The sequence below is a fragment of the Juglans microcarpa x Juglans regia genome, chromosome 2D, assembly GCF_004785595.1.
Source record: "Juglans microcarpa x Juglans regia isolate MS1-56 chromosome 2D, Jm3101_v1.0, whole genome shotgun sequence".
NCBI classification, from domain to species: Eukaryota; Viridiplantae; Streptophyta; class Magnoliopsida; order Fagales; family Juglandaceae; genus Juglans; species Juglans microcarpa x Juglans regia.
The window spans coordinates 6,426,575-6,481,779 of record NC_054596.1 but is presented as its reverse complement, the minus strand read 5'-3'; the positions used below and the strand labels follow the sequence as shown (position 1 = coordinate 6,481,779).

Sequence of the window (55,205 nt, the reverse complement as noted above, 5' to 3'; positions counted from 1 at the left end):
ATCTTTTATCATTTCAAAATTTCTCATAATTTACTTTATAAATATCATTAAAATATAAATACTTTTTAATTTTTAATTTTCAACTTTTTTTTATCTAATAATTACCCAATTATTATAAATTTTCTAAACTTTCAAACGAAAGATAGAAAACAATACAATTTTTTCGAATTTTAAAATAAAAATAATATTAAAAAGTTATATTATAATAATATTTTAATTTTATAATATTTTTATTCAATTTTTTTCCTTTGAAGAAATGCTAGATACAGTCATAGAGAGTGTAATTTTTGTGTACTCATTTGAAAAAAAATATAGGATCCACCATTAAAATTTTTTTTTTTAACGTGGTCAAAATTTACTAACTTTTTTTAAATAGAGTGTGCGAGACGTACATATCCTAAAGTTGCAAATGTCATTTCTTTTTTCTTTCTCATTTTTCAAAATCTAATAAAATATTTTAACTCAAACTATTTTATTATTATTCATAAACCGTTTTATTACTATTTATTGAATTCAATTTCATCTCATTCATCAACTTAGAATCTTAGATACGTTGTTTTTGAAGTACGGGGTGCGGGCAGATGGCAAAATCCAGGGTTACATGCATGCATATCCATCCATTCGCTATGAATGTGGTTGGCACCGTGATGGAAGCCTCATTCTCACTAAAGTATTTGTGGCGTGTTGGGTGATTGAATCTAGGGTTACCTCAAGGCAACACCATTGAGGCAACACCAAGATTCGATTGGTATGATGCTAAAAATTAAAACTAACTCAGGCTAGCACTCAATTCTCGAAAATTAGGATGACAAAGCATAAGCTTCACTTTTATTAAAAATAACATAATGCCTCAATTACAATGCAAACTTGAAATAAATAGTACTAGGGTTCGGCTTGCCTTCCCCCACTTATTCCTTCTAACAACTTCTTTTGAAATTTGAAATCATAACTCCAAAACAAGTCAAATTTCTAAAATTATGGAAACAATCCCAACAACTCTTAAAATAAAGGAAACAAATTAACAAATAGATAATCTCCCTAATTTGAAGGGGATATTTGGTCAATCCTCTACCAACCGCCCAATCCCCTAAAATAAAGGGGTTTGCCTCTTCCCCTAAATTCAAGGGATTAGCCAATCAACCCATAAAATCAAGGAATTTGGCTAACAACTTGATCCTCCTCTTGTTGACCTTGTCTTGGGTGCCCAATGACCCATCACTCGAGCCATGCATGCACTCCAATGCCACCCTTCTAGCCTCGGCACACCTAGCTCTCCTAGTGGTATTACGAATGACCCTTCTTGGATCTCCATCAATCCTCCCCCCTTAAGACCGACCTTGTCTTCAAGGTCCAAATCTAGGAATTGATCTTTGAGAACCCGAACACTCTCCCATGTAGCATCTTCGGTTGGGAGCCCCCTCCATTGAACCAAGGCTTCAGTTGCCACTTGGCCACCCTTCCTCATATACTCCTTCAAGTCATTAGGAATCTCGGCCCCTAACTCACTCTCCATGCCCCATCTTCCACTTCATGTCCCTCACTCAAGCCCCTTGGTTGGGAGGCCAATGTGATAGCAAAACATTGTCTCCTTGTCTCAATAGCTTCTTTATCTCATTAGGCCCTACGGCCTTACATCCCATCTTCCATTCATCCTGATGGTCACCTATTTGTCCCCATCATAAACTCCATAGTCATTTTTTTTTATAGTTTGAGACTATCTTGCCTAGCTCCTCTAGCCATTGCACACCCAATACAACGTCCAACCCCACAATAGACAAAGAATATAAATCCACTACAATTTCAAAACCTTGTGTTTTCAAACAAACTTTTTTAAATACTTCTCTACACCTCATATTCTCCTCACTAGCTACCTTAACCTCAAATGGAGTGATATAAGTCACAGGGAACCCCAAGCTTTCGGCCACTTCAGAGTTGATGAAGTTTAGGGATGAGCCATTATTAACAAGAACTGTCACCTCTATCTTGCCAATATGAGCTTGTGTTTTCATCGTTCTAGGCCCCACAACACCCATCAATGCATGGATAGAAATTTGAGGATCTCCCCTCATGGCTTCATCTTATTCTTGCTCTTCCTCCCTATGTCTTCCTCTTCCTCCAACTCCATCTCTATGAGAAAAATTTGCTTGGTTTTGCATCTGTGGCCCATTGTGAACCTCTCATTGCAATTGAAACAAAACCCATTCTTTCTTCGTTGTTACATCTTTTTCCAAGGTAACTTCTTCACTCTCGTGGGTAATGGTTTGGTTCCACTTGATGCACCTCCACTAGGACCTCCCAGTGAGAAGTCCTTGCTAAAAGTTTGGTTTGCATCAAACTTGGAAACCATTAGGGGTGGTTTCCTCACCTCCAAGCGGCTATTCTTCCTCAAATCTTGGAGTTGATCTTCCTTAATCTGTGCAACTTCCAAGGCTTGCATTAAGGTCTTCAGCTTCTTAAGTTTTACCTCCGCTGCCAACTCACTTTTCAAGCAGCCCACAAAGGTCCCAATGAGGGCCTTCTCCGACCTCTCATGTGCTCTAGTGGACAAGTATTTGAACTCTTTTTGATAATCTCTTAAAGATCTGGCTTGCTTGATTTTTGAGAGAATCTCATGGTAGTCCATATACTCAGTTGGCCCGAACCTCCTCAAAAACTCTTTGACAAACTTCCTCCATTTCAACTCCTTCCTTCGAGCCCCATGGGTCTTCCTCATCCATTGTCTCTATTGTTTGGCCTCCCCCTCAAGGAAGTAGGCGGCATAAGACACTTTAGCATGTCTCTCCATGTGATTGGTCTCGAAGTATTGCTTAGCTCTACTAACCCAAGTGCTCGGGTCATTACCATTGAACTTGAGAAAGTTTATTTTTGGTTTGAGAATTTCCCCCCTACGTGCACCTATCCTCTCACCTCTGTTCCCTTCTTCCCTTTCACTTTCCCTGGTTGATTCCTCATTAGTGCTTGAGGAATCTTGAGTGGATGAATCCGAATCCTCTACCCTCTCCCAGTGTTGGCTTCTCTTAAACCCCATGGAACCCTCAAGACTATGATGTCTCTCGGCTCTTCTCCTATGGCGCCTTTCATCTTCATTCCTCATTTGATCCACCAATTGGTGGAGCACCTCCTTTATCCTTCCAAGCCTTTCATTGGTGGCAGTTTGTTATGCCTCCAAAGTGGCTTCAAGATTCTCAATCCGCTCCCTATGAGTTGGTTGTCGATCGGCCATGGCTCTCTCTCATTGGGTTGGACACTCTCAATGAAAGCACTAATGATGAAAGCCTCACTCTCACTCAAGTGTTTGTGGCGTGTTGGGTTATTGAATCTAGGATTACCTCAAGGCAACACCAAGATCCGATTGGTATGATGGTGAAAATTATGACTAACTCGAGCTAGCACTCAATTCTTGAAAATTAGGGTGACAAAGCATAAGCTTCACTTTTATTGAAAATAGCATAATGCCTATATTACAATGCAAACCTGAAATAAATAGTAGTAAGGTTCGGCTAGCCTTCCCCCCTTATTTCCTCAAACAACTTCTTTTGAAATTTGAAATCACAATCCCAAGACAAGTCAAACTTCTAAAATTAAGGAAACAATCCCAACAACTCTTAAAATAAAGGAAACAAACTCAAACAAATTAATAAAAAGATAATCTCCCTAATTTGAAGGAGATATTCGGTCAATCCTCTAGCAACCGCTCAATCCCCTAAAATCAAGGGGTTTGCCAAGAGTAATGCTAGGTACAGTCCCCATTTGGAGACTGCAATGCAAAACTAGACAATTTTATTTTTAAAATTTTTTAAAATTACAAAACTATCCCTCTTAAAATGATGTTTTTCCTCTTTTAATAAAGGGTCTGCACATACAGTCCCCAAGTGGGGACTGCAAATAGAATTTCTGATTTGCCAATCAACCCCTAAAATCAAGGAATTTGACTAACAACTTGATCCTCATCTAGTCGATCTTGTCTTGGGCGCCCAAGAACCCATCACCCGAGCCATACATGCACTCTAATGACACCCTCCTAGCCTCGGCACGCTTAGTACTCCTAATGACATTACGAATGACCCTTCTTAGATCTCCATCACACTGATGTGGGATATTGAATGAGTAATACTGTGTGTAAGTATTTCGTAACTATTTTAAAAAAAAGTATAATTTATTATTAAAAATTTAATTTTTTTATACGTAAATTTTGTATTTATTTATTTATTTTTTTAAAAAGATTATGCATATTTACAATAGTAAGATGAGCAGCGGTGGTACTCTTTAGTACCCTGTCACTGCATTACACTCTGTCACGTATGTACGTTATGTTTTATGGAAATCTTGTCATCTTTAGCACGTAAACAGGCGTTCCCATTTGCGTCATATCCAACCCAAGTTCCAACTCCATTATTGAACTCCTGAGTGATAAAAGTAGATGACCATATAATATCTCCATCTTCTTCAATGTTTTTGGATAAAAGTAAGATGACCATATTATATCTCCATCTTCTTCAATGTTTTTGAGTAGAGTACTTCTATATGTCTGCCTACAAAGCACACCGTAGGTGGATTTTTTTTTTTTTCTCCTTCATTACTAAAACGTGCGTTTTATGCTCAGTTTTAGTATATATGTTCATCCTAACTATATATCTCTTTTGCGTCGCAGCTAGCTAGCTCGAGCAAAAGCTGAACATAATCAGAGAATAATTCAACATTAATTGGCTAAATTTCCAGTAAGTGGGAAAACAGATCATTAAACTACAAATTTTCATTATATATGTAATAATTACCCCTCTCTCTCTCTCTCCAGATATCTCACCAATTACTCCCCATCCTCCCCCACGTACATTAACTTAAACCAATAGTAGTAATAATATTCAAGATTATCAACCATACTGTACAACTTTATTCAATTCCGAGTTCTCATGAAACTTTCAGAGACGGGACAAGGCCTGCAGAATCTGCTCGCCATACTGAGGGGCTTGGATATTGGACTTGTCGGAATGATTTTCGGAGACAACGAAGTGCTTTGCTTTATCCCTCAGTTCGTTTTTCAGAATCTTTCCTGTTGAGTTCTTTGGCAGCTCGGGCAAGAATACCACTTTCTTTGGAACAGTGAAATGGGGGAGATTTTTCCTGCAATAGGAGATTATCTCTGCCTCTCTCACGTCGACGTCGGTTCCGCCGGTCGAGTTCTTACTGAGGGTGACAAAAGCGCAGGGGCTCTCTCCCCAATGAGGGTGCGGCATTGCCACCACCGCGGCTTCCAGCACTCTTGGGTGCTTATACAGTACCGACTCCACTTCGACGCTGCTGACGTTTTCACCTCCAGATATGATCACGTCCTTGGACCTGTCCTTGATTTCCAGATACCCATCTGGATGTACAACCCCTACATCTCCTGTTAAGAACCAGCCATCCTTGAACGCTTTGGACGTGGCTTTTGGGTCCTTGAAGTAGCCCTTCATGATGCTGCTCCCACGCAGGACTATCTCCCCCATAGTTTTGCCATCGTGGGGCACACTGGCCATGGTTTTCAAATCCTTCACGTCAACATCAGCCAGCGTTAGTATGGATATACCTTGCCGTGCCTTGAATTTGGCCTGATCATCGCGCGGCAGTTGATTCCATTTAGCCTGCCATTCGCACACGAGTGCCGGTCCGGTTGCCTCCGTCAGGCCATAAGCATGGGTGACGTGGAATCCAAGCGGCTCGATTTTTTCAAGCAGGGCTGCCGGCGGGGGCGCTCCTCCGGTGAGTATTTGGACGGGAGGCGCTATCTTCTGGCCTCGTTCCTTCGGTTCTGCCTGAAGGAGGACGTTGAAAATGATGGGTGCACAGCACATATGTGTGACCTTGTGCATAGCGATGCTCCGATAGATGTCTGAGGCTGTGGAATTGCGCAGGCACACGTTGGTGCCGCCGCGCGCGGCGATGCCCCAAGTAAAGGTCCACCCGTTGCAATGGAACATGGGAAGCGTCCACAGATAGACAGGCTCGCTTCCCATTTCCCATCCGAGAACTAGGCTAAGGGTGCTAAGGAAAGCTCCTCTGTGGCTGTACACCACTCCTTTAGGTTCTGATGTTGTTCCTGACGTATAATTCAGAGCAATCGGATCCCACTCATCCTCGAGGTCACCGGGAACATACCTGGGATTGCCCTTGTGGACAAGTTGCTCGTACTCCAACTCGCCTAGCCGGACGCCGGTAGGCGAGTCAATGTCATCGATGACAATTACCAAGGGAATGGACGACTCCGGTACCCTAGAATCCTTTGATTGATCCATGAGTAACCGGAGAGCCTCGCGTGCCAGGGGCACGTATTGGCAGTCCACAAAGAAGACCTTGGCTTCAGAGTGTCGGAGAATGGTGGCTATGGTTTTAGAATCGAGCCGGATATTAATGGTGTTGAGCACAGCCCCTGCCATCGGCACTGCAAAATGCATCTCATACATGGCTGGAATGTTTGGAGCCAATACAGATACCTGCACAAACCAAGTCGAACAGATCATGATCAGTTTCTTTGCTCATGACAAAATAAAATATACGTCCTTTTGCTCATGGGAAAGTGAATCATAATGACCAGCAGCTAGCTAGGAAGGCAAACTTACAACATCGTTCTTGACTATGTTAAGGGAACGGAGGGAGGAAGCAAGGCGGCAGCAACGCTCGTATGTTTGCTGCCATGTGAAGCGGGTACGCTCATATATCACAGAGGTACGATTGGCATAAAACTTAGAGGCTCTGTTTAAGAAAGTTATAGGGGAGAGAGGGGCATAATTAGCTCCACATTTCGGTAACTGATCCATTGAAGTTTTTTGAATGCTTACTTGCTAGTTCTGAAGGTGCACTGCACAGAGAGAGAGAGAGAGAGAGAGAGAGAGAGAGAGAGAGAAGTGGGGTTTGTTTTGTTGTGATGATGGACGTGAATGATCATAGAATTGGCGGGGAATATATAGTGGTAGATCAAGTGTGTACAGAAATCACTTGGACCTGCAAAGTTGGGCCACTTATTTTAGGTGGGGAGGAGTGAGGGAAAATTACTTGAAGCTTTCATGGAAATACAAGGAACCTGTCATGGAAGCAGCTTAAAGTTTGAACACACGACTTACTGTTTGACCCCTTAATTTCTTGTTGCGCCAAAACTAAAAGTCGAACCTCTTCAAAGTCCCGTTATGATAACAACTTTTACTATTCACCAACCACGCATTTTTGGGACAAAAGTTTTTATGATAACATATCGTTGTTCTGGTATACACCGAACTCTCGTTTTATTTTAATTACATTCATCACTATTAAATAATAAAAAAATATAATAAATAATTATTTAATAATAATAAATATATCACATCTTATTTAATAAAATAAAAATAAAATTATAGTATCTTATATAAAATTTTTTAATAAAAATTATCTAATAAATAATTATTCAATAATAATAAAAATATCTAATATAATAAGATAAAAATAAAATAACAGTGCAGAGTATAAAACTTTCCAAACATTTACTGCTCTACACATTGTCTGGCTGCGTGACTCCTCTCGATCCCATGCATGGTCCCACTTCTCCATCGCACTTAAATTTTTTCTCTCACTGTTTCTGCGTTCTACTTTCTGGGCATTAATCTTTTTTTTTGTTTTTTTCGTTCTGCATTTTCTGAGCACGTACGATTTACTGTATTCATATTGACGTGAATTTCGATAGTTAAATTAAGATGAAATAAATTAAAATAAAATTAAAAAATAAAATAAAATATTATTAAAATATATTTTTAAATATTATTATTATTTTTAAATTTAATAAAATTAAATTATTTATTATATTTTATGAAAAAATTTATAAAAATTATAATAATAAAATGAAATAAGATAAAAATATATAAATTAAGAGTCTTTCTCAATCCAAACAGAACATAAGAATCAAGAACAGACACTGTAGCTGGAGCATAATAATTGGACATCTTTTTATTGCGCATGGTTCAACATCGTCAGAAATTTGCACTAAAATTGTACATCATATCTACGATATTATTTTTGGCTATAGCTACAAGGTTGTGAAACGCTCGACGTTAGTGGGTGTCATTGAAAAATTAACTTCACGTTCGGAAAAATAATGTCATCTTTTTATTTATTTATTTTTTTTAAATCTTCATCTCTTAATATAACATCAAATAATTTTTAAAATAATAAAAAATAATTATAAAGATGATAATGAAAAATAATTTTCTTTTTACTCTCGTAAGATCTACCTCATTGATAAAGGTATTTCAAGATTATTTATTCCCATTAATCTCTTTGATCAAGTGTCGGATAATATAAACATGGATTTTGAATGTAGTATTATGGATTGAAAAATGATATTTAAAGTTTTAGAGTATGTAATTCTTGCGTATTTTTTTTAAAAAAAATTTGCTAAATGTGAAACTTACAAGAATAATAATTTTTTTTAATGATGAATCCTATTTTTTTAAAAAAATCTGTAGTACTTGTACAGATTATATCTAACATTACTCGTGTAGAGTAATTGGAGGATAATATATACACACAATGTTAATTTCCACACCATTATTTTTTTAAGAAATTGCTAAAAGATGCGAATAATGGCATGCAATTTCCTGTTTATACATTATGGTCTGTCGGTTTCTGTGATCAGAAGGTTTTGAACTTCATCAACATGAATAGAGACTCCAAAAATCTAATTAAAGTCAAATAGAGGGAGCCCGCATTATTAGCTGTAGATCGAATATCCCATTGTTTTTTTATTTGTTTTTAGTCCTAGTCAAGATGGCTAGGCCACTTGAAAATGTTTTTAATTAGTGCAGCTCTTATATTGTCGCCATCGATTCATGCTAAACTGATACGATAGCGCTTAAAAAAAAAAAAAAGGAGGAAAATACAGTTTTATTTTTTTGAAAAAAATAATATTAATACAAGATGTCGTTGTCTTCCAAAAGTTTAAAATTTAAAATATTATATTTTAATATTTTTAATACGAAAGTATGATGAAAATTTTATGTTTTGTTTAAAAATTTAAAATATTATATTTTAATATTAATATTATTTTAAAATTTGAAAAAGATAAATTTTGAATTGTTTATTATATTTTATATAAAAATTTAAAAAATATATAATAATAAAATAAAATAAGATAAAAATTTTATATTTTATCTTGAAACCCAAAGCAGCCTGATCTTAGATGTATATTTCCAAGAAATTTATTGGAAGGCATCGACGTAGTCTTTTCCGATTAATTTATGTTGTACTGTACTGACCGGTTCAGATCGGCTTCCAATTTCCAGGATAATACTACCTACTGTTTTTTTTTTTTAATCAACTACCTACTGGTTTCGATTGGTCACGACGCACTTCAAATTTTATAAATATAAAGAAATTTAAATTAATATAATTTTATATAATATATTAAATTTATTTTATATTTAAAATAATTTAAAATCTAACTTATCTCGTCCGACCAATTTTCATAAATTTATTTTTATAAAATAATTTTATGACTAAAACATTTTTCTGTTAGGACATATAGAATCATGAAAAAGATTTTTAACAGTGGACTCAATAAAATTTAACCAAAATTTGATTAGAGAATTTACTTTTATAAATTTAGTTAGACACTTTTCAACAACACCAAATAACCGATTATTCAAATCTATCAATATTTTATTAAAATATTGATTTTGATATTTTCATTTATTTTAATTTTAATTGTAATTTGAATATTTATTTATTATTAAAAAAATACACATTAATTTTCTAATTTTGATATTAGATTTTAAAAGACAAAACTAGCATCAATGAATCATAATATTGCAGAACTAGAACGTGAAGTATTCCAGCAAAATGATGCTTTTAAAAGATGAATTTTTTAGAGTTGTGAGTTTGGAATTTGGACTCTTGGTGCTTTTGAAACGAAAAAGGATTTTTTGAAATTGTGAACTTGCGCGAAACGAGCAACATATGGAAGAGAGAATTTTTTATGTCAAAATAATATTTGACAGCAATTTGGACTCAACAAATTTGAGTAGTAAAAATAAAGTTAAAAATACTATAATTTTATTGAGTCCATTACAGTGATTTTTTATACAAACTAATTAAACTTTAGTTAAAATAAAACTCTGTTGAGTCCTGTTTTAATATAAAAGAAAAACTAAATAATCAATCAATCAATACGTGTGGGGGGATAGGTAACCAGAGGTCAGGTCTGGTCCGTGGTCAGGTCTTCGATCAGTTTCTAAGAACTTGAACTCATTTTTTTTCAAGAATAATGATACCTACAATATTATTTTGAGATAATAATATTTTTATAAAATGTTATTATTTTATAAAAATATTTTTTATTTAAATATAATTATATAAAATATTATAAAAAAATATTGCGTGTAAATATATTTTTTCCTCCAACAACCATGACGTGTTGTGTTTCTACACATTTAAACAAGAAAACATTTTGAATCTTTCTTCTTGAATCCTCCCTCCTCGTGAACCACGAAAAACACGAAGTCAACTGTTTCCGACCCGAGAAAACCAATTTCAACCACCAATAGCTTGTCCGGTTTGCCGCTTCAAATCCAGGTCATACAAGTACAAATCGTGAAATATCTTAAAAAAGTATTTGAGAATATTTATAAATAATAATAAAATAATAATAATAAAATATTAAATAATAATAAAACGTAAGTTAAAAAGTAATGAATAATAAAAAAATAGATGAAAAATAATAATAAAGTAAAGAATAATAATAAGAGTACTTAAGATACTCTCACTTGCCAAACACACCATCAGACTAAAAATACTGTAGATATAGTCAGATTATTATTTGCTATATTTTGGGGGAAATTGCCAAATTTGGATTAAAATTCGGCTTGTAAGTCTTTTTTTTTTTCAATTATTTCAGGTTAAAAAGAAGTACAACATAAATTCAGTGAGAAGTACTACAGTTACAAATAAATTATATAAAAATAAATTCACAAAATAATATAATTTTATATGATATGTTATATCTATTTTATAATAAAAATAATTTTACAATCTAATGTATTATATTAAACCACGTCAATTTATAAATTTAATATTGTTATAAAATCTCTTCGTTATTAAAAGATTTATTTAATTCAATTTGTTTGCCGATGAAGAGTGAGTATGTCGTAAACATGCAACATGCACTATTAAATTATGGATAGCAACTCAACTCTTGTCTGACCATAATAAATAACTAACAAAATAAATAAAATCTCAACTGATCTTGATCATTCGTTGCTTGTGGTGTGTATTTCATATCAAATGTTAGTAGGATCGTCTGTATTGTGTTTTAAATGCCTTTCCACGCATTCCACGTTTTAGTCAATGCAAAAGTTTGAAACAATTTGTATTTCATTCAATAGTCTTAATGGTATTACACAATGACCTTTTATAGACACGAGCTAGAATGGAATATTCTAAAACTGTATTATGTTATGTACAAAAATGAAAGAGCACTACGTAGAGTGCTGCGCAGAGCATGCGCATGCATGTATTCCGGAAGTTGTTATTTGGCAGAGTTGCTTAATTCTTTTGGCTGTGAGGTTGATGAGTTGATAGACGTTGCAGGGGCAAGTTTGTCCTTAACATCTCCCCTCAAGTTGAGCGGCAAAGCTTGAAGATGAAGACTTGAACAAAGTGAGATGAATCGTGGAGCTGAGAGAGCTTTTGTAAGCAAGTCTGCAAGCTGGTCTTTTCTCGATATGAAGGCAACACTTAAGGATTTATTTAGTACACGATCACGCACGAAATGAAAATCTATTTCAACATATTTGGTCCGGGAGTGAAATACAGGATTGGATGAAAGGTAGGTTGCTCCCATGTTGTCTCAATAGAAAAGAGGAGCACATGTCAGAATGATCCCAAGGTCACGACAAAGATGCTGCAACCAGAAAACTTTAGCTGTGGTGTTTGCAACTGCTTTGAACTCTGCCTCTGTTGATGAACGGGCAATCGTTGACTGTTTCTTGGAAGACCATGATATGAGGTTGCACTCAAGGAAGATGCAGTATCCACTAGTCGATCTGTGATCGTCTAGACACCCTGCCCAATCGGCATCCAAGAATGTAGTGATTTTGGAGGTTGGTGAATGAGATAATTGCAAGCCGATGGTGGAAGTGTGCTTGAGATACTGAAGGATTCGCTTTACTGCTTTCCAATGTGAAATCCGAGGGTTATGCATGAATTAACAGACCTTGCTAACTGCAAAGGCAAGGTCTGGCTGTGTGAATAACAAATACTGCAAAGAGCCAACGGTACTGCGATACAAGGTGAGATCATCGAAGAGAGAGCCAGTGAAGGCACTGAGTTTCTCCGAGGCAGACATGGGAGTCTTAATTGGTTTTGCCAACTGCATATTAGTTCTTTGAAGGAGATCGGTGATATACTTGTATTGAGTAAGTAATAATCCTTTGGAGTTAAAATTTGCCTCAACACCCAGGAAGTAATGTAGAAGACCAAGGTCAATAATTGGAAAATCATTATGTAAAGTAGAGATAAATGCAGTGATGTAGGACATGGAAGAACCCGTGACCAAGAGGTCATCAACATAGACCAAAACAAATATCATAGCTTTAGCATATTTGCATATAAACAGAGAGGAGTCTGCAGTCGAGATAACAAACCCGAGATCAATGAGCGCGAGCTTAGGCGAGAATACCACACACGTGGTGGCTACCGGAGGCCATAAATTGGTTTGTTCAACCTGCAAATGTGAGAGGGATATTGGGGATGGGAGAACCCAGGGGGTTGAGACATAAAAACCGTTTCCTGCAATAGTCCATGCATAAATGCATTCTGCACATCAAATTGTCGATTTTCCTAGTTTTGAGAGACAGCTAGAGCAAGAACAATGCGTACTGTAGTGACCTTGACCATAGGACTGAACGTCTCTTCAAAGTCAATTCCGGACTATTGAAGGAAGCCTTTAGCAACGAGATGTGCTTTGTGGCGTTCAATTGAACCGTCGGCCAGCCTCTTAGTCTGAAATACCCATTTACAAGTGACAGTGTTTGGAGCTTGAGAGGCTGGTACTAAGAACTAGGTTTGATTAGCTAATAGTGCATGAAACTCTCTAGCCATGGCCTCGCGCCATTCTGGCAATTGGTTTGCAATGGTATGAGTTGCTGGTGTTTCAGGAACATGGCTGAGGTTTGTAACAAATGCATGTGATAAAGGCCATTTAATGGTGCCATCGTGAAAGTTTCGTGGACGGAGGGAGTTGGTTTGGGATCGAGTGACCATCGAATGAGCATGCTGCTGAGGTGGGGTTGGAAACGTGCTATGCAGAGGAGACAGAAGTGGTGTTGAGGGTGGAGGACCCAAAATAGAGGAAGAAGTTACCGTTGGAGAATTTAAAATTAAATGGGGACGAGCTACGTGAATGGGCTGAGCATGAGGTGTGGGCTTAGGCAGGGATGAGTAGGGGAAACTGGACTCATTGAACTTGACATCCTTTAAGATAAAGGTGCGGCCCGTAGAGATGTGATGGCATATAAAACCTTTGTGGGTTGAGTTTAGACCCAAAAACATGCAGGGGACGGATCGAAAGGATAATTTATTTTGGTTATATGCAGTGGTTAAGGGCCAGCATTCAGACTTGAAAACACGTAGAGTAGAGTAATCGGGATGGGATTTGTGCAATCACAGATATGGAGAGGAATTGTTTAGGGTGGGTGAGGGTAGCATGTTGATTAAATATATTGCATGAAGGAAGAAATTGGGCCAAAAGTGAAGTGGGAACGAGGAGTGTGCAAGTAGAGACAGGCCCGTATCAACAATGTGACGGAGCATATGCTCAACGATACCATTTTGTGTGTGAGTGTGAGGGCATGTAATTCGATGAATGATGCCACACGAGTCCAAGTATTTAGAAAATGACCGAAATTCACCTTCCCAATCCAATTGGAATTGTTTAATTTTGGTATTAAATTGAAGTTCAACATTTTTTTTTAAAATTTGACAAAGGCATCAAAGGCTTGAGATTTGAATTTTTGAGGAAATAACTAAGTGTACCGTGAGAAATCATCAACAAATATAATGTAAAACTTGTAATGATCAGGAGATGTGTGAGGAGAAGATCCTCATAAATCAGAAAAGATAAGTTGAAAAGGTGCATTAGATTTATGTAGTCGTTTATAAGCTAGAAATTGATGATGTTTTGCCTGAGCACATGCATTACAAAGGGGAATAATAGTATGCTGATAAGGTAAATTGTGTTGCCGGAGAATAGAGCTGACAACTTTGATGGAAGGATGTCCAAGCCTTGAGTGCCATAAAGGAACCGAAAGCTGACTGGTTTGAGCTGATGGTGATGGAGTCGACTGTGAGATTGAGTAGAGACCATTACTTGTTTTCTAGTGAAGGAAAGGCTTCCCCGATTTGCAATCCTTAACACAAAAAGAGTTAGCAAAGAATTTGAAGAAAACGTTATTGTCAAGGCAAAATTGATAGACTAAGATGAGATTCTTTTGAAAAGAAGGAACGCACAAAATTTTGTTAAGTACAAATTGAGAAGAGGAAGAGGAAAAAGAGGCAGAACCAGAATATGAGATGGGTATGGTTGAACCATCCTCAATGCAAAGTTGTTCATCCCCACGATAGTCAGTAGCATGCATATTGAGATTGCCCAGATCACTGGTTATGTAGTTTGTGGCAATAGTATTGGGATACCAGTAGAGATCAGAAGGATAACTTGATGAAAAATCTGCACAGAAGGATGGGGCAGCAGTGTAGGCTTGATTAAAATGGTAAAGGCAAGTGAGTGTAGAATGGCCTTGGCGGTTGCAAACTTGACAGACTAAACGCTGATCATTAGATGAAAAAGATTGTTGACCAGTGCTACTTGTATTGTTAGTGCGGCCACGATTCGATTGAAAATGTCCACCATTATGGCCACGATATGGATTTCGACCACCGCGAGGCCCTCGACCACGTGAAGCAGTAGAAGGAAATTTTGCTGTGAAATTTGGAGAGGCTTCAATGGAAAAAGTGGACATATCTGAGTGATGAAGCAAACGAGCTTTGTGTGCCAAGCAGTGACCAAGAAGTTCATCAGGTGAAATAGGTTCAAGCCTAGTAGCAACGAAAGAAACCGGAGCATCATAATCCGGTCCACGTCAAACAAGAAGGTAGGGAAGAAAATCATTAGGGGCAAAAGGGCGGCCAGCTGCAACCATTGTGTCTGCTAGAACCTTAGATTGGCGAAAATAAGAGGAAATAGGATCAGAACCATTCTTGAGAAAGGCTAGTTGTAGTTGGGTTTGTATTAAATGGGCTTGGGAAACTGAGGCCTAGGATGATTGTAGTGAGAGCCAGACGGCTCGAGCAGAGGTGCAACCAACCACTTGGGTGATGATTGAGTCGGGGAGGAGATAAGAGCTGACATAACAAGCTGGTCTTGTTGGAGCCAAACATCATAGGTAGGATTTGGAGAGTTATTGTCAAGCTCAGGTTTAGGTAGAGGACAGGTACCGTCAACATACTTATAAAGATGTTGTCCACGAAGGTAAGGGACTAATTGAACCTTCCATAGTAGATACTTATCAGGAGTAAGTTTGATAGAAATGGTGTGAGAGAAGTTTGGATGAGGGAGGGTGGGAGAAGAAGAATTAGGTACAAAAGCCATGGACGACTAGTCCTTTAGGGCTCTTGATACCATGTAAAAGTTTTGAAACAATTTGTATTTCATTGAGTAGTCTTAATGGTATTACACAATGGCCTTTTATAGACATGAGATACAATGGAATATTCTAAAACTGTATTATGTTATGTATAGAAATGAAGGAGCATTGCGTAGAGTGCTGCGCAAAGCACTGCGCATGCATACATTCCAGAAGTTGTTATTTGGCAGAATTTGTTAATTCCTTTGGCTGTGAGGTTGATGAGCTAACAGACGTTGCAGGGGAAAGTTTGTCCTTAATAGTCAATCAAGCAGACTGCATACTTAATTAGCATAATCACGAGTTAATTAAGCAAGACAGTGTACAAACAGGGCATTAATATATACGTCTCTTTGAAGTTTGAACGAACCAACGATAATTGATTTAGATATGATTAGGCTGATAATTTTATACGAGTAATGATATCCTTACTACCTTTTATTATCGGTCTACTACCCATGTCTTTTTGTTTTTTTGAATCATACTGACTTTTAACCCTCACCTGTTTGTATACTTACGTTTATTTTGACATTTTTTTTTTCTTCAAACTTTTTTTTTCTTTTCTGCCCATTTCGTGCCCACGCCAGCCTAGCTTAGTTCGAACTCCCCTCCCCTCAGTCCAAAAGCCACCATAAACGGTTCCGATCTGAGACAAGTCTACTCTCGAACACGAACTCTCTCTAGCCTACTCTCGCACACGAACTCTCTCTCTGACCGAGTCATTGAGTTTGTATACTCGAACTAAGTTGAAATTCAAAAACCAGACCTCGGTCTCTCTTCTGTATACCCAAACAAAGTTGAAATGGTGTGTTTCCCCAATGATAATTTAAAAATAGCATATGAGAGTGAATGCTAATTCCAAATTACCAGTTTTTTGCTACTTTGTAGTTTTAAAATTGTTGTCCTCTTGTATATGACTTCATTAGTTCCAAATAAAACTTGTTAGACGTGTGGCCAAACGCTAAGGTGTAGTAGGTGAATAATAGATCGTTTTAGCAACCAACACGAATGAGAGGAGGGAGGAGGGGAGATCTGATTTTTGAATTTCAACTTAGTTTGGCTATGCAAAACTAGGTGACTCGGAGAGAGAGAGAAAGAGAGAGAGAGAGAGAGAGAGGCAATGTCAAAAGGAAAAAAACTGGGCACATGTGAGGCGATTATGGGCGATGGACCAATGGTTAAAAGTCAAGGGTAATGTTAGAAGGAAAAAAAATCAGGGTAGTAGATGGGTTGTAACAAGTATCGTTCAATTTATAAGTCAAGTTATTCTAGATGGATGGAGGTTGTTTGTTTAGATTAGTTTCTCTACAATTTTAAAGCCCTATAGTCCGAAGAGATGAGTCACACAAAATATATATATATATATATATATATATATATATAAACCGTTGATATTGTGTTTCATAGCCTGAGCAACTCCGCCTTTCTGGGTTGGTCCGTTCCTGTGTACAAAGGGAATGAAAGCTTGGGGTGGTAAGGGATACCTCTGATGCCTAAGTTAGTTTGGGTTTTGAACCTATGATTTATGTGAGCTTTTAATCAATGTATATGTATTCATGTTTTTGCCCCCGAGGGTGAGGTATTTATACCTGGTAGGGGCAATCTCTTGTCGGGCTGATCGTGGTGGTGCTATTTCGTACCCAAGCCGCGTCCTCTGCCAACCCTTACCGTGTGATAGGTCATCCATGCCTGATCGTGGCAATCACTGACAACCTTAAGTCCTTGTCGTGGCGTGCCAGCCTCCATCCATCATTAAATGCGACGTGGTCTCGGTCAGGCGCTCTTACCTTCCAGGTCTTGTCCAACAGTCAACGATCAGAGGCTTGGGGTATCCTGTCAGAACCCCTCGTAAAGTTGCCTCTAGCCATGCTGCTCATGTATTAGCCATGTTGGCGACATGCCCCTTGACCAACCCACATGCATGTCAGGGCCCAAGCCTTGACACGCACGCAAGGCCCAGCGAGGCTGCTAGCCATGTGCATGCCAGCAGGCGCTTGCCTTGCTGCATGCGCAACAATGTTAGTGACCGCGCACAGCTCAGCGCGCAGCCCATCAGAATGCGTAGGTCCATGCACGCATCCCTGCGCCCCACAACCCTGCCAACGCCCAGGCCTTTAGCTTGGGCCATGCCGCTCAACGAAAGGCTCCAGCCTGTGCCATGCAGCCCTGTCAGCGAGGTTAGTGGCATGCCATCTAGCGCATGGCTCCAACCCATGTTTTATAGCACCAACACCCAGGTCACCAGTTTGGGCCATGTGGAGTCAACGCCCAGGCCACCTGCCTAGGCCATGCAGTAGCCATGCACGACATTGTGTCGTGCCATTTAGCAAGTCTATGCGTGGCATCCTGCCACGCCCTTCAACAGACCATGCATGGCACCCTGTCGTGCGATCCAGCAAGCCTATGCGTGGCACCCTGCCACGCCCATCAACCAGCCATGCACGGCCCCATGCCGTGCCCACCAAGAGTCAACATGGCCCACCCATGGGCCTTAGCATCAAAGTTTTAAATTTCGTACCGTACCGGCCGGTACGGCCGAAATTTTTCGTTTCGGCCGTCCGGCCGGTACAGGTACTATATCTGTTTCGTACCGGCCAAAATACCGGCCGTACCGGCCGGTACCGGTCATACCGGCCTCAATTTCGGCCTGTACCGGCCTATATTTCGGCCGGTACCGGCCGATATTTCGGCCTGTGTGTTTTTTTTTTTTTTTTTTTTTCGTTTTTTCGTTTTTTCAAACTACAAACTTATTTTTTAACCCTCAATTCAGACTATACTATTTATAATTTATATATATATGTATTTGTATATAATTTATTTATATATAGACTATTATTTTAGAATATAATTTTTATATATATAATTTATTTATAGATCGACTATCCCGAAACGTTATCCCGAAACGCTATCCCGAAACGGTACCGGTACCGAAATATTTCGTTCCAGTGCCTTGACCGGTACGCTATCCGGTACGGTATTCAAAACATTGCTTAGCATACCATGAGCTACCTTAGCCCGTCCACTACTATCTTATTGCTTTTTAGTTATTTCTTATTTTATTTAATTAATCATTTTCCAATGGACTTTTTTTAGAGTTTCCACTTTGTAACCTTTATAAATAGGACCCTTAGTCATTTACTTTACATCTTTTGGCAATTATCCTAGAGGGATATTATTTGTTTAAGAGATCATAATTTGGTGCCTTTGCATTTGGACTTTTTGGGTGAAATCTGTGAATCTCAAAGAGAGGATCACTACCTTGCAATTCATTGAATATGTGTGATTCAAGTTATCAATGTATGAGATTTTCTTTCAATTATGTGCAATTCGTGAATCATAATTGATTATCTATCTTTTGTTCATTCAAGTTCTCGATTGTTCTTAGTTTGTTCATTGTGTTCATCCATTCCATTGCTTAATTCAATCCTTCTATACTCCATAATCTCGACCACTTTGTGTTTGTTATACTTTCCATAAATTCATTCTTTCCTTAATCCATTTTGCCTTAGCCGAATTCTCCACTTACCATATTCGGCTACCACCATTCTTTCCATACTCATTTTGCCCGAGTTGAAAGTCCTACTTACCATATTAGTGTTCCTAAACTTTAGGAACTCTAATTCCATTCCATATCCATCTATATAGCGGGCCATACACTTTCCCTTTTGAGATCCTAGATTTAAGGAACATTCCTTAAATCTCTCAATTATCCAATCACGCCAATCCCCAAAGATCTCGGCAACCCTAGCCATACTATACTCCAAACCCTAATTTCATACACCAAAGTGGCGCCAACCCTAATGCCTCCACTATAGCCGTGCGCCCCATTCATGCATTGAATTTCATTCACTTTTCATCTATTTCATCATTCCCATACATCAAACCAACCCTAAACACTTAATCTCACTTCACCAAAATTGCCAATATTGCGCACTAATCGAGCAAGAGAGGAACGTGCATTCGATCAACACAATGAGAACCAAGGCATGGACAACATACTGTTTAGAGACTTGACCGAGGTTCTTAACATATCCTTAACCTTGTGCGTGCGACTTGTCAACTAGTATTCGTGTTAGGCTTCCTGGCTTAGTCCTCATGCCCCGTGTATGTTGCCTTGCAGCTTCCTTGTGGGCTTCATGGGCTGACCTTACCGTTCATGGCTTGACTTGGACCATCCTGTTCTCTTATTGGGTTGCTTTTAGGACCATCCATACTGCGTGGGCTGGACTTGTTTGGTTAGGTTCATCACTGGGAACAACTCCCCTCACATAAATCTTATTATATTTAATGATATTTGAAATTAAGATGTTTTCTAATAATTAATAATGAAAATTATATGATTAACATGATGTTATCTCAATTTTTTTTTTCGAAGTACAATATATATAAAAAGAATAATTATATTTAAAACCATTTGCCATTTACACCACACACGAGACAATTAAAAATTAGGTAGCTAGGTAAGTAGAAGTCTTTAAGGAATCTCAGTCCATCTAGAAACTTTGGACTTCCCACTGGATGGGATCCGGCTGGCCTCCTGTTGTGAAATTCAATGGCTACTCTCTTATGTGCCCATGCAAGAGGGACTTTCTTTCCCATCATCGCTTGTGGATTAATGCTGTAAAACTAGCTATGAATGGAGACAGTACTAATACTTAAAGAGTCATCAATCGTTTTAACCAAGAGGGTGAAACATCCAAATGAAGCCGAAAAGGGTTGAAAAATAAATTTTATAAAAAAGGAATTAGATGGGGATTTTTCTAACATGACTGTTTTTTCTAGTTTGTGACCATAGAAAAATGAGCTATTTGGTCTCCTGGATTTTTTTTTTCCCCAGACTTTGTAATTTAGAGTGGATGTGAAGGTCAAAAAAGCAACCAACACAAAACCTGCTGTTCTTTGTCAAAACAATCTGCATCACCACTTTTTCAAAGGGAATCGAGTTAGAACTTTTAGGGAAGGAAATTCAGTAGTTGATTCCTTGTCAAGAGTGGAGTTGATGGTTCAGAAATGAATTGGTTTGGAGATAGCTGTATGTTACCTACTAGTTTAAGAGGCCTTATTCGTATGGACAAAATTGACCTTCCTTATCTACGGATCTCTTACTGTCATTTCTATTAGGTTGTTTGTGTTCCTTTTTGTTTTGATAATCTCACTTGCTTGTATCTTTTTTGTAAGTTCTTATATTGCTTATGTCTCTTATTTTACCTTTTAGGTTTTCTTATACTTTATCTAGTTGCTTTACAATTTTTGAGGCCTGACTTTTGAGTTTTTATACTTATTTGTATCTCTAAGTATCTAGATGTAATCACAATTTTTTTCTGTCACAAATAAAAGTTATTAATAAATTTAGATTACCGTCCACTTCTTAAACCCAAAAAAATAAAACCATAGCAGAAATGAGTTTTGGCACATAAGGGGCCATTGGATTTCATAACAACATGAGATGTCCTGCTGTTAGTGGATGAATTATTTCAGTCGAGACATTCCATTTCAATCCTCCGCCAATGGCCCCATTGGACCACCGAATTACTTAAATTGTTCACAAAAGAAAAGATCAAAGAACTAAAACAAAAGAGCCGTGCAGCACGAGTGGCTAGCGACAAGTTATAATATATATATATATATATATATATATATATATATATATATATATATTCATATCTTTAAATATATATTTTTTTAAAATTTACAATATCATTTAAAATATACTTTCTTAATCATTAAAATTCTATTCAGATAGTAAAAATATTTTATCTTATCTCATAATTATAATTTTTTTAAATTTTTATATAAAATATAATAAATAATTTAATTTTTTTCAATTTCAAAATAATAATAATATTAAAAATAATATTTTTAATAATATTTTATTTAATTTTTAATTTTTTTCTAAAATCATATCAACTCATCTTAGCCAAATCGTACCTAAATGAAAAAAAGGAAATTGCATCGGCACCCATCCTCGGAATGGATCTCAGTGAGTGTAGATTTATTCCAAAAATAAACTCCCAAGTTCCAGTAGTACTGAAGTTAGCTCGAGGGCCATGTAGAGCCATCATCACCTTGCAGTGTTTGAAAAGGGGTCGACCCATCATATTTCAAAGCTAATCCTCTGCACATTGATAGAAAGAAAACAACTAAGGCTGAGTGAAAATAATTAATTAATGCATATGGCTGCTGACCTTCTATCTGAATTTGAACAAAAATTTACTTCATTCTGTGCATCACATATCAATATATAATTTATCATTTTATTTAGATACACATATTAATTTTTAAACACTTTAGATCCGTGACAGACGTCGATGATGGCCTCTTCCTGATTGTGATTTTCTTGTTCTTTTCCCGGCCTTAATCTTTTTGGCACCCATTTGTATTTATTTTTCTCACTTGCGACCAGCTCGATCGGCGTGCGTGTGCTTGTGGGAAAAAGAGAATGCATTTAGTATAAGCTCATGTGAAGAAAAGAAAAGAAAAGAAAAGAAAATTGTGTGGAAAGAAGGCGTAGACGATGATCAGTGTGGAAAAGACTTGGAAAATGTGTCTGAAAATTATGTACTTATCCCCATTTTAACTTTCTCTAGAATTTTTGTACCACAATACTAAAGAATATAACCACTTTGGAAAGTTTTTCCAATACTTGTGTTCTCAACCTCCATGACTCTTTGATATTCAACACTATACTTTGCCAATGGGCCCTACTGCCTGTCTCTCAATTTTGAATCCGGCCAATTCCAAAAAAAAAAAAAATATTCCTAGTCCACAATTTTGAATAGAAAAATACGGAGATTTTGAATTTAAAGAATATGAATAAGATAGACACTATAGAAAAATTGTTTATTTGTGATCAATTATTTTTAATAAAATAATTATTTTTTATTAAAATAAATCTATTTTCATTAAAATAAATCTATTTTCATTATAAATAACTTTTTTTATTATAAATAATTAATCACAAATCCACGTTTTGAGAGGTAGGAATAGAAGGTGAACTTGATGATCAAAATCTCATGCAAAACAAATAGATCTAAATCGATATGTGGGACCCACGTGCTGACCGTGGAAGCCGGAAGGAATTGCACGGAAGTTTCTTTTAGCTTTCGGTTCAAAGAACTATTGACCATTATTTATCAGTATCTGATCTTATATAACACATTTTTCGTTTATTTTTTTCCCTGTCCTTCCGTCCGGCCAATGGCTGGGGGCATACGTACGTCTACTCCCAATATATACATGTTTCCATAGAGCACGAAAGCTTGTGAACAGAAATTAAGGGAAAGAAATATGAACATGCAGATGCATGCATGAGTATGTGTGTATGTGTGTGTGTGTGTGTATATATATATATATATATATATATATATATATATATATATAGTAGTTGATATCAGCCACACGTACGTATGTATCTAGGAATTGGCGGACCCTACCTTAAGTACGTAACTTGTTCCAACAAAGAACCAACGTCCCTAGCTAGCCATTCGGATCTGGATTCAGTTGATCACTGATCATCCTGCAGCGAGCTGCTTTAATTGTTTAATTCATGTCTGGATGCATGAATGCCCTGCATTATTTTCCTGTGCGTACACCGCGTAAACAAGCTGATTAAAGACGCATGCGTTTACGATATAAACATGTATGGAAATCAATATTCATGCATGCAAGGCAAACAATGAGGGAGAAAATAAAATACATTTCCAGCTGGTTTGTTAACACGTGTTCAATATTCATGTTGGAAATAAATATTCAACACATACAGCGGCTCCTCACTACCAACATAGTGCAAACAATAAGGGAGAAAATAAAATAAAACCCAAGTAAAGATTGAAGCAGATGGATCGATACTTCACGGAATCATGAACAATCACATGAGAGTTTTTCTTTTACATATATATATATATCAAGTACATAAAATGAGAGAAGTACACGGTATTATGATGCTAAATTAATACACAATAATATCAAATCTATATTTTATCGAAATCCTACAAAATCTATAATCTGACTCTGATACCACATGTTAAATATTTTGACACAAATATTAGTAATTGGATCTTCGATTTTCTATAATCTATGATAATAAAATAATAACAATTAGAAAAAGTATCTCTCTCCATTACAGTTTGATAAAGAATTTGACTTGACTATGAGAGAAATATCACTCTAGTAACTTAGCCTCACAAGTGTCTTCCGATGACTAGAAACATTATGATGTTGTAGGTGAGAACTCTTAACCCCTCAGTACTATTTATTAGAGATGTAACCAGTTCGGTTTTGAACAAACTTTAGAACTGAACCGGTATGTACCGGTTTTGCATTTTAAAAATCGATTACGCACCGGTTGCCTCCCTAAACTGTACATCCAATTTTATCCGTTTTGATCCGATTTTCTGATTTTAATAAGAAAAGTAATATAAAAAACGTCTAAAAGAAAGTAAGGCCCCATAAGTATGAATCTTATGAAACAATTATTCTTTTAATTAATTCCATGTCTCGGTATGAATCAAATAACAATTATTTTCATGTATCTTCATGGAACAATTATTCTTTTAATTAATTCCATGTCTCATTATTCTCAATCAATATATATATATATATATATATATTATGTTTAAAGTATATGATCAATTAAATTTTTATGTTTAAGATTAAACTTTTATTTTATAAATTATAATAACATTATCTTATATATAATTATAATTTATATTATTATATGTGTTATATATAAAAATTATATACAATATAAAACATATTATATATAATATTGAAAAAATAATTTAAAATATATATTAAATAGAATCGATCCAGTATGGGCCAAAAATGTCTGGAATCGAAACTGGACTGGTTCCAGTCGATTTTTCAATTCCAAGAAACCGGACCGGTTTGACCGGTTCGGGCCGGTCCAGTCCAGTCTGATTTTCCCTTTTTTTTTTTACACCTTTACTATTTATAGACTTTTGGCTATCAAGAAATTTAGAGATTTTGTGTCCCATTAATATTTTGCTATCTTATCTCATTGAAGTTAATTTTATTTCATTGTGACTCATCAATTAAGTGATAAGTATTGAGTTATTGTAAATTCATCAAAATGTGGGTGTGTAAGATATAGAGTTTAAATAAAATTCTTACAAGCATGCCATAAATGCGTAATTGCATGCACCCTTTTCCTAACTACATGTATCGTTTACAACGTCCATTTTGCTTTGAACGTGGTAGTTGAGAAAACTTCATTAATATGGTCAATCCATTTCGTGGGAACATCGCGACCACATGAAGTTGTCCTTGACCATGAACTGATCACATGAAAACGCTGTTTATTGTGTTCGATGTTGTTCTGTCAACATCCAGGAAATGATCCTCGACGTTACCAAAAACTAATTGGCCTGTCCAAATAGCCATTAATACGTATACCCAAGTTCAATGCATGGTAGTTGTGCAAATAAATTAGATGCCGTACGTAGGTTGGTTTAATTTGATCGTGACGATGAGAAGTACTTTATTATTTGAAATTAGTATTCAACTTCAAAATTTATAAATTGGATCCATGCATGCATGCATGCATTACTGATTTAGGGATGCCTACTTTTCCTATATATATATATATATATATATATATATATATATTGACATGAAATAATACGACAAGTTTGAGCCGTGTACACTTGCAATTTTTTTTTCTTTTTAAATTTATTTCCTGTTTTAATTTATTGATATTATTTTTTCTCTTTAGTACAATATTTGTAAGAGCAAATGTCAACGTACACGAAAAAGATGCATCACAGTACGCGTGTTATACGTGGTACCACATGTTTCTATAACAGTTTATTACAACTTTATTATTGCAATATATAATGACAACAACCATTGTAGGGTGGCGGAGGAATCGAGGGCCCACAATGTGATTGAATTTAAACATGCAATTAAAAACCCATTTTCAAGGGAAAAACAAATTTATTCATATACATGTATAGCTGACGTGCAAATCTTCCACATTGTCTAATACAAAAAGGGGTAATGTTAGGGATCTGCTCATGCTCCCGCTCCTTTTTTTTTTTTTTTTTTTTTTAAATTCTTTTTAGTTTTTTTTTTTTTTTTACTTCGTGATTAAGAAAATATTATTTAATAATATTGTGAATTTTTTTAAAAAATATTTAAAAGTGTTAAAAAAAATATGTGAAAAACAAAATATTTTTAAAACTTTTTTTTTCACATAATTTTTTAACACTTTTAAATATTTAAAAAAATTCACAATATTATTAAATAACATTTTCTTAATCGTTAAGTAAGTAAAAAAAAAAATGTGAGCGTGATCCCCACTGGGATTCCTATCATTTTCCTACAAAAAGTATTAGTATTTTGTATTTTTTTTTATAACTTGACCAATCTCACAATAAATGATGTGTTTACACATTGATTTATAAATAACAAGATTTTATAAGGAGACATAACTTTGATGAGATTTGGATCCATGACATTTAAGAAAGTATATTTTGATAACTATAGCCTGATTAATCATATTTTGTTCCTTATAACCCTCTTTTGCAATCATTTAGAAATTAGCCAAAAACCTTTATATATTTCCTTTCGCAGTAGGGATGAACGGATTATATATTTCTAAAACTCAAGAGTAATACTATATATAGTCGTACAGTGCGTAAGCGCTTTGAAAAATAGTGGGGTTCGCTATTAGAAAATTAATTTTTTTATATGGGTCTTGTATTTACTTACTTTTTTTAAAAAGATTACGCGATACTTGCGCACCCTACGACTGCAAATATCATTTCTCAAAATTCAAATATTTTATTGAAATAGGAAGATTTGTTTTAATATCATGTTAAATGATAATTATTAAAAAAAAACTAAAATTGATAGAAAGATGTGAATTTAATCATTTATTTTAATTTCAAGACAAATTTGATTGATTGATTTTTATTTTTATTTTACCCTTGTGCTCGTCCTCATGAGCCGGCTTCCAAAAGCCAAAATCTCTGTACTTGAAGACAACTCTGGCATCTTGTTTTGGGCGGATATTCCAAAAGAAGACCCATTGGAGTTGTATACACTGTTACTCTCATTGCCGACGATTACCCATTTGTAAATATAAACTTAGTTTGTGCTGTTACCACAGAACAAAGAGGAAGATTTAGCAGAGAGATTGACAGTTTAAGATGTCAAAAGCTGGAGAGGTGGTTCTTTTGGATTGCTGGGCCAGTCCATTTAGCATGCGAGTAAAAATTGCACTGGAGGAAAAAGGTCTGCAACGTGAAGATAGAGCGGAGAATTTGTTTGGGGGAAAGAGCGAGCCGTTACTCAAATCGAACCCTCACCAGAAGGTGACTGTATTGCTGCATGACGGAAAGCCCATCTGTGAATCCACGATCATAGTCTGCTATATCGATGAGGTCTGGCCTGCTCAACCACTATTCCCAACTTGCCCATATGCCAGAGCTCATGCTCGCTTCTGGGCCGACTTCATCGACAAATAGGTAAGTTCCAAAGTTTCCAACGCATGAAATCTGATTGGCAAGATTCAAAATTTTAAATTTCTCGTTTGCATTTAAAGTATAACAACTCAAGGGATTATTTTATGTTATTGTATGGTACTTACCTAAACTCAAGGGAGTATGTTTTTCATTATGGTTATATCTACATTGGGAAGGTATATGATGCGGGCGGGAGAATATGGAGAAACAATGGAGAGGCACAAGAGGCAGGCAAGGAGGAGTTCATAGAGGTGTTGAAGCAGTTAGAGGGAGCTCTTGGGGAGGAGGATTGCTTCGGTGGTGAATGCTTCGCGTTTCTTGACATCATAGCAATTGCTCTAACCAGTTGGTTCGTGGCGTATGAGAAAATTGGGGGCTTTAAAGTTGAAGATCACTGACCCAAATTCTCGGCTTGGATCAAGAGGTGCTTGCAACGACAGAATGTGGCCGAAGTTCTTCCAGACCCAGAAGAAATCTATGAATTTGTGTTGACTCTGAGGAAGATGCAAGGCATCGAATCGTGAAATCAAGCAGTCCTTTCCATCCAGAAAAACACAGAAGAAGAGGAAAAAAAAAAAAAAGAAGAAGAGCAGTCCTTTCTTATTCCACTGGTGCTTTTATATAGGAAAACAAATAAGGGAAAATTATCATTTTCCTTTATCTTCTGATCCTGTTTGGGGTACGCGGAATGAAGGGAAATTGAAGAATTGGCTGATTTCATTGTTTTTCCTCCCCTTGGGAGTAGGTCTTGAAGTGGTACGTAAAGGGCCTACTTGGCTACTTAGATTGGATGGAATAGAGTTAATACCAAAGGCACCTGTAACTTACTAGTAAGAAAAATAAAAGGTTATCATCCTGTCAAACAACAGCTGATTAAAGTTCTTACTAAACCAAAGATCAAGGCAAATAAAGGAAAAAAAAATAAAGGCGTCTAAAGCCCAGAAATGTCAAAGTGTAACGCCCCAATGAAATATCCAAACTACATGATTTATACTCTAAAAAGACTAGTCAACGATACAATTGAAACTACATTAGAATCTTATAAAGAGCAAAAACTTTTTTCTTCCCAAGCAATATGGGATCCCATTAACCACCTACATTTATCCTTATATCACACAAAGCATATTATCTGTTAATTGTTATACACATTTAACAGGATGCTCTCTCATTATAAACCGAAAATAAATTAACTTTGCATTGATTGAAAAACAAAAACAGCATATCGCCCACAAAGAAGTTCCTGAAACACGTGGAAAAATTGAGCTTTGATGAGGTATGTTGGGATTGCCTGCACTTTATTTCTTTTAAGACGCATAATTTCACAAAGACAGGAGCAGAACAATAAGCAATTTTAACTGCTAGATACTTCCCCCCCTTCTGAGAAAAAAATACATGAATATGTTCATAACTTCTACATCAGAAGTCAATCTTCTTATGCAATATATGAAAAAAAAACCTGTCACAGCAAAAGGACAACCATTGTCATTCTTTTTATCGCCTCAATGTATTAAGTGTACCAATGAGTCTATCCCACTGTCCTTTACAACATAACACACATGTAGAGTTATCCTCGAAAGGACAACAAGTAACCTTCTAATGCTCCTTTCTTACTCCTTGTTCTTTACAATTTTTTACATTCATGCCAAATGCTAAATTCCAAAGAACCTTTAAAGTGATGTCTGCATCCGTTATATGCTTCAATTTGCTTAGGTAGACTACATAATAAGGTCTGCATCCGCTAAAATCAAACCAATTGACCTTTAAAAGGTTATGTGGAGTAACTATTGACATAATGTAGCCACTTGTGATCCCAACCCCTTCTTACTTTTGAGTACTAACTGTTTAGAGTATTAAGGCAAAACTTAACATGGGCAGTTTGGTCACAGGGGAGTAAGCACAAGTCCGACTGATTATGGATCTCTATTTGACTTGATGTATAGATGTTTCTATGGCAGCATTGTTCGCAATTTCACATCTAAGACCATAAATCAACGCAACAACTCAACCTAACCTCGTCTCAACCATTTTAGGCAAACCACACTTTTCTTTTCTTTTTGTCTTTTCTACCATTGGATCCTAGCAATTGGCATGTTAGTATCGGATTACATTCTGTCCCATTTGGTTTGGCTCCCAGTACTCCAGACTTCTTTCATTATCCTTGTGGAGCCATAAAACCAACCCAGAACAAAATTGAGGCAGCAAAGAGTGCTGCTAGTCATACAATGCTTTCCATTAAAATTTTACTTGTCCAAGTCTGCATATTCACACATCCTTCATAAGATTGCCAATTCTAGAAATTTGAATTTGCAACTCACACAGATTGCCTCTCTCAACAACATAAAATGACACAGAAGGCCCCCAAGAGTAAAACGGGTGTAGTCACTCGAAACAGTTCCAAGATAGGATTCTACCTAGATTCGACTAACGTAGACCCAGGCACACCTATAACATTAACATTGGAGCGTTTCAGATAAGGCCTATTAACGCAAAATGGCTACCCCTTGCGGCTTCTAGAGAGCAACTACCTTTCAGACAACATAGCGTCCCTGCATTCTCATCGAATCCATAGGCAGACAAACAAATTGCCAAGCACATGATCGTGGTTTCAGGGTTGATCACTAAAGTTAATTTCAAAGGATCAGCTTGCGAAGACACAAAACTCCATTAAACCGAGACTAAAACAACTTCCCATATGCCTAAGACTCTGCATTCTTCAATTTTCACCACCAACCTAAAACAAAGAAGAAAATTCAAAGCCTTACATTCCCTCGTGCCCTCATTAGCCTTATCAACAACGAACCCATTGGTACCGATGAAAAATGAAAAAAACTTTCTTTGTTTCCTCTTCTTGTAAAATTCTTTAGCTTTGACCTCAATTCCAATACATTTGGAATTGAATAAACGTTCTCGATTTGGAGTCTGCTATCTACTGCTGCAGTGTACTGCTTAAAACTTGTTAATCACCGAGACAAAGTGAAAATGCATCAACATACATATTGAAGAAAATAAAAAATTACCCACAAAGGGCATTTTGCAATTTTCTTCCTCGCTCAGAAAAGAAACACAGAGGAACCGCTTTCGCAACATACGCTAAATAAATTACAAATACCTGCATCCATAAACAGAATGATCACAAAACGAAGCCTTTCAAGTACTCCGGGTCCCGCTTCGCCCTCTCCTGAAACTTCTTAAACCACCGATCCAAAATATCCATAGGCACCACTAGTTTGCTCCCGTCAACGCCGCAAAATGACTGCATGAAATTGAACAGATTCTCCCCGACCTTCAAGGCGAGCCGTTCAATCTTCTTCTCGGCAACCACATCGAGGGAGGGAAGCGTGGCCAAGTCCTCCACGGAGACCCCGATTTTGGCCGATAGCGGAGCGGCGTCAGCGGTGAGCTGCATCTGCCCACCCGGCTCGGGCCACGGAAGCGAGAGCACGGCCGAGGGGCGACCCAGAGTGACCGCGCCACAGAAGAGGAAGGGAGAGCCGGGGGATTGGATGTAAACGGCCAAGGCTTTGTCCGGTGGGAGAGTGAAACTGTTGAGGAGGAAAATGCACATTTCACGAACCTGATCGTACGCCTCACCTGCGCAAAGTTAGAATAATTAGAAAGGAATTAGTGAGGAAATAAAGAGCGCCGGGCGATAAGGGGGGAAAACGTACCGACAAAGGTGTTCATGTCGAGGACCCAGTGGAAGGTGTCGATTTGGGAGAAGGTAGAGATGTCCATAGGGAAACTACGATTCGGGAAAACGACGCCGAACATGTTTCGGTAACAACGTGTTGGTTCTGTATCTCCTTGTGCGGGAGTGAGTGAGGGAGGCCGATCGGAGTAGATGGCGGTGCGAGCTGAGAAGATTCGAAATGGATGTTGGTATCGCGGGGTATTTGATTATGCGGAGAGTTCGGAAGGGTCCAGTAGCGTCTAGAACGGTGGAGATTCACACCGGATACACTACACTTTCCCCCTAGGGTAATGAACACACCTACTTTATTATTGTTTTTATATTTAACTATTGTTTTTTTCATTTTACTCTTAAATTTGGATAAAAATTTTAGAATATGATTTTCTTATATAATCTAGATAAAAATAAATTAAATTAATCATCATAATCATATAATTTAATTAAAAATAAATTCAATTTTATATAAAGAGAGATGCTTCTCATCATTCCATAACACATACTTTACATATTTTAATATTACTTTTTATTATTTCATTACTATATTATTTTTTATTTTATTTTATTCTTGTTAAACTAATTAAGCTGTTCTGCATATCATCTATATACTACATATTTGTTATGAACTCTGCTACACTCACAGAGGATTCTTACAGAGAATACTCACCAAAAGGCTTTTTTATTTTTTATTTTTTTTGCTTTTTTTCAATCATTTTTTAAAACACTTTAAATATTTTTTATTTTTAAAAAATATTAAAAATCACAAATTCATTTAAATATACTTTCTTAATCATTAAGTAAAAAAAATTAAAGAAATTAAATTTGGTAGAAACTTTATGTGGGAATAGTATTTTCCATTTGTTATAGAAAAAATAGATAAAAAATAAAAATAAGTGTGGTGTGTAGAAATGATAAGTAAAATTATTCTTATATAAATATCTTTTGTTTTAATATAAAATTATAAGTTTGATAATCCCTTATAATTTACAATATTTATATCACACTTAATTGTTACGAAAATGAGACTCTTTTTTAGTGTTTTTGAAACTGAAATGGTAAAAGATGGGATATTTTTATAAAATTAAATTTATTTTTAATTAAATTATGATTACATTAGTTAATTCAATTGATTTTCTCTTAGATTATGCAAGAATGTCATGTTCTGAAATTTTAATCCAGATTCAAAGAGCAAAAAGAAAAAAAATAGTTAGGTAGTAAAATAATAATGAATGAGATATAAGAGTATCATTACCTTTCCTCTTTTATTTCATTTTATTTTCGTCGTTCCTCTAATCTCTAAGGGGATTGTTCAAATGATAATGATATGTTTATTACTCTCCTCACACTTTTTTTATTATTCTATAATGTATTTGAAATTTTATTTTTTTTTTATTTTCTTTAAGTATTTTTTTAATATCCTTATCATTAAAAAAATTAAAAAAATATACAACTTCACTAATAATCAATTCTTTAACTATTAAGTAAAAGAAAATAATTAAAATAAATAAAAAGAATAGTAAATAAGTGGTAGGAAGTAGTAAGTCTATCATCATCTTTGTTTAAAATACTATTTATTTTTTCTTCAAGAAAAATACTATTTCTCAAATTTTAGGCTCTCAAGAAACGTAGATAATTATAAAATAATTATTAGATTAAATAGTATTAATCATGCAACATCTTTCTTTCTAATTTAGTAAAGAAATAGTAGATATAATTTTATTATTTCATTCGTATTGATTCATGTTATATTTAATTTAGATAATTATATATATATATTTTTTTTTATCGTAGATTCGTTTTATTCGAATTTGAGAGTTTTTAACTATAAAAAAACATATAAATTTAAACTTCAAATAGTTTAAAAAACATATAAGGAATACACGAGATGCCTAAAGTATTTTTTTTTTCCAACTCACCCGATAGGGGAAACATGGGGTTTAAATTTACAAACAATTAAAACACAATGGCTAATGGGTAGCTTCAAACAAAAACCATTATATCCAGGACCCATCTAAGTTTATTCATATAATATGGTTTTGGGTTGTTGAACTTAAGAGTAGAAAAAGCATTAAGGCCTCATAACGCAAGAGCTCAACGACACAAATGCCGAATGAGTTTTGTAGAAGGGACCTTAAATTTACAGAGAATAATATCTTAAAAAATGGAATTTTGAGAGTTGTAGAGATTGAGATGAAGTCTAGATCCATTGGATATTATAATACTAAATTACTAACAAAATGTTAGGTAGTTAGCTAAAGACTTGTGGAGAGGCAGATCAGCTTCTAGGGAGGGAAGATCACGAAAGAAGAAGGGAGGAGAGCTTGTTCGTGGTCTTCGAAGGGAGGGAGTGTTGTTTGTGGGAAGAGGGGTCTTTGAAGGGAGCGAGTGTTCCTGGGAAGGCGAAGGGGAGGGGACACCGACTTCCCAGCAGTTACACACGGCGACTGCAGATAGCTTTTTTTTTCCCCCATTTTCACTCTTCTTCCTTCCTCTCTTAACTCTACGCCTTCACACACTCCGACCATAGGCTTGGCCCAGCCACCACTACGGACAAACCGAAACCCTGTCGGGCAATCTTTTCGGTGCTAGGGGCTAGCGGAAAGTAGGGCACCCATAGAAAATTAAGGTGGTTTTTGAATTTCTTCAATCGAAATGCTTTGTTCATGTTTATATAGGATGGTTAACAATTCAACTGGGTACAAAACTTCTTCAGTAAGTGGGTGATTTTTCGACAAGAAGACCACATTTCTAATGTTTCCTTCGCCTTTAAGATCTCTCTCTTTCTCTATCTCTTTTTTCTTCTGATTCTACATTCTAGGTTTTTTTTTTTTTTTGCCTCATCTCTTTCTTTTCTTCTTTTTTTTTTCTTGAGAAATTGTGAGAAAATTAAAGAGGCAGCTAGACCGGGATATAGCTTTCTTTGATTTTTTTGTTTGGGGTAGTTCTGTTTTGTTGAAGCTATTTTTACTGCTCCATGGTTATTCTCTGGCTCAGTTTGTGGATTTGTATAGAACTCTAGGGGTGTTTTCTTTGTTGATTTGCTTTTTCTGTCTTTGGGCCCAAGACTGAGTGTTCCAGGTCTTAGAATTTCTTATTTCCATTTCGTTTTCCTAGGTTTTGTCCAAAGAATCTAATGGAAATGTGTTTTGGGAGTCTGTGAGATCTTTCTCATAAAAATCCAATATGTTGGTTATAAAATTTAGATTATGGGTAGGGGTGGGTAGTGGGGCCCCGCCCCGCCCCGCTTCCGCTCGACAGGGCGGAGCCCCCCGTCCGTCAGATGCAAGGGGCTGGTGGCCCCGCCCGCATCTGACCCCATGGCGGGAGCGGGGGCAGGATAGGGGCAACCCCCACCCCGCATCGTATACCCATATATACATATAAGTATATATATATATATATATATATATATATATACAAACCCAGGCATGAAACAACGTCGTTTCATGCCTGAGTTTTTTTTTTTTAAAATACCCACTAGAAAACGACACCATTTCCTTAATGGCGAAACGACATCGTTTCCTTTTTGTTTAGGATCCCCCCTCGGCGATCACCCTCCCTCCCACTCGATTTTGATCTCTCTCTCTCTCTCTCTCTCTCTCTCTCTCTCTCTCTCTCTCTCGGCGTCTCGCAAACTCGCTCCATCGCTCACTCGTCGTGCTCTTTGTGTCTCGAGCTCACTTCATCGCTTGCCGTCACCGCAACCTTCCGTGACTCCCCGTATTCATCTCCGTCACCGAGGCTCGAATGTAAGAAACCCATCATCTACTACAATTTGTTTTGTAATTAATTTTATGGAATGGAGATTGGAAGAATGATGGGGTTTAATCGGAGATGGAGAATGAGATTTTGTGAATTGTGTGCTGTGGAGACTTGATTGTGCATGTGGTTCACTTGATTAGTGTGTTGACTCTGTGTTGAGGGTTTTCATGTGTGAATCTGTCGTGGACTAGTGTGTGATTGGCTTGTTTTTTTCAATTTTTCGTAAATACCCTAAAATAATTTAGGGTTTCGGATTGGAACCCTAAAATTATTTTAGGGTTTCGAAATACCCTTAGGTTTTCAATCCGAAACCCTAATTTAATTTAGGGGTTTCAAGAATTTGTTTTAGATTGAAACTCTACAATAATCTAATTAATTGGGTATTTCAATTTTTTTTACAACTTTTATAACCCATTTTAATTTTTAATTGGGTATTTAATTTTTTTTACAACTTGTATAACCCACTTTAATTGGGTATTTAATTTTTTTTACAACATTTATAACCCATTTTAATTAGGTATTTAATTTTTTTTACAACTTGTATAACCCATTTTAATTGGGTATTTCATTTTTTTTTTTTACAACTTGTAAAACCCATTTTAATTAGGCATTTCATTTTTTTATTTTTATTTTTTTTTTATGTTTGATGTTTGATCATTGATGTTTCATCTTCCATCTTCCAACTTCCAACTTCTAATATATATGTTAATGCTTGGATGTAATTGTTTGGCATGTTGATAGGTTTGCTTTAATTTCAAATTTTTTGTTTGGTTGAATTAATGGATATGCCAGTAGATTCTAGTATGAGCTCTCCTTTCGATGCCCAGGGTACCTGTGGCGCCTTCGACCCCCACGTGTTAATTTTTTTTTTTTTGTGGAATTCGTGACACCGGGATGATGACCACACGAATCACGCACCCCAACGACCAGTGCTCAAAGTGTGTACAACATGTAATAAATGTACAAAATAATATTCGCAGCGGAGAAAATAAAAGGTATTTCTTTATTAAGTACCAGAATTGTTCAAAAAACAGTAAAATAACTTTACAAGAATTTTTCAATCTTCCAACAGATAATGTAACGAAAACAAATAATATAAGGGAAACAAATCCCAAAATGCTGAACAACATATCAGCAACTTAAGCTTCTGGCGGAGCCGTTCCTTCAGGTTCATACTCGGGCTCTGCATCAAATTTTACGGCACCATAAAACAGAACCGTAGGGTAAAACACCACAATGAGATTATGACATCTCAGCAAGTAATTAACCAAAACAACATCCAAGAGATTTAAAGCACATTAATAATCACGTGTCCCCATACGGACAGAATAACAACCCACATTCAATTTTTCCAAAAATACACTTTTAATACTCGCATAAAAAATTCTATTTTTGGCCCTGATCATAATTATTACAGAATTACGCATGTACCACGGTCTCCCTTGTGGACCGTCCGCATACCCTGGCTCTATTCGTCATATCACGGGCAATGTTTGTGCATGAGACTTCGTAACGTGCGATGCCCAGTTTCCCGCCCAGCGCGTACATGGCCAAGCATCCTCTAACCTCGACAGCCAAAAGGTCGCGGAATCGGTACGAGAGCGTTACCGTCTCGTCCGTTCCCCATCGTCGCCCTGCGACAACTCAGGGGACGTCACGTCAGTCTGTTACGCTCCCGAGTGACCAGAAGAGCTCTACTGAGATAATGCCTCATCTCGACTTGAGGTCGTGATACACACGCACTCACATGTTTAGTCACAGTTGCAAACAGACCACGTGACATTACAACACAATTTTAATAAAACAATAAATATACATTTCAACAATTAATTAGAAAACACATTTAAATAACTCATTTACATAAAATGGTCCTCCATTTACAAATACACAATTTCACAATTACAAGCAAAAATCCCGCCTCCAATATGGCCCAAGGCCCAACACCAAATCCATCCTTAAACACAGTCAAACATTTTAACGGTCCAAGGCCCATTTTCCAACATACCAATAGTTGCAATTTACAACAATATAATTAAAACTGAAAAATTACATACACACGAAGTTAGGAAAATTCTGAAAGATCAAGCGAAAGAAAGTGTTGCTCAAGGTGGCGGCTCAACGACGGAGCAGTGCCAAAATGCCTCTCAACGCACGAGTTGAGCCAAAAATACAAGTTGAACACACGGCAAGTCAAAATTTCCCCAAGAAACTGACAGAACTTTTACAAATTAGAACCAAATAGAACTCGGCAAAAATTCCCAAGCTCTCGGATTTACCAACAAAAATTCAAAACCAAAACTCAAAACTCCAAAAGATGCAAGCAGCTTAAATGAGAGAGAGTGGAAGAGGAACTAAGATAAATTAATAGTGGAACCCGTGGCCTTTTTATAGGCCAAGTATGGCGGTTTGAGGCACACAGAGACAATACACGGAAGAGGAAATCGAAGTGCAAGCTATGGAGGAATGCGTGGCAGTGCGGGTTGCGTGGTGAAGTATTGGATTGACAGCAAATTGAAGGAAGGACAACTGATGGACAAGGGGCAGCCATGAAAGCTCGAGGTGGAAGGTGGTGGTGGCCGTGAGCAGCGACATCTCAATAGTGAGCTTTTCGGAATCCCTTGCCGAACGACACAGAGCTGAAGTATGGGAGGAAGAGGTGGGGTTTGCGGCTGAAAAACATGACTAAGGGCAGTAACCGAGCGACACGGAGCTACCTTTGAAAGGTGGAGGTGGCTCACGGCAGCTGCTGGAGAGAAGAAGAAAATGGAAGGAAGAAGAAGAAAGAAGAAGAAGGAGCTGAGCGGCGCAGGGGAAAAGAGATGAAACCCTAAGGGGTTCTCTCCCAAAACGGCGCCGTTCGACTAAGGGGAGGGGCTGGGCTAAACCCCACGGGCTGGGCCCTTCAATGCACAAGGTTGGGCTTCGAGCTTCAGACCAAACGGTTGGGTTCACAATTAAACACACACACACCCACACACACAAGCCCACAATTAAAATCACACAATACAAATAAACACACACATAGAGCCCACCAAACAAAATAAAAACAAAGGCCCAAACTGAAAATATACACATTTAAAATAACATAAATAAAATATCACAAATAAAATAAAATAACAAATAACATAAATAAACAAATAAAATAACAATTAAATAAATAAATAGTAAAGAAATAAAAACCCAAAATAAATTACAATAACAAAAATAAATAAAATAACACAATTAAATAATTAAAAACCCATGAAATTTAGGGATCTCACAGTACCCTTACCCCTACTCCTACTTCTACTCCTACCCTTACCCCTGGCCCAACACTTACCCCTACGGCACCTTGCCCCGCCCCTGAGCCCAACAAGAAATTTGCTTCTATAGTTTGGGCTCATTTCACCAAACTAGAGGGTGGTGACCCCAATAACCCCCAAGCCAAGTGTAACTATTGTGAAAAAAATCTATGGATGCCACTATAAGAAACATGGCACCTTACAATTAAAGGTGCACTTAAAAGACCAATATAAAAAAAGTCTAATATTAAGATCATTACAAGAGAAAAGCAAATCAAGACTAGAAATTGGACTTCAAAAAATGGCGGATGAGACTAATGGAGGTGCAACTTTGATGGGGTATACTAAGTATGATCCCGATAAGTGTAGAAGACACTAATCTCGTATGGTTATCATGGACGAGCTACCTTTTAAAATTGTTGATGGGAAAGGGTTCCAAGCGTTTGCTCGCTACTTGGAACTAAGTTTTAATATTCATTCTCGGCACACGGTGGCAAAGGATGTAAAAAAATATTTTTGGCCTGAAAAAGAGAAGTTGATGGTTGAATTGGCCGGTCAATTTGTTTGCCTTACTACTGATACTTGGATATCAGTCCAAAATTTTAATTATATATCTTTAAATGTGCATTTTGTTGATTTTAATTGGACATTGCATAAGAAAATTATAAAATTTTATCAAATCACCGATCATAAGGGTGAGACAATTGGGAAGGCCTTAGAGGCCGCAATAAAGGAGTGGGGGTTGACCCGAGTACTTATAGTCACAGTTGATAATACCTCGTCTAATGATGTCGTATTGGGACATTTGAAGACCTATCTTAGAGAGGCAAATAAAATAATCTTGGTTGGTGAGTGTCTGCATGTGAGATGTGCGGCACATATCTGAATCTTATTGTTATTAATGGTTTGAGGGATCTTCATGACTCGATTGCTCAAGTCAGGACTGCTGTGAGATGGGTGAGATCTTCTCCTTCGAGGTTGGAGAAATTTAAGATTGCTTCAAGGTATGCAGGCCTAACATCTAAGAATGACCTTTGTACTAATATACCTACACGATGGAACTCAACATTTTTTATGTTGGAGGCTGCCCAAGAATATAGGCTGGCATTTGCACTATTGGGTGATGAAGACATCCAATATGTTAAATATTTTGATGATCAAGGGGATTGGGGAAACCCGTAGATGATGATTGAGAGATTGTATCTATTTTTGTAGAGTTTTTGAGGCTTTTTTATGAGGTCGCCACAACGATATCTGGAACTTTGTACCCTACATCCCATCAATTCTGTCAGCAAATATATAAGGTAAAAGAAAAATTAAATGACATGGTCGCGGGTGGTCACAATAGGCTGTGGGAGATGACATTAGTTCTGAGGTCAAAGTACGATAAATATTGGAGAGATTTTACTAGGGCTAATATTTTGTTATATGTAGTTGTCGTCCTAGACCCGAGGTTTAAGGTGGATGACATGGTATTTGGATTGAGCCTTGCGTACGGGCAAGCATGGGCGGAGCTTATTGTAGCAAGGGTTCGGAAAACCCTTTGTAGATTATTTGATGAGTTTACTATCCTGCGGGGTGGTAATATTGCGGCACCTACATCTACCCCCACACCGGTTCAAGAAGTCAATATTGGGAAAAGACGTAGAATGGACTGGGGTGAGAGGTTTGAACAGACCCCTTTAATGCGGAGTTATGTAGAGACTCAGTCAGAGATAGACAGATACTTAGCAGCAAAGGTAATACCATTTTCACGAGATTTTGATATATTAAGTTGGTGGAAGGTGAATGCCGTGAAGTATCCCATCCTTGGAGAGATAGCCCGCAGTCTTTTGGCCATCCCTGTTAGTACCGTAGCCTTGGAGTCGACCTTTAGCACCAGAAGGCGTGAATTGGATTCATTTCGGAGTTCATTAGCTCCAACCACTGTGGAGGCTTTGATTTGCACGCAGAATTGGATCAAGGGAACTCTAATTCATGTTCCGGATGTTCTTGAGTATGAGGAGGCCAACGTCTAGGAGGAGGGTGGTGATCAACCTGGATCTGGTATTTATTTTAATTTCATTTTCTAATTTCTTATTGATTTATTTATTTTCATTTAATTGGTATTCATTAATTTAATTTCAAATTTTATTGTTATAGTGGTACATGAGACGACATATATGGCTACCTCCGATGCAGTATGACTTTATATTAAACCCACCATTGCCATGGTTTGCACAATTTGTCCTTTATTTTTTTTTTTTATAATTTTATATCATATTTTAGTATCTAATTATTTTGCTTATTTTTATTTTAGCTTTTATATTCTCAATATACAATTATACATATGCCCAATCCTAATGATCGATCTATGCTCATCTGCCTCATCTTCATCTCAAATTCCAATTGCCCAATCCCAATCTCATCTTGGTTAGTATTTTTAATATTTTGTATTTTAATTTTTTTAATTTTTGTTTCATTTTATAACTTTATAATTCTAATTTGTTTTATTTTTAACTTATTAATATTTCAGCCTTTAAGGTTTTATAACTTATTAACGTTTATGATCTTGATTTTCAGTCTCATAGCAGTCGACACAACTCACCACTCAGTGAATTCACCCCTACACAGCGCCACGCCGCCATCCCAAATTGATCAAATTGAAAAGTTATGAGTTATAATTGTTAATTTACAATTAAGTGTAATGTTGCTATAATTTGTAATATTTAATATTTTCAGAGGAGTTTGTAATAGTTTAAGTTTATTGGTTCTCTTAGAGTCTTAATTTGTATAATTATAAATTATAAATTGTAATAGCTCAGTAGTTAATAGTTGAAATTTAGTATATAGTTCTATCTATATATATGTATATACTATATATTTTTTTAATTTTTAAATATATTTAATTTTTTTAGTTAAATTCTGGGCCCAAAAACAAATTCTGGGTCATTTAGGTCCAGAAAAATGTACTGGGCCTTCGGCCTAGTAAGGGGCGGACGGATTGTGGTGCACCCCCCGTCCCCCGTCGAACGAGCGGGGTACGGGTAAAATAATCAAATCCCCGCCCATGCGGGGGCGGGGGGCAGGGGAGGGGTACACCCACCCCGTAGGGGGCGGGTAGCATTCCTAATTATGGGCTTATTGACTGTGGTGAATGATATTTTGTTTGTTTATTTTAATGAATATCCCATAATGTTGCTATTGAATTTGAATTGAGGGATCCTACCAGTGAAGTTGGATGCTAAAGGTGGAATTTCTTTGATTGTCATTAAAGGTCTACTTCTAATGATAGGACATTTTTTTTCTTTTCACTTTTTTTTTCCTCTTCTTTAAGACCAAGCGTTGTTGATCTCTTACTAAAGTTCTGGGTCTTAAAGGAATGTTCATTGATTTTTTGTTGTTGCTTTGAATGTATGAAAGGTGATAAAGTAAAGAAACCTCAGCAATAGACCTAAAGTTTGAAATGTATGCGATTGAGACTGAACTTCTGCAGCAAGCGATTACATTTTGAAAAGAAATCAGGAATCCCATTTGCTTTGCGTTCAAGGTCGAGAGATTGGCTGTGGGAGGGAGGCTTCGAAGGACTTTGTGTTTGTCTGTGGGAAGACGAAGGGAGGGAGGTCATCGTTGTGGAACGATTCATGCATTATGAAACGCATCGTTTTTATTTTTTCGTGTTGGCAGCCGACTCTCCATCGGTTACTTTGGGCGACTGTATTCAACATTTTTCAAAGCTGAACTCATTGAGTATTTAACTATTAGAGAATAAAATATGATTACAGTGGATTAGCTAAATTTCAAATAATTAGACTTTAGCTACAATAACTTTCAAAATATTTTTTAAATTTAAAGGTTACTGTTGATAGACCAAATACATATTTTATCAGTTATTTCTCTTTCCTCTTTCTTATCTATTTCATATGAAACAACATTAATTTAATTAGAATATGATTACTAATTCACATATAACAAGTAGAATCATCAAATATGATAAAATTAAAAAAATTAATAATTAAAAAAATTAAATATTTTATAAAGTAATATTATTTTATTATTATATAATGAATAAATGAATAATCCAATGTGATAATTTGATGTGAATGGAATAGCTAAAGTCAAATTCATCTTATATTATTTTATTGTTATATAATGAAAAAATAGCTATTTTAATATGGGGATTGGAATAGCCAAAGTCAAATTATTCTCACATTAGTAAAAGTGTCATTTAGTTTTGGCTAATTCATTGCGAGTGCTCATTAGGGATTTTGGGGTTTAATGTTCTTAATGCTTGGGAGCACTGGTAAGTGGCTCATGATGTCATCTTTGGAGGGGTTCTTTATGGTCCGTAGCACGGTTGTGACTTGTGGATGAGGCGGAATTGTAACAAACCAGAGAAATGGAATTCTGGGCAATAAAAGCAGAGAAGCAAATATCGACGAAGAAGAAGAACCAACCGGGTTTTTCCCAAAATTGTGTACTGTTCATTAAAGAAGAGGCTGAAATATATACAGCAAAAACAATATAACTGCCTAACAACTTGCTCTAATAACCTTATGACATGTGTAAAATATAAATACAAAGGAAATGCAAATGAAATGCAATTAAATACATGCAGTTGTGTCTAAACTGCAAGTCGTTTGTCCAGTATCTTCTAACACCCCCCACAAGATGGAGAGTAGAGATTGACTACTCCTATCTTGGAGAGATGTGAGTACAGCAAATAAGAAGGTAAAGCTTTAGTAAAAATGTCAGCCAACTGAGTATTAGAAGACACATGAGCAGTAGAGATAATCCCAGCTTGAATTTGATCTCGAATAAGATGGCAATCAAGCTCAATATGCTTGGTCCTTTCATGGAAGACCGGGTTGGCAGCAATGTGAAGTGCGGCTTGATTGTCACAGTGTAGAAGAGCAGCTTAAGTATGTGAAACACCAAGATCTTGAAGCAAATACCGAAGCCAAAGTAATTCAGAACAAGTAGTGGCCATGGACCTGTATTCAGCTTCAGCTGAAGATCTGGAAACTACATTTTGTTTCTTGGATTTCCAAGAAACCAGTGAATTACCAAGAAAGATGCAATAACCTGTGGTTGACCTACGAGAATCCGGGCAAGAGGCCCAATCTGAGTCACAATATGCACGAAGCTGAAAAGTGGATGATGAAGAAAGTAAAACTCCTTGTCCAGGAGCTGCTTTAATGTATCTTAGAACCTTGTAAGCTGCTACCAAATGACTAGAGGAGGGTTTATCCATGAATTGATTCAACAACTGTACAACAAAAGATAGGTCTGGCGGAGAGATAGTCAAGTATAAGAGCCGACTTATTCTTGGCTCGAAATGAAACCAAGCTTATTCTTGGCTCGAAGAGCACATCACATGGCTCTAGACCATGTGGCATAGTTGTCGATGGTTAGAAGTTCAGGAACAAGGGTAATGGTCGGATTATCACCATGATCAAGACGGAAAGGGTTTGAAGGATTGGTGAGATTGAGGTATGAGAGAGGGTTATTCATGTGTAGGTGAGAATTAGGGTTTGTGAAAATCGGTGGAGGTTCAGGGGTCGGGGTTTCAGGAGTCAGGGTTAGAGGTGTTGTGTTTTCTATCGGAAGTGCTTCTCAATAGCTGCTAATACCATGTAACAAACCAGAGAAATGGAATTCTGGGCAGTAAAAACAGAGAAGCAAATGTCGACGAAGAAGAAGAACCAATCGGGTTTTCTCCAAAATTGTGTACTGTTCATTAAAGAAGAGGCTGAAATATATACAGCAAAAACAATATAACTGCCTAACAACTTGCTCTAATAACCTTATGACATGTGTAAAATGTAAATACAAAGGAAATGCAAATGAAATGTAATTAAATACATGCAATTGTGTCTAAACTGCAAGTCATTTGTCTAGTATCTTCTAACAGGAACCCCATGAAAACGGATTGAAGTTTGCGACTTCGTTGATGATTTCTTCTAATAATTTTTTAGCTGAATTGTTAACTTTAAACTCGGTCGCTATGTGTCGTTGTAGCATGATTTTTGTTGGATTTTTTAGCTTTGCTGGTCTGGTAAATAGGGTGGCCGAACCTCTACATTGGCATGAACGCCGAATCACTAATTGTCTAAATTATTGCAGTATATTGAGTAATGAAAGATTTGATTAGCTTAAAGGTTTGTTTTTTAAGGGTGAGACGAATCTCATTGCAATTCACGTGCTTTCCGTCTGACTGAGAATAATGGAAGGGGAAATTGTAAAGCTTTGATTTGTGGGATTTCATTTGAAACAGCTGCAAACATGGTTTTAATTCGAAAGTGCTCTGAAACCCTGGATAATTTGGGTCAAACATTTAGTATGGTCTGGCTAGCCACATATAAACAGAGAAATTTCGAGTTCTGACTTCTAATACTGCTCTGGGTTCCCTTAAAAGAAATGAAGTCCTCTCAACTTTTAATTATTTTTCATGGTTGGTTATAAAGAAATCCATTTTTTCATAATTGGAAATCAGAGAGAGTTATGATGTCCTCTCAACTTTTGATTATTTTTCATGGTTGGTTAAAAAGAAAGCCATTTTTTCATACTTGGAAATCAAAGAGAGTCCTAGGATGTTCTGTAAGTATGTCATTTTCAAGGCTTTGTAGAAGAAGCAATCTCCTTCATTGCATTAAGAATTTACAACGTACTTATCCTGAAGCGAGGTAATTCTTTCATAAAACTGACATTGCAATCTTTCTTTGGTTCTATTTGCTTTGGTAGAAAAGTTGGAAGATTATGCCATGGAGAACTAAATCCTAGGCCTGAAATTACAAGGGTGGGGGCGGTGAAAGAGACTGTGTTTCAGATAGGGTCGAATGACAAAATAATACACGTGGAAGGCCCTATTTAGTTGGTTAGTAGCCACAGAGCAGGCTCCGTTTTAACTGGGATTAGGCTTTGTTTAGTTTACTTGGTTTAAGTTTTATATTTTCTTAACATGCCTAACTTGCTGTAAAGGCCATGCATCTTAAGTAAGCATTTAGGCATGTTACTTGTTTACTCCACCAGCTTCAGAGTGAGAATGAGATACAATAATATCCATAAAAAATATCCCACCAACAATTTTTTTTTTCCAAAGTACCAGATCATGATAATTGTTTTTAAAATTTCTCCTTATATCAGTAAATCATAGTTTATTTGAGTAAATCATAGTTTATTTGACACGTAGATGGATTTTGTTCTTGATTCAGGTGCATGCCTAATATTTTAGGCTGGTCAAGTTATAATCTCATCCGATCTAGTACTGGATATCAGAGGGGTTACAAATATGATATTCGGGGTTTGAACTTAAGATGTGAATTCGGTACGAGGTCATTTGATAAACGTAGCCGGTTTTCACCTTTTGCTTCTGGGTATACTGGGAGATTTTTTCCTTTGCTCAATATTCAGCGACGCTATGCCTCTCTAGCTTCCAGAGAACAGAGATCACGGAAGACTCTTTTATACCTTACAGCTTTGGTTTTTGCAATGGTGGGTAGTAGCTATGCTGCTGTTCCACTGTATAGAAGGTTCTGCCGAGCTACAGGGTATGGAGGCACTGTCCAGCGACGAGAGGTGTGATTGAGTTTATTGCTGTACTGTTTTTATTTAATTTTAAGTTTTCTTGCCTGTTTTATCATCTTTTCCCCTTTATATTTCCTCTATTCTTTTTCTTTATTATGGCAAGATCTTGCTATCTGTAGTGTTGAAGAAAAGATAGCTCGGCATGCTAAAGACGGAACTGTCGCTACACGGTGTGATTTATATTTCATAGATGAGGCTCATTCTTTTCTTGTTCCAATATGAATGACTATAGCTTTCTGAATTCTCAATAGGTGCTAAATGTGGTTGTCATTACTAGTTCTTTTGGTGTTTTCATTGTTTCTGGTTTTGTTAATACCCCTTATTTTTCATTGTAGTACTGTTTTTGGAGTATGTATTAATTCCTTTTGTTTGATGTTGTTTGTGGAGCAAGTAGTTTGAAGACAGTGATGGCATTAAAAAGGAAGGAAGAGGAGAAGGCAAAATAGCCTGTAAAAGTGTTTCTAAGTGACGAGTTTGCATCCCTATCCTTCACATGTGGGACTTCTTTGGACTCGATAAACTCTACATTTACGCAATTAAAGGTCCGCCCCTAAATTAAAGTGTCCTTGCCCTCGTACAATTCACAGTCAGTGATTAGGAAGTGATGCCGCTGTGGAAGCCCCTCATCATCCAACCGTGCACTATTTCCACTCAACTTGTAACTGCTATAGAAGTTATCAATTGGTGTTGCAATAAGGAAATATGAGATTATGAGACACATGTTTATATTCTACCTTGTACATTCAAGTTGAAATGTTCCATGCATTTGGGAAGAATGTCAATGAATGGAATTCGATAATAATGACACTTCTTACGTTTTCTCCCTCTACATTGCTTTATGAATTCTTGTTGTTATCCTTGCAGGGAGATTGTAGTGCAATTCAATGCCGATGTGGCTGATGGAATGCCATGGTAGTTTGTGCCCACACAAAGAGAGGTTCTTTCTTTTATACTACATTTTATATACATGGGTGTGTGCGTCTGTAACTTTTTTTTTTTTTTTTTTAAATGTTGGGGAACCTCTCCAAGGCAAGGTCCTTCAGATTGCAGAGTAAATCTCGGTCCAGTGCACCGTACTCTCAGAAGTTTTCATATACGGAATTGGTTAAATCGCTAGTTTTTCATCAGGAAATGTGACTCAAAAGAATTGTTTGCACCCATGAAGTGTTGAACTTTAGACTTTGAAGGGAGTGATACCTCAAGACTAAGACGTTTATAACTTATATTAACAATGTGCTCGAATTATTTGATTATGTTATTAGTTTGCTTAAAAAATTATCAATGTGAAAACAAAAATAGCATTAAAGACACTCCTTGTGCAAAGAACATTCTTTAATCTAGAGTATGTTTGTGTGCGGCCTTCATGTGTTTTGGTCTTCTAATTGGGAAATGCTCTGTGCAGTTTCTGTTGCTGAGCTGTTATTATATTGGTATCTTTTTTGCAGGTAAGAGTCAAGCCTGGAGAATGTGCTCTCGCATTCTACACTGCTGAATACCGAAGTTCAGTTCCAATAACTGGTGTTTCTACCTATAATGTCACCCCTATGAAGGTACTGATAACTGATAAGTACTGTTTAGTTTTTGTTGATATCAAGCGTGCATAGGTTTCCTGGACCTAAACTGGGTGGTGTTTCACTATAATATCTTTTATAATTCTAAGATATGGTTATTTCGTTTTCTATTAAATATTGACTTTCTTTGTATGATTAGTTGCTGACGTCTATTGTTTGATGATCTTGATTATGTTTAAGAAGCTAGTTTTATGTTTGTTATTTACCCTCTGTTTTCTTTTGGGTGGGGGGGAGTAGGTATCCGTCTTCCCTTTTTTCTGTGCTCTTGTATTCTTAAGGTAGTTAAGCTTATAGAGTTACGGTCTTCGAAGAAAACTGAAAAAGAAGAAATAGGAAAGTGGGGCAGCTGTACTTTGAACAAGGCCTGCAAATGTTTTGTTGTTTCTAAGAAGATGACTCAAATTATTTTGTTGGTGCTGGATTTTGATTGGCCTCTTGGTGGCCCAAAAGAAGATTCCCTTGCGTTTTAAAATCTGCAGGAGGGGAAATGATGCTCCTTTTTTTCCCTCCCTCTTTTCAGGCTGCAGTTTACTTTAACAAAATACACTAATGCTTTTGCTTTGAGGAGCAGCGTCTTCGTCCTGGGGAGCAGATTGACATGCCTCTATGCACTGTTCTTCATATTTAAAGTGATTGAATTCTGCTACAAATTTAAAAAAATAATGCTGCCAATCACATTATCAGAATAAGCAAAAGTGACTGCACATATAATTTTTGTTCTTTTATATTGACCCTGAGTTCGAAACAGATCCATAATGGATGGCATCAATAACTTAATCTTATCATATACATTTTTCAAGGTCAGGAATGAAAGGGAACCAGCTATTGCAGCTTTGCAAGTTCCCTGAGAGTGAGAACATCTAAGGGAACGAAATTTTGTATTAAAAGGAGGAAGATTACGAACAAATTACATAACAAATATCAAACTTTTTATTATATATTTAGTGTTTATCTTATAATTTTCTACATTTTGTGAGCTCTTATCTGATTATCTATGTTTCTTGTTCCACATTCAGTGCAAACTAAAGACAAATTTATTTTTCACGTATTTATGGTATAATATTAATGCTTTCATGAGTTATTTCTTCCAAGTTCTTTGAGCTTTTAAAGACTGGATAAAGATCCCATTAAGTTCTATCCAGGATTTTGAGGGTCTCAAAAGGGAAAAAAAAGATATAAACACAAAGTGAGTTTTATAGTATTTATTGAACATTTAATTTTATTCGAAAAACTCATATGAGCAACATTTTAAGATTAATGCTACTTTACCCTCTTATTTTGACCTCTCATTTTGACCACTCATGTATTTAATTTTTTTTAATTTTTTTTTACTTACTAATTAAGGAAGTGATTATTAGTGTATTGATATTTTTTTAAAAAAAAAATGTTTAAAGATGTTAAAACAATATGAAAGGAAAAAATTAAAAAAAATAAAATACATGAATTTTGCCTAGGCGGCACGCTAAGCGGTCACTGTTGGGCTGTAGCCTAGCATTACTCATATTTTAATAGATGTTGTAGCATTCATTCCATCTTGTGTTTATCTTTGTCCCATTTGAGAGATCCTTAATGTCAAACAAAACTTTAGGGTTTTTTGTTCTCTTTTAAACCTTTACCTTCAGGTCATGGATTTCAAAGCTTTTGAATCAAAATGTTGCATTTAATCCATCTCAATCCATCTGAAAGATCGTTACAACTTCACTTTGGATTGAGAAACACTTTCAATTCATCTTATCTCAATCCATGTTGACATACAAAAACATATGAAAGATCGTTGCCACCTAAGTCCGAAAGGTAATGATAAATATTAGAATAAAGTGGTAGATGACTTCAATGTTGTCTGTTACACAATTCTTTCGATTACTACTTGATCTGGTAGGACTTGGGAATCTGAAATCATACCGATCGAGTGGCGGCCAACCGTAAAGGGTAATTAAATGCAAATTTTGATGAAGTTCGTAAGTAACCCGTAAAAATTGACTGAAGGCTATGGGTTTGCATTAGATATACCATTTTTAACGTCGTCTTGATCTCAGTCTTAACATCATGAATGCCGTTCGTGAAAATTCTTGCACAGGAAAAAAGAAACAACAATTGAACCTGGTTGTGGAAATCTCGATCGGCCTACCAAAAAACAAATAATAATAAGGTTGGTATAAAGTCTTACTGGTAACTATATATTGCCCTGATCTAGTCCCCTAAAGTTCAACAACATTGCAAATTATACCAAGCATGCATGCAGCAAGCAAAGATAATGCATCTGATTGAGAAACAGCTGGCTAATCTCCAACCATATACCACATTGCTTCCTGCATATATTGAGCAAATTTTCCATTTTCTCTTGTTGATTACTGTAGGATTTGAACCATAACATGATTCACTTCATGATGAAATCAACAAAGCTTCTTCAAATGCTAGAGAATTTCTATCACAATTTGGTAGAACAGTCCAAAATTGGTGGTTTGTCCATCCTCTCCTGTTTAGTACGATTGTCTATTCAGCTGTCTCGACGTGTGTGTGGGGAGAGAGAGAGAGAGAGAGGTAATGGCTTGTTATATTCTTCTTTTGGGGACTAATCATACTGTCTTTCACAAAACTTAAATCACAAGCACTGAATCAATATTAGTAGGTTAATCTTCGAATCATGACCTAACTTACTGATCTATGACATGCCGCTTACCCCCATAATCGAACCTTTTTTTTTTTTAAAGAAAAAAAAAATTAAAGTTTCTTACTTCTTTGGGATTCCCAATAATCATAGACTTACTACTTACCACCTATTTACTACTACTTCATAGTGTATTTAAAACTTTTATTTTTTTATTATTTTATTTTCAGTATTTTTTTAACATCTTTAATCATTAAAAAAATTAAAAAAATATACAACTTCATTAATAATTACTTCGTCAACCATTAAGTAAAAGAAAAAATAAAAAATAAAGGGAGTAGTGAACGGGATGTAGGAAGTAGTCTTAGTATCATTATCCCCCAAAAAGCAATCAAAACTTTGTTTTCTCATTTGTTAGATCATAACGGCTTTAAGAAGAAATACTTGAAAATGGGTGGTTAACAACCAGTACTGCTCATCTTTTACCCATTTTTTTTAACTCATGTGATTATGATCTGTAGGAAAGATAGTGACGTGATGCATGGTAATGTTACTAATGAGTCGATCAGACATCCCATCCAACTTGTTTTCTGTTATTATTAATGTTGTTAATTGTACTACTCATGTGATCCCAACTTTCATAAATGTCAACGTCTGACTTTTTTGGTTTCTAATTCTCGAGTCTTTTTGGGGCGCAAAAATTCTTAGGCTACGACTTTTATGTACTAAATTGTATTTTATTTCTGCATATGAAACTTTAAATATGGTACTTGGCTTGCTTCCCTTGATTCCAAGAAACAGATTTCACACAGAATAAAAGCATTGAAATAGTACTGCATGCATGCAGTTTGTTCTTCAGCTCTATATGTCTGGAAATCTAAAAGGATCCTATAGTACTGCAAACGTTGTCCTCGACATATTTTTGTTTCGATTATCGTACATCATGTCAGTCTGCTGAGATCACCAGCTATTGAAAAGCCCCGTCTCAAAAAAATAAATAAATAAATAAAGAAAAAAGAAGAAGTTAATTAGAACTCAAGTCTTTGATTAGTTAGTAGAAATTACCTGGGATTATGCCTTTGATTAAAGCCAAGATCAGGAGATTGGAAGGAACTCATTATGCCATGAAAAATATATGGATGAGAGGGAGGTTTAATCAGAAAGTTTGGTGCAAGAAAGCATGCAAATTTCTAGGCATGCTGGTGATGTAGCAACAGAAAAGAGACACTGAAGACAGTTACCAACCTCCAACCCTCTAAGTTTCCCACCCTTTATATAGTCTCCTCAGTTCAGTAAAGATTCAAACCATGATCAAAGAGCTTAACATGGAGAAGACACACACCAAGTCCGCACTAAAGGTTGCCATGTTTCTTCTTCCTTTATAATTTGTTTCTCTTTTCTATTAATGCTGTAAGTACAAGCTGTACTGTTTCGATCCTTAATTAATACATTTTTTTTTTTCTCATTTTCCTTGAAAGTTTGTGAAGGCCAGTACACAATCTGCAGTCTCGTGGAGCTCTAGTTCCACTAGATCAAGCATGGTGAGATACATCATACATATGTTCCGACTCAAGTACAGGTTTACAAACGTATCATTGCCAAATTACCACATGAATTAATGATCATTTAGTACTGGAGTTGAGAACTTAAATTCAAATCTTATAATCATGCGATGGAGCAGATTTATGATCTCATATATATAGAATATTTAGTAATTTATCCAATTTTTTACAACTTGTGAGTAGAAAAAGTGTGGAGTACTCGGTCATGATCTACCTCATCCTCAAAAGTCATTATACGTATACCTGTAAACAGCTTCATTAAGAAGAAACGTACATTATTACAAGAGAAGGGAAAAAGGAGTAGAAGAATAACGTACGGTGTATTAGCAGGAAATTAAAAATTACTAAATTTTACTTTATATATGCATGGATAATTGAGCCACAAAGGTCGACAAAACCTCTAGGTCCCCTCCCCCCATCCCCTAATTTCTATCTTTCACATTAATTGCTTGACGTATCATATGGTCAGTCTTTATTTATTATGTGATTGGTTTGGAGGCCCTAGCTATGTGCTTGAGTACTGCGACTAAAGTAGGTAAATTGATGATCTGCTTAACAGACAAAAGACGAACTCAAAGACCGGCTCTTCGACAAATCTAAGGTAAATGTATTCAACTCCAGTTATCTTCTCTCTCTCTCTCTCTCTCTCTCTCTCTAAACTGTACTGAGAGTCTGAGACTCGATCCATATCATGTACATATGATCCATCTCTAGGCTTCTCAAAAGCCTTATCCAAAAGAGAACACCAAGCCACAAGAAATCAAACTTCATACCCAAGAAAGAGCCGTCAAACGCGCAATGTTCAACTACGAGGTGAGCGATGAATGATCAGCTAGCTTGTTTTTTGTCTAAATGCGCTTATTTTGATCATTTCAACAAACTGAAGCCCACTTTTTCCGAAGTTTTTCTTTAAGCGAGTTGATATATATACATGCAGGTAGCAACCAAGTTGTATATCATAGAGCAACAGAAAAGACGGGCTGAGAAGTTGCAGAAGGTATAAATATCTTGAAAACGTTAATTAATATATATGTAATGTAGTTGATCAAGAGCATGCAGACTGATCCAAGAGATGCTGATCATTATGATGCAGATGATAGAAGAGGAAGAGATTCGTTTGCTAAGAAAGGAGATGGTTCCAAGAGCTCAATTGATGCCTTTTTTCGACAGACCCTTCTTCCCACAAAGGTACGTAAACTAAACTGATCGAAGAAAAAATTAATTAGCGAGTAGTGAAATACTCATGTGTCCCTCCCTAATACGATATATGTTCTTAGAGAAAAGCTGGAGTGATGATCTGTGATTTAATGAATCCCTATTGGATCAGGAAATTCCTGATAAATTTATAGCAGCTGTTTTATTTTATAGATCAAACAGGCCCTTGACAGTTCCAAGAGAGCCAGGTCTCCGCATGATGAGCAGCAACTCATGCGGAAGTCGCATGTTTTGCAGTGGAATCTACGATTTCCGAGGGAGTCAAGGTCTGAAGCCCATCAAATAATAAAACCGTACGTGGCTACAAAAATTAATTCATGACGCATATGGTGGTAATTCGTGCGTGCCTGATAGCTGTACAACGTACGTACGTAGACGTACCTGATAGCAAACTTCGCATGCACTGTAATTGTGAAATGGTAGATCGACCGATCATCCGTAGAGATCAGCTACTAGTACTCATGATGAGATTGATTTTCCTAGCTAGTTCATGTTTTTTCTTTTGGGTTTCTATTATCTTCTTTTTTGGGTGTTGTTGCATGTAGGGAATCGAATCGTAGGAGACTGGCTGTTTCCTAAGCTAGAACAAGTAAAATAAAGTGAATTGCACGTGTTCTCTCCTGTAATCTGATCTCTCTCCCTCCCTCCATTATAAGCCTCATGATGTTCAGCTGTAATTATTGCTTAATTGCTTGCTTCTTTCGATAAACTTCGAATTCACGATCCCATGCATGCATGCAGTACTTATAGAATCGTTAGATTATAATAATATACTTTTTTAAGGGAAAAAATAAAATAAAATAAAACTGCAAGAATTTTAAATTAATTGTAATGATCTCTCGACACTAACTGGATGCAGTGAATTGAAACAACCAAAAATACAATTGATCAGGCCGGAATTGGCGATTATTTGATCAACTTAATTTCGCCGCCGCTATAAAAACAAAAAGTATTTATGACAAGTTATTTATGATAATAAATTCATTTTGATAGAAATTAAATAATCATTTTCTAATAAATAATTAGCTACAAATAAATTATTTTCTTGTAATGCGAGTCCTTTGATATCGAATTAGGCAATCGACTTTTACTACAGAAATATCCATCTATCTCACTTAATTAAAATGGGATATATAGATGATAAGCTTTGGAAGTCCGATGGAATGAACAAGTAATATTAGAACTGGGGCATGTAATTATAAATAAACTTCACTCACCTTTGATTTTGGCCCGCCAATTACCTTTTCTTTTGGAGGATCTGAGCTGGGCACTGGATTAATTTGGTTGTGGGATCCGTACTACGTACATGACTACTTATATGAACAAAAAATAATGCATTTGATTATAATTTCCTGGCCATCAAAACGAAAAATTGATATGAAAAAAGTAGATATATAAAAAATAAAAATAAAATATATGAGGGAGAGAATCAGTCTCAAAACACTACAAGAAAAAAGGGTTTTTCCAGCGCTTAGAATCGACGCTAATACATACCATAATCGCTGCAGTTAATCTCTTCCGGCGATTTTTACCTTGCTGCACGTTTGACGAAATAAAGATGCCTTTTCTGATCAATCGCAACGAAAAATAAAATTCGCCTGGAATAATCTTTTTTTCCAGCGAATTTTATTCGTCCCAAACCATATCATAACACGCCGCAAAAGAGCTTGTCCGTTTGGTGCGATATCGTTGGGAAAAGTAAAAAGCAATGATTAATATCGTCGTAAATGATACGTAAAATCGCCGCAAAAATTTTTTTCCTTTCCCAGCGATATTGTGATATCGTCGCGACTAGTATTATTTACGGCGATATTAGTCGACGTAAATGCCCCGACAATGATCACGACGATCTCAATTTTCGTCGCGGATTGTGATGTTCCAACGGACGAAAAGTTGCCGCAAAGTTGGTCTATCGCCGCAAAAATATTTGCGTCAATTTCACAAGTCGTCGCAATATGTATTTGACGGAAGTCCTACAAATTTGCAGCGCATATAAATCGCTGCAAGAAAGTAATCGACGGTGATACATAGTCGCCGCTAATACTTAATTATTCTTAATTCCAGCGAGTTTGAATTCATCGAAAGATGCTTTGGTTCAATTTTTTTTTTCCATTCGCTGTTTTGGCTGGATTTTGTTGTTATACTTATATAGGTAATGTTAGTAACACATATTGCACATCTTATTAAATTCAAGTCAGTCACTAAATATATATTTAGTATCTGACCTGAAATAAGATAAATTATACTTTAAAAGAATAATAAACACCGCACAGAAAATAGGAAACAGAATCAGCTCCTAATCAAATACATTCATTCATCCAAAGTCGATCAGTTACATAGAATTCACATTAATGTAATTATGGGCTACACTAGGGTGTACCAATTGGAGTCCAAAACCTACAACTCAACTACTAAATATATGTTCTAAACAATATTATCTGAAAATGTGCACATTCATTCAATATTTCTCAATTGTCCTGCACCTGAATTGAGTATGAAAAATTATATATACTCATCTATTTCAATATGCACCTGGGCTCAAGGGGTGGGTAGAACAAGCTTCAACACGACTTCAACAATGCCCTTATAGCTAAAATTTCTGCATATTGAATATTTTGATCTCTCCAACTCCAATCTGGCAATGATACACAAAAAAAAAAAAAAAAAAAAAAAAAAAAAAAACCGTTACAACAAAATAAACTTCACTACTGTGTATTGTTATAAAAATACCAAAGCAATGATCTTTTCACAAGCAATAAATTGACTAGTCCCCAAGAGGCTATGATTCT

At 36.3% G+C, this 55,205-nt stretch overlaps 3 protein-coding genes and 2 pseudogenes across 4 annotated transcripts; 3 read left to right on the top strand and 2 right to left on the bottom strand.

Annotated features, from left to right (window-relative positions):
• Positions 1-4,719: 4,719 nt before the first annotated feature.
• On the bottom strand, positions 4,720-6,929 carry LOC121248170 (trans-cinnamate:CoA ligase, peroxisomal-like). The gene is made up of 2 exons (XM_041146548.1): positions 6,597-6,929; positions 4,720-6,470 (listed from the first exon to the last, which is right to left on the bottom strand). The coding sequence occupies exons 1-2, from the start codon at positions 6,792-6,794 to the stop codon at positions 4,920-4,922; spliced, it is 1,749 nt and encodes a 582-aa protein (XP_041002482.1). The 5' UTR covers positions 6,795-6,929; the 3' UTR covers positions 4,720-4,919.
• Positions 6,930-26,830: 19,901 nt separating this feature from the next.
• Positions 26,831-27,724, top strand: LOC121248169 (annotated as a pseudogene).
• On the bottom strand, positions 26,859-31,161 carry LOC121248168 (protein OPI10 homolog). Of its 2 annotated transcripts, XM_041146547.1 has the most exons (3): positions 30,832-31,148; positions 30,273-30,754; positions 26,859-27,146 (listed from the first exon to the last, which is right to left on the bottom strand). In XM_041146547.1, the coding sequence occupies exons 1-2, from the start codon at positions 30,932-30,934 to the stop codon at positions 30,294-30,296; spliced, it is 564 nt and encodes a 187-aa protein (XP_041002481.1). In that variant the 5' UTR covers positions 30,935-31,148; the 3' UTR covers positions 26,859-27,146; positions 30,273-30,293. The 2 variants fall into 2 exon arrangements, with proteins under 2 accessions (XP_041002481.1, XP_041002480.1); XM_041146546.1 differs by lacking the exon at positions 26,859-27,146 and having other exon boundaries at positions 30,135-30,754; positions 30,832-31,161.
• A 13,343-nt stretch (positions 31,162-44,504) lies between these two features.
• On the top strand, positions 44,505-47,879 carry LOC121248486 (annotated as a pseudogene).
• A 2,975-nt stretch (positions 47,880-50,854) lies between these two features.
• On the top strand, positions 50,855-53,025 carry LOC121248167 (protein TPX2-like). The gene is made up of 7 exons (XM_041146545.1): positions 50,855-50,997; positions 51,118-51,180; positions 51,761-51,802; positions 51,916-52,014; positions 52,139-52,198; positions 52,295-52,389; positions 52,570-53,025. Exons 1-7 carry the CDS (start codon positions 50,947-50,949, stop codon positions 52,700-52,702), a joined length of 543 nt encoding a protein of 180 aa, XP_041002479.1. The 5' UTR covers positions 50,855-50,946; the 3' UTR covers positions 52,703-53,025.
• The last annotated feature ends 2,180 nt before the right edge of the window (positions 53,026-55,205 follow it).

What these genes read in the sequence shown, in the direction of transcription:
- LOC121248170 (XM_041146548.1), bottom strand. Translation starts at nt 6,794, where the DNA reads ATGGATCAGTTACCGAAATGTGGAGCTAATTATGCCCCTCTCTCCCCT. An exon ending in ACATAGTCAAGAACGATGTT is followed by an intron (nt 6,471 to 6,596) that starts GTAAGTTTGCCT and finishes TGGTTTGTGCAG; the next exon opens with GTATCTGTATTGGCTCCAAA.
- LOC121248168 (XM_041146546.1), bottom strand. Translation starts at nt 30,934, where the DNA reads ATGTTCGGCGTCGTTTTCCCGAATCGTAGTTTCCCTATGGACATCTCT. An exon ending in CGACATGAACACCTTTGTCG is followed by an intron (nt 30,755 to 30,831) that starts GTACGTTTTCCC and finishes AACTTTGCGCAG; the next exon opens with GTGAGGCGTACGATCAGGTT.
- LOC121248167 (XM_041146545.1), top strand. Translation starts at nt 50,947, where the DNA reads ATGATCAAAGAGCTTAACATGGAGAAGACACACACCAAGTCCGCACTA. An exon ending in ACACCAAGTCCGCACTAAAG is followed by an intron (nt 50,998 to 51,117) that starts GTTGCCATGTTT and finishes TTTCCTTGAAAG; the next exon opens with TTTGTGAAGGCCAGTACACA. An exon ending in GTTCCACTAGATCAAGCATG is followed by an intron (nt 51,181 to 51,760) that starts GTGAGATACATC and finishes TCTGCTTAACAG; the next exon opens with ACAAAAGACGAACTCAAAGA.